This window comes from Bos mutus, chromosome 5, assembly GCF_027580195.1.
Source record: "Bos mutus isolate GX-2022 chromosome 5, NWIPB_WYAK_1.1, whole genome shotgun sequence".
Classification (NCBI taxonomy): domain Eukaryota; kingdom Metazoa; phylum Chordata; class Mammalia; order Artiodactyla; family Bovidae; genus Bos; species Bos mutus.
In genome coordinates this window covers 8,767,546-8,830,952 of record NC_091621.1, presented here as the reverse complement: position 1 = coordinate 8,830,952, position 63,407 = coordinate 8,767,546, and the positions used below count along the sequence as shown (strand labels likewise).

At 39.5% G+C, this 63,407-nt stretch overlaps 2 protein-coding genes and 1 pseudogene across 3 annotated transcripts; 1 reads left to right on the top strand and 2 right to left on the bottom strand.

Moving 5' to 3' along the window:
- The first annotated feature begins 9,600 nt into the window (after positions 1-9,600).
- On the top strand, positions 9,601-39,385 carry CHPT1 (choline phosphotransferase 1). 2 transcript variants are annotated; one of them, XR_011464160.1, is made up of 9 exons: positions 9,601-10,061; positions 23,039-23,186; positions 23,481-23,622; positions 27,541-27,625; positions 30,388-30,519; positions 33,024-33,182; positions 33,857-33,982; positions 36,774-36,972; positions 39,217-39,385. XR_011464160.1 is itself a non-coding variant. In XM_070370265.1 (9 exons), exons 1-9 carry the CDS (start codon positions 9,789-9,791, stop codon positions 39,259-39,261), a joined length of 1,221 nt encoding a protein of 406 aa, XP_070226366.1. In that variant the 5' UTR covers positions 9,601-9,788; the 3' UTR covers positions 39,262-39,385. The 2 variants fall into 2 exon arrangements, 1 of the variants encoding a protein (XP_070226366.1); XM_070370265.1 differs by having other exon boundaries at positions 36,774-36,884.
- Positions 39,243-46,651, bottom strand: SYCP3 (synaptonemal complex protein 3). The gene is made up of 8 exons (XM_070370266.1): positions 44,999-46,651; positions 44,134-44,197; positions 43,940-43,974; positions 42,102-42,219; positions 41,194-41,293; positions 40,459-40,557; positions 39,425-39,529; positions 39,243-39,296 (listed from the first exon to the last, which is right to left on the bottom strand). Exons 1-8 carry the CDS (start codon positions 45,129-45,131, stop codon positions 39,243-39,245), a joined length of 708 nt encoding a protein of 235 aa, XP_070226367.1. The 5' UTR covers positions 45,132-46,651.
- Positions 46,652-49,158: 2,507 nt separating this feature from the next.
- Positions 49,159-59,524, bottom strand: LOC138988011 (ferritin light chain pseudogene; annotated as a pseudogene).
- Between the last annotated feature and the right edge of the window lie 3,883 nt (positions 59,525-63,407).

The following is a 63,407-nucleotide window of genomic DNA, read 5'->3' as shown; positions in this document are numbered from 1 at the left end:
TCCTTTACTATGCTGAAGCTTTTAAGTTTAATTAGGTTCCATTTGTTTGTTTTTGTTTTTAAATTTCATTAAAATGAAATTTTAATTTTAATGTAAATTCATTACTCTAGGAGGTGGATCAAAGAAGATATTGCTGCTATTTATGTCAAAAATGTGTTCTGCCTATAGTGCCCAGTCTTATATTTAGGTCTTTGATCCATTTTGAGTTTATTTTTGTGTATGGTGTTAGAAAATGTTCTAATTTCATTCTTGTACATATAGCTTGCCAGTTTTCCCAGCACTGCTCACTGAAGAGACTGTCTTTTCTGCATTGTATAGTCTTGCCTCCTTTGTCATAGATTAATTGACTGTAAGTGCATGAGCTTATTTCTGGGCTAATTCTGTTCCACTGATCTATATTTCTGTATTTGCGTCAGTACCATACTGCTTAACCACTCACTTTTAAATTGATACTTGAAACATTCTCATTAGCTCAATGAATGAGTTTTTGAATGTCTGTGTGCATGGCGCTGTTTTGGACTCAGCTAGGAATTCAGTGAGAAATAAGCCACTCAGGAAATTTATAATGTACAAGACTGGTAACCAAAGGGAAGCACATAAACAGGGCAGACTGTAGGTGTAAGAGAATACTATAAGGATTCGGAAGTCAAATAATGTATTTAGGTAATTGTTATTATCAATGTATGTATCACATTAGGATGGCGTGCAGGACATGCCACATGATTTTATTTTTCTAAATCAAATTAAATATGACTCTAATCTCCCCAGTAGCCAGAGAGAGTGAGAGGATCTCTCTGTCTTCCTTCTGGGTCTGGGTCAACTGACTCTTTCTCGGTGCCTAGAAGATGGAGAGAAGGCAAAGCCTCTGGTGTTCAGGTTACACTGGTGATGGCAGAGATGCCTATGGTCCAACCCAGTATAGTCCAGACAAGGACAAGTGATGCGGAAACTTCCTGACAAGTGTAGACCTGGGTCTTTTGACTTCCAAGGCCAGAGCTTGGCTATTTACCTGCTATCTTTTTTTTTTTTTTTGCCACACCATCTGCTTGCAGAACCTTAGTTTCTTTTCTTTTTTTTTTTTTAGAACCTTAGTTTCTTGACCAGGGACAGAACCCAGGCTCCTGGCAGTGAAAGTACTGAGTCCTCATCACTGGACCACCACAGAATTCCCTTTACCTGCTACTTTTAAAGATGTTCTTTGTGGGGAGACTGGACAGTTCTACCACTTAGTATTAGACTTGGACCTGGGCAAGAGGACCCTCTATGCTCAAGCCTCTCCCTCTGACCCTCCTCCAGCCATATCTCCCTCCACACAGCAGGAAGGCCATGGACCCAAGGGGGCATGCATACCTAAAGCCTTACAAACCTTCCTTCCTTCCTGTAGCCTGCACCCAGTCCAGTTTTAAGGACTTTGTGGGCCTTTTCCTTTTCTACCCCCAAGGAAGAACAAAGTGGCCAGCATATATATCCTGAGGCCCAATGGGTGGCCTAGTGAAGTGAAGTCGCTCAGTCGTGTCCGTCTCTTTGTGATCCCATGGACTGGCGCCCACCAGGGCTCCATGGAATTCTCCAGGCAAGAATAGTGGAGTGAGTTGCCATTTCCTTCTCCAGGGGTTCTTTCCGACCCAGGGATCGAACCCGGGTCTCCTGCATTGCAGGCGAATTCTTTACTGTCTGAGCCTAGGGATGCTTATTTTTCAGGGAGTCGAGATGTGGAGGGTGTGACTGAGGCTGCACATGAGGCAGGGCATCTGCGTGTGTGTCCCTGAGACCCCTCGTGGTGCAGGGGGCAGCAGGGTGGAAAGCACACAACATCCTGGCAAGTATCTTTGAAGACTGATAATCCAACATGCAATCTAGCCTTCTGACACTTCCCTGGTGATCCAGTGGTTGTGACTCCATGCTTCCACTGCAGAGTGAATGGGTTCGATCCCTGGTCAGGGAACTAAGATCCTGCATGCTGTGCAGCCCAGCCAAATAAATAAATGAATAAATACAAATAAGGACGTGTACTCAATTGTCATAATTTAATAAGGTTAATTTTTTAAAACAAATCTAGACTTCCAGGTCATTATGAGGGTATCCCCCTCAGAAAACTGGAGGATACAACCATTTTATGAACCATTCATTAGATTTATAACTTCTAAATATTCATGTATATGAGCTATAAAAACGAGGGGTCAGCCAGCCCCCAGCCACCTTCATTCCCTTTCCTGTGTCCCCTCTTCGCCCTCCTCTACTACCCACCATCACTCTTACCTCTCCACTATCACCAGTTCTCTCCTGACTCCAGGCCTGACCACCCATCTCCTTCCTCACTTCAGTTCCTTTGAATAGAATCCTCGAAACACAAATTTGGCTTTCTTTTCCTCGGAGTAGGAGTAGGAGTAGAATTATTTCGTTGTTTAGTCGCTAAGTCATGTCTGACTCTTGCGACCCCATGGACTGTGGCCTGCCAAGCTTCTCTGTCCATGGGATTCTCCAGGTAAGAATACTAGAATGGGTTGCCATTTCCTTCTCCAGGGGATCTTCCAGACCCAGGAACCGAACCTGGGTCTCCTGAATTGCAGGCAGATTTTTTACTGATGGAGCTACGAGGGTAGCCCAGGAGTAGAATAAGAAGTAAGAAAACCAGACGGTCTTCTCATCAACCTTCCTTTATAACATTCCTTGACCCTAAACTGAGCTCTGCTTTATTTCCCTGTTTTATCTGGAGCACTAATTACCATCCTTGTACCAAAGAGTCGGCTGATTGCTATGCGTAGGTATTTATAAAATTCCTTTGTGGCTCAGCTGGTAAAGAATCCGCCTGCAATGTGGGAAACCTGGGTTCGATCCCTGGGTTGAGAAGATACCCTGGAGAAGGGAAAGGCTACCCACTCCAGTATTCTGGCCTGGAGAATTCCATGGACTGTATACTCCATGGGGTCGCAAAGAGTTGGACACAACTGAGCGAATTTCACTTTCACTTTTGTATCAATAATTGAATTTTGATAACTTACACTGGATTAGAGAAACAAACCCACTAATGGAATGACCAATTCTCCTGATTCTAAGGGCAGTCATCACCCTCTTAAATTCACCTGATGATCTCTCTCTGTCCCTAAATGCCCTGACTTGAGAAACTTTTGGCCTAGATAAAGATTTTTCTTCTATCTGGAGTTGATTGCTAGGGACAAAACACCAGGCAGGTGGCAGGAGGTAAACACTCCCAAAGGGGTCACTGAGCACGTGGCTTGGGGCATTGGTGGACTCATGTCTTTAAAGGCAAAAGCTTTGCCCTCAAGTGCATGAGTGACCATAGCTTCTTTTTCTCTCAAGCAATAGCTTTAGAGAAATCTTTCTGTTCTTTGTAGGTAAGCACTTGCATAGGCAAGAGATTTTTTCCTTCCAGCGTTCTCCTCTCACCTTCATCCTTGTCTTGGAGACTAAGAAAATATCTTAAAGACATTACACACAAATTTTAAAATGTTGGCTTAATATTTTTTAAGTTAATGGGAAAAAACACAAAGAAGAAAGGAAAAATAAACAGGAGTTACCAGCTTGACAAAGAAAGGAGCCACTCTTCCAGCTCTGCAAGGCATCCCTTTTAGACAACTGGGACGAGGAGTGATTGGAAGGGAGCCATGTCTCAAAATAAACCAAAGCTGATTTGGAGTCATGTGGTCATTTGGAAAATTTTAAGCACTGCTGCTGCTGCGAAGTCGCTTCAGTCGTGTCAGACTCTGTGAGACCCCATAGATGGCAGCCCACCAGGCTCCCCCCATCCCTGGGATTCTCCAGGCAAGAATACTGGAGTGGGTTGCCATTTCCTTCTCCAATGCATGAAAGTGAAAAGTGAAAGTGAAGTCGCTTAGTCGTGTCCAACTCTTAGTGACCCCGTGGACTAGAGAGCCAAATAATGTATCCCCTGCAGGATATGGGATGAAGTGCCCCTGGGCTGATCATCCCAGCCCCATTCCTGCATGTCCACTGGTGGGTCACTGAAAATTCAGTTCTCACTCCTGTGTGGGGCAGTACCACTACGTTGGAGGCAGGTCGGGTAATGGTGGAGGTTGCCAAGAAGGGGCAGAGCCTCTATGTGGGGTTATTTTTAGGTACTTAATATCTTATGGCTTCTTAATAGCTCATGGCTTCCCAGGTGGTGCTAGTGGTAAAACCTGCCTGCCAATGCAGGAGATGTAAGAGATGTAAGAGACGTGGGTTTGATCCCTGGGTTAGGAAGATCCCCTGGAGAAGGGCATGGCAAGCCACTCCAGTATTCTTGCCTAGAGAATCCCACGGACAGAGGAGCCTGATGGGCTACAATCCATAAGGTTGCAAACAGCTAACTATAATAGCTCACAGTTAGGGTTCAAGGAACATTGTCTTGCAGTAGAATCAAGAGTTCATTAGTGAGATAAGTTGTTCTATGAATCTTTCCATAAATGTCAAGTCTTCATAGTGGCCAGCATGGACTCTGACCCACAGTCTTTAGTAACTCCACTCCCTGAAGAAGTTAAGTAACAGTGATGGACAGACCAGGAGGGTGTGGCTAGGATGGGTTCATTGAAGGCCAAGACCCAGGATCATTGTCAAGTAGGAGGGAGGAAAGGAGCACAGACAAACACATTAATATCTATACAGAGGGAAGGGCAGTCAAGAGCAATGAGACAGAAATGAAGCCAGAAACAACCACACCAGGCAAGGACTAAGGAAAGAGGAAACGGAAATGAGAAAATCAACAACAGAAAGAAAAGAGCACCTGTTTCTGTGCTTCACTGGGATTATCTCAGGCATGGGCTCTTCACCCTGTCCGACTCAACAGCCCTCCTCTTGGCAGAAAAAAGGAAAATGGTGGACAGGATGTGAGAGCCCAGCCTGAAGCCACTGCCTCACTTGCTTATTCGTTAAAGTTTATCCATGTTACCTTCTTCTCCATGATATATACATTTATTAAACAGAAAACTATTTTTTCTTCCCAGATCTTCAAATGGATGTCATTCCAGTCACTATGTCAGGGAGCTAAATGTATCCCAGTCTGGAAAGCACAGTATAACAAAAACCTCATCAACAATGAACAACTGGGACTCTCCTGTTGGTCCAGTGGTTAGGACTCTGCATTTCCACTGCAGGGGGCATGGGTTCGATCTCTGGTAGGGCAAATAAGATCCTGCATACCACAAAAAACAAAACAAATGAAACAATGACCAACAAAATAGATCTTAATTCCACTGTAGGTGGTATTATATAATCAGTTTAATACACATGCGTATTAGTTGCTCAGTTGTAACCATCTCTTAGCGACCCCATGGACTGTAGCCGGACTCCTCTGTCCATGGAATTCTCCAGGCAAGAATACTCGAGTGGGTTGCCATTTTCTTCTCCAGGGGATCTACCTGACCCAGGGACTGAACCCGGGTCTCCGGCATTGCAGGCAGATTCTTTACCATCCGGACCACGAGGGAAGCCCTTAATACACATACATAATATAAAATAGAAAAATTTAATCTATCTGTATATCGCTTCTTTGTCCTGGAAAGCACCGTTTAACCAAAATTAAGTGAGCCAACCTTGTCTTTCTCATCCTTTAATTGTCCACAGCCCTGTTTCTCCTCATTCTGCTCTTGGGGCCTCCTCCTTGCCATGCCTCCACCCAAGCCTTCTAAGGCTGAATATCCTTCAGTCCCTTATGACTCAACATGGGGTCCGGTTTCCGGCAGCATCAGCATTACCTGGGAGCTCGTTAGGACTGAAAACCCTCCCTGCACTCGCTCTCCAGATTTGCTAACTTAGAACCTGCCTCATCAGAGGATCTCCAGGTGATTCCTGTGCTCATCCGTGTTGGGGGCGGGCAGCTCCAGCTGTCTCTCACAAGTTCCTTGCATGGCTCTTTGTTTGGAGTCATTCTCTCTCAGCTGTCTCAGAGGAAAGACTTTCTGATAAAAGCATCACTCCTAAAGTGTTTCTGATAACGACCTAACCTAACATGGAAATCTGACCTACCTGCTTATCCTAAAAGCCCCAATCCAAAGATAGGAATAACTCATTGTGGCGCTTTACCACAAATTGCTGAAGAAGGAATTTTTGAGGAAGGAGATTCCCTCCAACGCTCAAGTCATACCATGGAAAACATTTTAAAGCAGTGGGATGAGAACTCAGAAAACAATAATAAATAAAAAACAGTTAAAGGATATAAATAGGACAGACCACTAAGAACTGTGTCTCTGAGGAAAATCAGTTTCCAACCATAAATTGCTTTCGAAATATCAGATAAAAAACACAATTACAACATCTCAGGGATTCTATTGTGAAATTTGCTTTTCTGATCTTGATCCAGAAATTAAGCGTTTCTAGAGAAGAGAGCGAACGTTTTTGTCAATCTATTATTGAACACTTTATGTCCACTCATGTATTTTGAAAGGTGCCATGGTTCTATAAAAGTTGGACTTTAGAGTCACAAAGTACAGAACTATAAAAACAAATTAAACCAGAGCACGTAAATGAGAAAAGGCAAGGATTTACACCACAGAACTACACTAATCTTCATAAATACTCCAGCCTGTGGGTCCAAAGCTCTAAACACTTACACACATAGCTTGACTCCCTGAAAGATAAAATTCTGCTACACTGAAAATCTAGCCAGGTGATTTTTTTATTGCAACACATGCCTTTCCAAACCAATGAAATTTAGGGGCTTTTTGAAGCAGTTATTTTACACTTAATCTGGCTACATGAGACCAGAACATTTTGTGGAAAGTTGATCTAGATGCTGAGGAAGAAGATTTGAAATATGATTGCAAGTTACACAAAAAGAACTGGTAGTTAAACCAAGATAAACCACCAAATAAAAACTTATGGATGTCTCTTGTACCGAGGATAATGTAAGACATTACCATTGGGAAAGGCTGGCTGAAGAGTACAAGGAATCTCTCTGTACAATTTTTGCAACTTTCTGTGACTATTATTTCAAAACAAAAAGGTTTTAAATGTATGGATATCTACTCGATACCAAGGACTGAGGAACATACTCAGTGCAGGGATATAATCCTTGTACTCCGAGCTGGACAAGAAGGAGATCAGTACATAAACAAGTGCCTCAAGGCAGACTGGATTACAAGGTATAAAGGACTCTGTGTCGAAGCAGGAGAGATCAAACTGGAGGGATCTGAGAGGCCATTTCAGAGAAGGCAGAATTTAAGCTGAACCTTGACTGATGAGCAATGTTGTGGGGGTGATGAGAGATGGAGGGTACTCTCCAAGCCCAGGAAGCAAAGTGGGGCATGAGGAAGTGCTGGGTGTACTTGGGAACAGCTAATGGATCCATGAAGCTGGAGCATCAGATTAGGGAGAGGAGTGAGGGAAGAGACACTTGGGAAATAAGACTGGGAAAGGAAGATTGGGCTTTCGAATGCTGAGCTATGGAGGTTGGACTTTACCAAAGTCTTCCTGGCAAGAGAATGCACCATTAATTTTAGTAAATTTAGTAAGATAATTTTTTTTAAAGAAAGAACTTTGGGGTATAGGAAATGTGTGTGTTTTTTTTAAAATAGCTTTTGGCTGCACTGCACAGCATGTGGGCTGTTAGTTCCATGACCAGGGATCAAACTTGAGCCCCTGCATTGAAGGCACAGAGTCCCAACCACTGGACCACCCGGAAATTCCTTATATGATCTGGGTACTATTCAATCTGGATTTTATTTGAGGGAAATACCTTTTCCCAGCTTGCCCTTTTATTCTCTTTATGATGTTTTTTGATCTATAGTTAAAATTATCTATAACATAAATTTATTAAACTGGAAAAGGATTTTTCCTTGACTCATTTGTGACCCTGCCAAGTTAAAAGACAGGTATCTCCAAGTTTACTGTACAAAAACCCCAACAGAGTTAAGAATGAATCTCTATCCTTCTGATTCCTTTCCTGCATTTGTAAGTATCATTTTTCACATAAGAGACTAGGAAATGGATATTCAATGCATGGTTTGGTCTACAGACACCCTCCTATTCTTCTAAAGAACGGATTGCCAAATTTTTTTCAGTAAAATGCTACTGCTACTGCTGCTAAGTCACTTCAGTCGTATCCGACTCTGTGCGACCCCATAGACGGCAGCCCACCAGGCTCCCCCGTCCCTGGGATTCTCCAGGCAAGAACACTGGAGTGGCTTGCCATTTCCTTCTCCAATGCATGAAAGTGGAAAGTGAAAGTGAAGTCACTCAGTCCTGTCCAACTCTTAGTGACCCCATGGACTGCAGCCTACCAGGCTCCTCAGTCCATGGGATTTTCCAGGCAAGAGTACTGGAGTGGGTTGCCATTGCCTTCTCTGAGTAAAATGCTAGACAGTCAATATTGTAGTCTTTTCAGGCTACATGGTCTCTATCACAACCACTAAAATTTGCCCTTGGAGCATGAAAGCAGTCATAATTAGTATGTAAGGCATAAACATGGCTTTATTAGTGGCACTGAAATATGAATTTCATGTTATTTTGCATCACAGAAAAAATTCTTTTTTTAATCATTTAAAGTCTAAAAACCATCTGTAGTTTATAAGCTGTATGGGAACAGGTGGTGGGCTGGGTAGTAGTTTGTTAGCCCATCTCCAGGGTGTTGTGGTGGCATCTGTCGGACAAACTGTACCCGCTGATAACCACTGCCCAACACGACTGTCACTAAGCAGCTTCTGAGTTAGTTCAGTGTCTTAGAGAAGTGCCTACCGATAAGAACCCTGAGGTGAAGAAAAGGCAACTGTCAGGCTTGTCGCCGGTTGTGCAAAATGATATGTTTATGACAGGCTGTCCCTTGGTCTAAAGAGTGCATTGTGAGGTAAGGGGCTGGTGAACTGCCATTGTGTGGTGGGCAGTGGAAGGTACCACCTGGATCCTTGTCTTTGGGGGGAACGGTGTGTGTAAAAACAACAACAACAACAACATGGTTATCGGTATGGGCTGCTCTGAAAAATAGGCATTTGGGTTCCAACCATTCAGTCCCCTTGTTAGACGGTGTTTCTAAATCCTGATTGGTTGGCAGTTCCAATACTTTGGAATCTGAACCCTGAACCTTGATCCCTGAACCGGAAAGTGAGGGTTCTCTAGAGCTAATACACGGCCAGGGCCCCCAGTCCTGGGGGTTGGGAGGAAGACCTATCCTGTCCCCGTACATTTATCAAACAGGACCTCTCTATGGGCCAACGGATGGGGCCCTCAAACCAGTGACCCAAGATGGGCAAAAATCATGTTCTCACACAGTATCCCGCAGACCCCGGGTCTGCAGGCAGCGGCGTCCTTCAGTTTGGCTGAAGACCAAGGCGTTCGCCAAAGAAGAGAACCGAGCTTTGCACACCGCACGAGTTAGAGGAACCGGCTACCAACTGTCCCGCGGGCGAGACTTCCCTCCGGGGAGCGTCACCAGCGGTCCCGGGAGAAGAATCAGACCTTATAGGCAGGTGCATCGGGATCTTGGGGGAGTCTGGGCCCTTTGTGCGCCAATTAGAAAGTGACGGTCGGTGGAGCACCCCGAGGTGACCCGGAGGCCTGGGCGGACCGGTCGCGCCGGCTGGACCCCTCACGAGGCGGCCCCGCCCCTCCCGCGCACCCCCCCCCAGGCCCCGCCCCCTGCGGCCGGCGGCTCTAGGGGCGGGGGCCCCGGGACCAGGGGCGGCCCGGCCTGACCTCGACCTCGGCCGCGGGCCGGACCGGCGAGTCCCACCCGGCCGGCGCAGGCCCGGGCCCGCGAGCCCCTCCCTCCACCTGTCCCCGCCTTGGAGCCCCGCGCGGGCTGCGCTCGCTCGCAGCGGCGGGGCCCGCAGGCGGCCATGGCGGCGGGCGCCGGGGCCAGGCCGGCGCCGCGCTGGCTGAAGGCGCTGACCGAGCCGCTGAGCGCGGCGCAGCTGCGGCGGCTGGAGGAGCACCGCTACACCGCGGCGGGCGTCTCGCTGCTCGAGCCGCCGCTGCAGCTCTACTGGACCTGGCTGCTCCAGTGGATCCCGCTGTGGATGGCCCCCAACTCCATCACCCTCCTGGGCCTCGCCATCAACATGCTCACCACGCTCGTGCTCATCTCCTATTGCCCCACGGTCACCGAGGAGGTAGGGCCCGCCGACCGACCGCCGCCCGCGGGCCCCCAACTGCTGCCCACCTTGAGCCGAACCCCGGCGCAGGTGCGGCCCTGGAGGCTCCCGGGGCGCCGCACTCCGTCAACCCGCGCGCGCGGCAGAGCCGCCCGGGTTCGCGGAGGGGTGGACACCGCCTCTACCTCCGCGCCGCGGCCGCCGCGAGCCTTCTCCGCTCTGCCGGGAGACTATCACGCCCCTACCCAGTCCCGCGTGTACCCCCAGCCTCCTCCGGACGGCGGAGGGGCTCTCAAGGTCACTGCCCAGTCCCGTCCACCCCCGGGGCGGCGGACGGGCTGTCTCGGCCACTGCGAGCGAGGGGCCTGCCTGTCTGGCCGCCGCCCCATTCTGCGCCAAGTTGGGGGTGGGGGTGGACAAGCAGTCGGTGACTTTGCACACTGGTCACTGAACACCCCCAGCTCCGTCCCGCCTGGCCTTAGGGCTTGCGGTTTGGTTGACCAAGCCCGAAATGCCCTTTGGACACTTTTATACTTAACCGTCTGTTTCTCAAAGGCTGTGCTAGTGATTCTGTAATTACTGATAGCGCTGATCAAAGATAAGTTACTTTTAAGAGATTAACTACTTCCTCTTTCTTCGTTGACACCTGTTAATCAGAAGCGTCCCTTGGACTGAGTGTGATGGGGGGAGCAGGAAGCAGAGGGGGCCACTCCCATCTATGGCTTTTTAGAATACCTGGAATAAAGACTACATTGCACGTTCTGTGACATTGCTTTCTTTTCTTTGCCCTCCACATAGAGATTCCGTTTATAATCGTATTTGAGTATAGGTCCTGGTTCGTTGGTTGTTTTAGTGGCTAAGTTGTCTACGACTCTTGCGACCCCGTAGACTGCAGCCTGCCAGGCTCCTCTGTCCATGGGATTCTCCAGGCAAGAATACTAGAGTGGTTGCCATTTCTTTCTCCAGGGAGTATAGATCCTATGGAGAACTAATTTGACTTGAGGTTGGATAGGAATACAGTGCCCTCCATACATGGATCCTTTTTTTTTTTTTTAAGTATTTGATGAAGCCTACATTTTAAACATAGATTGATAGATGTTAGTTATATTAATATTTGATTTTTCGGCAGACGTTCCCATTGTCAATTCATTTACATATTGTTTAAAAAATGTAAGTGGAAGCCTGTTTGCAGAATTCCCCAGAGGCAGTGTGCCAGAATGGAAGGTGCACTGGGCCAGAAGGGAAGGCTTGGTTCTAATGTGGCTTTGCCACACTATGGAATGACAGACAACGTGGGCATGCTTTCCTCATGTAAAATAGAAATAATACTTGCCAATACTTGCCAAATTTCACAAGAATGCAGTGAGGACTAAATGATATATTACATGCAGATAAATGTAGAAAATTAGAATTTGTTCAACCTGTTAAAAATATTACTTTTATGAAAAATGTCCTGCAAACCTATAATAAAGTTTAGTTTTTATTGGGCCTTGGTTTCACTGACAACATTTGAATGTTTCTATTTGCCAGTTAAATCATGAACTTTTCAATATTAATTTAATAACCATCTGTTGAGCACTTCCAAAGAGCAGGACAGGCAGAGAAGTCCAGGAGATTCTGTTCAGGGATGACAGGGGATGGGGCCTGATGGAACAGGTTAAATTATTAATTTTTAGGCTATGCCTCATTCATTCAAAAAAAAGGAAAAAGGTGGCAGACAGGGAGGATCTGAGGGACTTAAAAAAAAAGAAATCAGAATGATCTAAAAACAGGAAGTAAAGTTTGAAAAAACAAGATGAAACTGAGAAGTGTTTCTGAAATGTAATTAGATCCTGAACATGTTTCTAAGTGGCTGTAGCCGTGAGGGGAAACACCGTTACAGGAGTCACGTTGCCTGTCTGATAATATCCCGGCAAGACCACAAAAGGAACGTCGCAGTTCATAGGCCACAGAGACAGGATCTGACAAGGTTCAGATCTAAGAAGGCCTGACTACAAAGCCCGATTCTTTTTACCATATACCACCACCGTCTCATCTGCAGTTCTTTCTTTTCTGGGTGATCTGCAGGAAAAATACCTTGTGTTTTATGTAATGCTTATCAGGTGTGTAATATGCTTTCACATTCATTGTTGCATTTGTGTCTCATATCAACCCAAGGAGGCTGGCAAGTTTTCTCCCTTCCTAGAAAGGCCTTCGCACCATTTTAGTATTTCTTCTGTCCAGCCATCCTGAACTAATAGTGGCATACATTTTATTAAGAGGAAGTTGAGGCCTGGAGTGTCTTTAACCTGGCTTGAAATGTGTTTTCTGATTCTTAAACTTAAGAGTTAGTACTTTTTCAGACTTGGTGGATTCCTTCCAGAAAGGGTCAGGGAAAGCCCATACAGTTGTTAGACTCTGATGCTTGGGTTAGTCTACCCATTTATGATTAATGCTCACTACATATCTATTGTTAATAATATTTGATCTACTTTTTAACTGTATTGATATTCTAGGACATGACTGGGGATGACGAGAAATTAGGAGAAAAAAGTTAAGTGATTTACATTGTTGTGCAATGGTGCTCTGAACTGCATGTCACGCCACCATTTCATTAAGGAACTTTCTACTCCAGCCAAATTGAACTGCTTCCTATATCAAGGGTATTTCTTGGGACTTCTCCTGGCAGTCCAGTGGTTAAGACTGCATGCTTCTAATGGAGGCTGGGGCTGGAGAGGGGGGTTCAATCCTGGTTGAGAAATTAAGATCCCACATACCACGCAGTGCAGCCAAAAAAAATTTTTTTTTAAGATTTCTTTCCTTCTTGTCCCTCTCTTTTCTCCTTCCTCTTTCTTTCTCCTGTCCCACTTCATCTCTCAGTGTCCATTCCTAACACTACCTCCTTAGGAAATTTTTCTTCCTTCTCTGAAGTCAAATCAACTACTTAATCCTATGAACTTCCATAATAATAGCAATGATAACTAACATTCTGGAGAAGGAAATGGCAACCCACTCCAAGACTCTTGCCTGGAAAATCCCATGGACAGAGAGGAGGCTGGCAGGCTATAGTCCATGGGGTCGCAAAGAGTCAGACATGACTGAGTGACTTTTTAACTAACACTTACCGGGAATTACTTACGTACTTGGGGCTTCCCAGATGGCACTAGTGGTAAAGAACTAGCCAATGTAGGAGATGTAAGAGACATGGGTTCGATCCCTGTCGGGAAGATTCCCCTGAAGGAGGGCCTGGCAACCCACTCCATTATTCTTGCCTGGAAAATCCCATGGACAGAGGAACCTTGTAGGCTACAGCCCATAGTGCTGCACAGAATCGGGCATGACTGAAGGAACTTAGCATTCACACGCACACACTTATGTGCTGGGCATTCATTTAAACTGCTTTTGTCTATTATCTCATTTAATCCTCTCCACAACTTTATGAAAAGGTACTACTATTATCCTCATTTTATAGATGAGGAAACTAAAGGGAAATAAATTAACCTCTTTAAACTGAGTCCAGGATTCCAAGCTGGAAAACTATACTTCTGCTGTAGGTCTTTGTAGCTCTCCTGTGGAACTTCTCCATTTATTTTGGTTATGTGTGTGATGTGATGTTTGGTTATGTATGTCCTTATTGAGTAAGACAGTCTACCATATTTTAAGTTCAGACAGCAATTGCCCATTTATTTGAACATTCTCCACAGCATAGTGCCCTGTGTAAAGTAGACACTTGGTAAATATTTGCTAAACTATTGACTGCGTGCAGGAAATAGCAATTTATAATCTTGGGAGATTATGTTTTTCCATCCATATTCAGTTTTAGCTTGTTTCAGATTAAATACTTATCAATTTGGTCCAGGGAGTTTTGACATGAGTATGCAAGAGTCAGGGCAAACAGAAAACAAGAACTGAATTGCGTCCCCTCTCGATGAGAAAATTTGGTGATTCGAGTCTGGTTCTTTGGGCTCCAGCTTAGTAGCATTCTCTGCTTATTTTTGACTGGCATAAACTGTGGCTCCATTCTCTTTTCGGTTTTCTTGAGTAAATGTTTTTGCTCTGCCCTCTTGCTATCTGTATATAAATCCATGTGACTGGTATTAAGAGTGTGTTTATAGCAGATTGGTGCCCAGCATAGGGCTGGGTCAAAGGGCCTTGAATAATTTCTTTCCCTTATGATATGAATTGAAAGCAAGTGTATCTGAGGAGATATTTACAACCTTAAGAAATGGTTTGTTCCCTGTCTAAATATTTCCAATTCGAGTGGCCTTTGGACTATCAAGAATTATTTGTTGGAGGAATAATAAGGCAATAACCTAGTCAAATTCTGTTACAGGTTTGGTTTCTTTGAAATCTAGAATATTTCCTTCTAGTTCAGTAACTTAAGAAGCGTCATTTATGAAGGCAGGACTCTTGTGAGAGAGTGGCCTCTCATACTAAAACAAAATACCTCGCAGGAGGTGAAAGTTCTAGAAGCAGGGCAGGGAGTAGAGTGAGGCAGGCAGGCACAGACAGCCCTGAGGGTCGAAAATGCCTCCTTGAATCCTGCACCCACAGTTCCTTGCTGGCCTCACCCTAATCCCAGTGCTGTCTAGAAGGAGCTTCTGCCGGTGATGTAGAAGTAGCTCTGATGCCTGTGGCTTTCCTGTGCTTGATTCCCAAGAAACAGACTGTTTCCCCTTTAGAATTCTGGTTCAAGTGTGGATAAAACATGGCCTTGTGAGTATGGAAGGAGCCTTAAATCCTGCTCCTGGTGGGTTTGACCTGGGCAGAAGCGCCAACCACCTGGGTTCTGTGAAGTTACAGTGCGAAACAGATGTGAAGGTACCCAAAGGAGTTGACGGTGACTATAGATCTGTCTAGGGGTTCTCTTCGCTCCCCTCCCTGCCTGTTTCCCTTTGCCTGGTGAGAGGCTGGCATTGTCAACAAGAATTCTAGTAAGTACTCAAAGAGGTTTTTAAAAAGAATACGACTGTTTACACTAAACTTAAGAGAAGGAATGCTGTCTTTCAAGTACAGCTTTCTACTGTCCTGAGAAAGTCCCTCTGGCCCTGAAGTTGGTTGAACGCTGTTGGGTGTTCGTGCCCTGCCTGGTTTCCACCCGCAGCTGGTAACCTGCCTCATTGTAAGAAGGTGGGTGTGTTCCTCTCAAACGCTGGCCCCTGCCCTGAGCTGAGGCCACAAGTTGGGGTAAACCAGTGAGCTGCTAGGGCCTTCCTGCTGGGAGGGATGGAGAGTGACTCTTGGCTTCCTGTCCACCAAGCCTCTGGAGCCTCCCCAGCCTTGGTTCCAGTGGGAACCCTCCCTTTGTAAACAACGAAATGCCTCTGGTCACAGGCTCAACTGTGTCACGGGCACATAATACAGGTTAGAGCAGTCAGATTAGCAGTCTATTAAAATTCCATGAGTTTTCTCTCAAAAATCACTGCTGCTGCTAAGTCACTTCAGTCATGTCTGACTCTGTGCGACCCCATAGATGGCAGCCCACTAGGCTCGGGTATACCCGTGGCTGATTCATGTTGATGTTTGGCAGAAACCAACACAATACTATAAAGCAATTATCTTCCAATTAAAAATAAATAAATTTATTATATTTAAAAAAATCACTAGACTCACCCAACTGGGTACAAAGTCCACCTTCTAACACTGTACCAGCATTACAGTTTTTCACACATGCCTGATCTTTGTCTAAACGCAGTTTTTATTTTTTATGGAGAGAGAAGTCAACTGATGTTTGGATAATTGAAGTCTCTCCATTACCAGCTGATCCAGCGGTTACTGGTTATGTAATATCTTTTGCATCTGTATCAACTTACATCCAAGGCCATTTAAAGCAAAGAGGACTTTTTAAGTGTGAAAATTCATATAAGGAGCCATGTATAGTTTCAGTATTTCCTAAATTTTAATTTGGGAACATTTTTGCTTTTGTGTATTACCTATACTGTTTTTCTTTACATAAACTTCAAATCTACTCCTTAAAAACTTAGACTTAAAGCCTTAATATCTGTACAATTATAGGTTTGATAGCTATGCTAGCTAGTTTTAAAATTATTATTTTTAAAATAGATTAAAGATATAAGTATTAAAATGAAAAGTTTACCTAAGAATCACTCAAAAAGTATCTTATATAGTATCAGAAATAATAATAACTAAAATTTACTGAGCTCTTCCCATAAGCCAGGCACTTTTCTAAGCACTTGACATGTAATAATTCATTTAATTCTCACAATGAGCTGAGAATAGTGATTATTCCCATTTTTCATAAAGGGAAACTGAAGCACTGAGAGGTAAAGTAGCTCATTCAAGGATCATTTGCAGGTGGAGTACAGAGTATATACTCCTATCCAGTCTGCAAAAAAGCCCCAAGACATGTATTCGTAAATTTGGAAACCATTTTACTGAATAGTTATGAGGTAACCTGTTACTTAATCATCAGTTGATTTTAATCATCTAGTTATTTAGCTCCCATGATATATATAGCAGGTTTTAAAACCAGAGAACATACCTCCTACTCTGGAGAGGATTCTATTCTCATATTAAAGATGGGGCCTTGGAGACTACCTAGGTTAGCCTTTTCATTTATAGAAAAACCTAAGACTGTATTCCCCCCAAATCCAGTATTCTAGGGTCTGAGCCAAAAGTTAAATTTGTCCAGTGCACAGAAATGTGTTCACTGATCACTTTCTAAGTCTCTTTTTCCTTTTCCTGATGTGTGTGCTCATTCAAACACACAAATAAAAAGGAGTATGATACCTGGAATAAATAATTGATCTATATATGAGTGTTCTCTGATCCAGAGTTATTTTGAACAAAAACAGTTGCCACATGTTCTAATGTTTCTCTAATCCTTTAATTCAAGTAGCTAGAAAAAGTAAAATTTCCCAAATACTTAAGTTTTATATAGTTCTTTTTTTGTGATGTAACTGACAAGCAATTTAAATTTATTAGTGTTTTTTTAATGACATGAAAGTGAAGGGGAACTAAAAAGCCTCTTGATGAAAGTGAAAGAGGAGAGTGAAAGAGTTGGCTTAAAGTTCAACATTCAGAAAACGAAGATCATGGCATCTGGTCCCGTCACTTCATGGGAAATAGATGGGGAAACAGTAGAAACAGTGTCAGACTTCATTTTTTTGGGCTCCAAAATCACTGCAGATGGTGACTGCAGCCATGAAATTAAAAGATGCTTACTCCTTGGAAGGAAAGTTATGACCAACCTAGATAGCATATTCAAAAGCAGAGACATTACTTTGCCAACAAAGGTCCGTCTAGTCAAGGCTATGGTTTTTCCAGTGGTCATGTATGGATGTGAGAGTTGGACTGTGAAAAGCGCCAAAGAGTTGATGCTTTTGAACTGTGGTGTTGGAGAAGACTCTTGAGGGTCCCTTGGACTGCAAGGAGATCCAACCAGTCCATTCTGAAGGAGATCAGCCCTGGGATTTCTTTGGAAGGAATGATGCTAAAGCTGAAACTCCAGTACTTTGGCCACCTCATGGGAAGAGTTGACTCATTGGAAAAGACTCTGATGCTGGGAGGGATTGGGGACAGGAGGAGAAGGGGACGACAGAGGATCAGATGGCTGGATGGCATCACCGACTCAATGGATGTGAGTCTGGGTGAACTCCAGGAGTTGGTGATGGACAGGGAGGCCTGGTGTGCTACGATTCATGGGGTCGCAAAGAGTTGGACACAACTGAGAGACTGAACTGAACTGAACTGACTGAATGACATGCTGCTACTGCTGCTGCTAAGTCACTTCAGTCGTGTCTGACTCTGTGCGACCCCGTAGACACCACCCCACCAGGCTCCCCCGTCCCTGGGATTCTCCAGGCAAGAATACTGGAGTGGGTTGGCATTTCCTTCTCCAATGCATGAAAGTGAAAAGTGAAAGTGAAGTCGCTCAGTCGTGTCCAACTCTTAGCAACCTCATGGACTGCAGCCTACCAGGCTCCTCCGTCCATGGGATTTTCCAGGCAAGAGTACTGGAGTGGGATGCCATTGCCTTCTCCGAATGACATGAACTTATGATTATTTCTTAGTAATTATTTTATTTTCTAGAATAAACATATAATCTTCCATACAATCATGTAAGATTCATCATTAGTGAAGGTATTATTTAAAATTGTGATTTACACACATCACTGGATACCATGCAGTCATGTAAGCAAATGGTGTAGATCTTTATGCTTGACTTGGAAAGATTTCTATGATGTATTATAAAGTTCTGATCTTAAAAGATACAGTAGATTTTTTTTTTTCTTTTGGCCACACCACATGGCTGTGGGATCTTAGTTTCCTGACCAGGGATCAAACCCATGCCCCCTGCAGTGGAAGCATAGTGTCTTAACTGAACCATCAGGGAATTCCCAGATACAGTAGATATTATAAAGATAATATAATTTAAAACTTTAAATGTTAAGGAGCTTATATGATCTGGAGAAGTTTTACTTTTTGTAATAGCCTCCTTCTATAGAAGTATTCTGGTATTAACATATTGCTTGCTGCTGCTACTGCTAAGTCACTTCAGTCATGTCCGACTCTGTGCGACCCCATAGGCAACAGCCCACCAGGCTCTGTCGTCCCTGGGATTCTCTAGGCAAGAACACTGGAGTGGGTTGCCATTTCTTATGACTTTATAATTCTATAATTCATAATCCATGCCCTGATTTTCCTGGGTTTACATTTGAAATTTTTGAAAATAAGTTTTTTTTTTTTTTTTTTAAACTGGAATTGAGTTGGGATAGCTCTGGAAATCCTGCATCCACCTGGAGAACTTTCTGGAGTGACCCGCATTTAAAGCAGACTCCTGGAAGGAAGAGGCCTGCTGTTCCTGGCAAGAGGATCTCCCCCCTGGGGCCTGTTTTACAGAGATAACAGATAATCTGCAAACTATTTCATAGCTCCCGGGTGGAAATGGAGGTGATGACTGCAGGGAAGAGAAAAGATAGGTCCAGCCCCTGTGGTCTTGGGAAGACTGGAAAGGGAATGAACTGGCAGCTGGTGGACTAGTGCGCCTTCGTGGGTTTAAAAGGAAGGAGGTCTCTCTCAGCTTGCAGCCAGTTTCCCACCGCTCGGGTTCACTGAACTTGAAATTGTATTACTCGGCCATTAAAAAGAATACATTTGAATCAGTTCTAATGAGGTGGATGAAACTGGAGCCTATTATACAGAGTGAAGTAAGCCAGAAAGAAAATCACCAATACAGTATACTAACACATATATATGGAATTTAGAAAGAAGGTAACAATAACCCTGTATACGAGACAGCAAAAGAGACACTGATATATAGAACAGTCTTTTGGACTCTGTGGGAGAGGGAGAGGGTGGGATGATTTGGGAGAATGGCATTGAAACATGTATAATATCATATATGAAACAAGTCGCCAGTCCAGGTTTGATGCACAGTACTGGATGTTTGGGGCTGGTGCACTGGGACGACCCAGAGGGATGGTATGGGGAGGGAGGAGGGAGGAGGGTTCAGGATGGGGAACACATGTATATCTGTGGCGGATATATGTTGATATATGGCAAAACCAATACAATATTTTAAAGTTAAAAAATAAAATTAAAAAACAAAAAGAAAAAAAAAAGAAATTTTATTTGTGGGGGCAGGAAAGTGCTTCTTAGCAGGTTTGAAAGAATAGATAAGAATCCAGATGGGAAGCTACACCTAGTCTGTGTAGCCTGCAGGGCAATAAATCTGATAGATCTCGTCTCATGGGCCAGGTCATAAAACTAGGGTTTGCTTCCTGGATCCAGTCTAACTCTCTTCTTGATGGAACTTTATCACCCCTCCCTAAGTTTCACTTTTATCTGTAATAAAAAGAACATAATAGCTGCCTTGTCTCTGTGGATTGCTGTTTCAAACAAAATAATGCATTTTTGAAAGTCCTTTGTTGTACTGTTTAAGATAACATTACTACCTTTCCAGTCTCTCTTGTAATGACCTGTGGATCATCTGTTCCAGAAACATGAGCTGGTCATGGACTCATGAATAAACCTTTCACTTTAAGGACTCTACCTTCATTCCTGCTTAGCCCTTCTCTCTGTCTTTTCCTGTTGAAATTCCCCTGCCCCTCTTTCCCCATTTAAACTGTAAATCTTAACTCCATTGATATCCTAGTGAGGTCATGTTAGGCCAGCGAGCCAGTTTTCATTCCTTTCTCCAAATAAGGGGCAGAGTCCACCTCCAACCATGGTATCCAGGAGCAGCCAAATTTATTTCAGCATGGACTTCTGTTAACACCTTGACCTTTAGACTTACCTGCTGCCAGGCTCCCAGATCAGAAGTTAGAATCAGGAGCTTTTTAATGTGGACCTTTGGGAGTTGCTTCTTGAGAAGCTCCAAATTTTCCATATAAGAAGTTTCTGTATAAGAAGGGAGAATTGGAACATCTTCATGTAGATTATTTACTTTCTGTCATTTAGGGGAAAAGGATTCAGTGGAAAGGAGCTTCCCAGGTGGCACTGTGGTAAAGAATCCACCTGCCAATGCAGAAGATGCAAGAGACATGGGTTCGATTCCTGGGTTGGAAAGATCCCCTGGAGGAGGGCATGGCAACCCATGCCAGTATTCTTGCCTGGAGAATCCCATGGACAGAGGAGCCTGGTGGGCTACATTCCATGGGGTGGCAAAAGAGTCGGACACGGCTTAGTGACTAAACAACAACAGCAGTGTAGCTATTAACACTGGGTATCTGATATTAACAAGTGATGAAATATTTGTTAAAGTTCAAAGTAAACTTTTGTTTACTTTGAAAGATTGAGGAATGAGGTAGCGAGTTGATTGGTTATTTGCAGAATTGCCACATAAGCCATACCCACATTGATATGTCAAATATCATTTTAGAATGTTTAATGACAATAGCTAAACTTCGTTGAGCACTTATTACATGCCTGGTGTGTGTAAAGAACTATCTTAAGCATTTTTTCATTGTGTACAACTACAAGTTTTATTTGCATCTTACAAATGAGGTAACCAAAGTTTAGAAGTTTAAATGACTTGCCCAGGGTCACTTGGCTATTACATAACAGAGCCAAGAACTCAAACGCAGATCTAACTTTGAAACCCTACGTCTCAACACTTTTGCTGTACTTCATTTCTGAGGCAGAATTCTGGGTTGGCCATTGCTTTCATCACATGGGTCTCTGAGGAAGTAGAATACATTTATAAAGTGCTGAAAGAAAAGAATGGTTGTTTTAAAATCCTTTTTCTCAAAATAAATAAATAAAATTCTTTTGCTCTCTTTTGTTGAAATTGCATCATTTCTATTGACCCACCTTCAAGTTCACTGACTCTCTGCTCTGTCATTTTTTGTCTATGGTTCTGTATGTAATGTGTCTTTTTCTTCTGGCTTCTTAAATGATTTTCTCTTCATCACTGGTCTTCAGTGATTTGATTATGATGTGCCTTGATGGGTTTTTTTAAAAAAATATTTATTCTGCTTGGGGTTTGCTGAGCTTCATGGATATGTGAGTTTATAGATTTTATCAAATGTGGACATTTCCAGCCATTATTTTTTCTTGTATTTTCCATGTCCAACCCTTTCTTTTCTCTCCTTCTGAGACTGTAATTACATATATCCCACAGGTTATTGAGGCCCAGTTCAATTATTTTTAGCCTTTTTTTCTTTATGCACAATATTGGATATTTTCCTCTAATAGTCTGTAAATTCACTGATATTTTCTTCTGCAGTATCTAATATGTTGTTAATCTCATATAGTATATTTTACATTTGAAATATTGTACTTTTCATTCTAGAAATTTCACTGGAGTCTGTCATGCTTTTCTTCCATCTTCTTGAACATACGAGGCATATTTATCAGAACTTTTAATGTCCTCTTCTGCAGATTTCACTCTCTCTCTTATTCCTGGGTCTGATTGTTTTGATTGATTTTACTCCTAGTTGTCAGCGTATTTTTCTGCTTCTTTGAGTGACTAGTAGTTTTTTAATTAGATGCCAAACATTGTGAATTTTACATTCAGGGGTACTAGGTTTGGTGGGGTTTTCCTTTAAGATGTACTTTGTGTTGGCTATAGGTAAGTTACCTGGAATCAGTCAGATCCTTTTGAGGCTGGATTTTGCATCTGTTAAGGCTATCAGAGAAACCTTTAGTCTAAGGCTAATTTATCCCCACTGCTAAAGCATTACAGTTCTGAGAACTCTACCCAGTGCCACAAGTATTACAAGGTCTTTCTGCTGTACCTGGTGGGAATGTGGTTCTTTCCCTGGCCTTCATTAGTAGTTTTTTCTCATTAGGCACAGGTCACCTCTCAGCCAAAGACTCAAAGATCCCCTCTGTAGATCTCCACAACATGTGCCTCTCTCCTTAACAGTGCCCTGAGCCACAGATTATGTCTGCCTTGACCTTCCTGAGCTCTGCTCTGTTGCTCCTCAACACAGCAGGATCACTGGGCTCTTCCAGGTCCCCACTCCTGCACTGCGGGCTGGACACTGCCCGTCGGCACTAAGCTGGAGTACTCGGAGGGCTCATGTCACTTACTTCCCTTCTGTCAGGGATCACAGTGCTGCGCTGGCTGCAATGTCTGAACATGGTTGTTTGGTTTATTTGATCGCGTTTCTAGTTATCCAAGGTGGGAGAGTAAATCCAGTCCCTGATATTCCATCATAAATGGAAGCAGGGGTCTGTGGTTTGTCTTTAAGTTCTTCTTTCACAGTGGAAACTTACCGAATAATTTCAAATCCAGTGCCATATATAAATAGTATTATATTAAAGGAGCTGTGGACTAAGAATCAAAATCAGGGTCCTAATCCTCATTCAGTTGTTTAACTTCCTGCTTCCCATAATATATTCTGTGACCTCCTCCCAATCTAGAGCAATTCATTTCTTAGTTTAATTCATATCTGTAGAAAGAGGGTTATGAATGTTCTTTATATCATGCTGAGGTGCTATAAAGCGAGAACATAAGCAAATGTGTTGGTTGGCTTGGTTGAGCTGTTTTCAAACAGAAGCTGGCTTATTGTCACTCACCAGTCTTCATTGTTAACATTTCATGTTAGGCACCATACTGGACATACCTTTTATGTGCATTAGGACTCTTCATCTACCAGTCACTGGATGCTATTGATGGGAAACAAGCCAGAAGGACAAATTCTTGTTCTCCTTTAGGGGAACTTTTTGACCATGGTTGCGACTCTCTTTCCACAGGTAAGTTAGTGGAGATTTTTTTCCTACAGTTGTTTTTTGTTTGTTTGTTTTTTAATGATGGCTTAAAAAATGAAATGAACTGAGCTGTTTGGTTTGTTTTGGTTTACATTTGGGAGCAGTTTTGCAAAGTGTATTTTTTTGTAAATACACTAAAAATGTATGTTCAGTAATTTATTCTTGCCTACTTTTAATGCCAAGATTATGCACCTTAAAACTCTACATTGCTAAACATTCAGTGGCAATTATTTAACTTATTTTAAATACTTAATGGTTTCTAAACCTTGTTTCTTTCAGTTTTTATGGCAGTTGGAGCTTCAATTGCTGTTCGCTTAGGAACTCACCCCGACTGGTTGTTTTTCTGCTCTTTTATTGGGATGTTCATGTTTTATTGTGCTCACTGGCAGACTTATGTTTCAGGCGTGTTGAGGTTTGGAAAGTAAGTATGTATTTTAAGTTGTATATTTTAAGATATAATCAAATTCATTTTCACTGTCATACTTCATTTATTCATAATAAAGGGAACAAACTGTCAATCATGAATTTAAATTACCTTTTAATTTATTGAAGCATCCATAAATGTTATATCTTAGGTTTAGTCTTTTAGGTGTTCTTCTTGTTATAGTTACATACTTGATGATAATTTTATTTTTTCTCCCTCTCCAACCTACTAGCCCAAGTTTACATTGACAAGAGAAAAAGAAAAATAAGGGATGTGAATAAAGTAGGAAAAGAATATAAAGTACCTAAAAAAGAAGCATTTGGCTAAAAGATAAAATATTGAGATATGGAATCTAAAGGTCCTTTATGGTCAAATTTTTGTGTGTCCGTAAAGGGGAACCCCTTTACAGCAGTCCCGAACAACAGTAGTCATGAGAATCTCAGCTGTGGTGTACAGTTGGTGAGATAGTGTAAAAGCATCTTGTACTATTTGCCCCTGATGCTTTATTCTTAGACACCAGGAAACAGTGCACAAGACTGGAACTCTGTTCTCTCTCTTTCTCATCAGCTGCCTCTTTGCCTGACCTTTTAGTAGCCATCTCCCTTTGGTTCATTCTCAGCTTTGGCTTCCCCTGTCTTCAGATTCTTTCCTGCAGTGCTTCCTGGGAGAAGCAGTAGCTCTGGAAAAAAAAAAAAAAACTTCTGATAATGATAACTGAAAGGAGAAGCTCAAAACAATGGATCATTTAACAGAGTGAAAGCCACTGGCAGTTTTTCACATTGACTTTAAATTACAGAATAGTCACAGCTGTCAGCTGTTGAGCACTTGTGTGGTTCTGGTGGTGTACTCAGTGCTTTACATGCCTTTTCTCATTTATTCCTCACATTAACCCTGTTGAGGGTATTACTGCGACTGTACCAGTGAGGCGGAGAAGTTCTGTAACTTCCTTATACTTCTAAAAAAGTGTGGAGCCAGGGTTAAACTCAACTCTCCAAACCCCACACTCTTAACGACTGTTGTTCAGTAGCAGCAGTTATTTAATGACTTAGACTTTACCTCTTTGACTTTTACTTCATTAAAAATCTTTCTGAAATGAATTATTTTACATTCCTGGCCTAGTTGTACACTTTATACTCATTTACTGTTGACTGAGAGTGTCAGTTGAGTGTCAGTTGACTGAGTGTGCCTAGAATTGGACATAGAAAGATGAGTCACTTGTGGGTGGGATATGCCAGACAGATTGGGGCAAAAGCATTGTAGGCAGGAGGATGAGGAACAGAAGTACTCAGAACATTAGGGAAGTGGTTGCTGTGGTTGAGCACCAGACATGTGAAGGACTGGAGGAGATCTTGCACTGCCCAGGGTTTGAAGCATGTAAAATGCTTACTCTCTGTGGCACAGATCCTCCTCTGTATGGTTTCACTTTATCAAAGTAAAAGCATCATTGAGCATTGAGTAGGATACACATGGATGGTCCAGCTTAACACTATAAGAAGGATCTATATGTGGGACATCAGCCAAGCTTCTGTAAATACTTCCAAAGTCAGTCAGTATCAACTGTCAATTGGCTAGGATGGATGTCCTGAAAAATCTGTCAATAAACAATAATAAATTTCCAAAAAAATTTAGTCATTTATATAGTTTATCCTTAAAAGAGGAAGAATGACGCTTTCTGTGGTATGAATGATGCATGTGTGAAACCAAGGTTCCTAGCTCAATCCCTGTATATGTCATTTAGTTACTGAAAGTTTGTCCTGTAATTTCTGTCAGCTTTCCTAGTTGCTTCTGGTCACTAGTCATACCCTGGAAAAATTATAGATTAACTTAATGGAATTCTGTACTGTTACTTGAAAAAGAGTACAAAATCCTGATAATAAATCATAGGTGTAGGGGAAAGAATGTTGGCTCTGAAGTCATTTTTCTATAGCAGTATCCAGCTGTTTTTAATACAAGCGTGGAAAAATCTTTTCATTTTCTCTTTCCCAAAAGACAGGTATAATGTATATATAGCTCATAAGACTCAGATGCTCAGTAAATGTCAGTACTTCTCCTCTTTTTTCTTCACAAAATACCATACATTATATTACTTAGTTTACCTTTTTCAACTAACTTGACTATTTCTCCATGCAGTCTGGAGGCCTTGATTTGCCTATCACTGATCTTACAAATACTGGATGTCATTACATTTTCCTTTTATTTGTGCATTAATGTTCCAGTCACCTTCTCCTTCTGCTGCTGCTAAGTCACTTCAGTCGTGTCCGACTCTGTGCGACCCCATAGACGGCAGCCCACCAGGCTCCCCCGTCCCTGGGATTCTCCAGGCAAGAACATTGGAGTCGGTTGCCATTTCCTTCTCCAGTGCATGAAAGTGAAAAGTGAAAGTGAAGTCGCTCAGTCGTGTCCGACCCTCAGCGACCCCATGGACTGTATCCTTCCAGGCTCCTCCATCCATGGGATTTTCCAGGCAAGAGTACTAGAGTGGGGTGCCATTGCCTTTTCCCTCTAAATGCCCTCAAAATAACTCAGCTGAGAAGTCTTTTCTTCCATAGCTGGATCTATTTTATCATCTAATCCCTACATTTTTTGTATTTGCAGAGCAGTAAGTATTCCTCTAGCAGGGCATCTAAGAGGAGATGCAAAGGAGATAGACACATAACATCTGAAGCTCAGAAAAAAATATATGGATTTGGAGAAATGGATTTAGAGGTCATTGGCATATAGATGGTAGTCTTAAGTATAGATATAATATTCAGAGAACCTAAAAAGAGAAAAGAGGAATCCTGGAAACAGTAGCATTTAAGATGTGGAAGAAGGAGCCTGGGAAGATCTTCCAGAAAGGTAGGAGAATCACGAGAGAACATGGCATAAAAACAGCAAAGCTTTTCAAGAAAGAGGGGTGTGGTCAGCGATTTAACTATTGAAAGGAGTTATGTGAGATAGTAACCAAACTGTATCCCTTTCATTCAACAAATTGAAAGTCACTGTTTACCTTAAACAGTTTTAATAGAATGAGGCCAAAAACTGGACTGTAGTGGATTATGCAGCAATATGAAGAGAGGAGGAAATTACAGATGTGGACTATTTGCTAACCTGTTTATGGAGCAAAGGAGAGAGGAATCGGTAGCTTCAGAGGATGCAGATTAGAGACTGATGTTGCTTGGTTTAATGGGTTTTTAAAAGAAGTTTATGTTTAGGGCTTCCCTGTTGGCTCAAACAGTAAATAATTGCCTGCAGTGTAGGAGACCTTGGTTTAATCCCTGGGTCAGGAAGATCCCCTGGAGACGGGAATGGCTACCCACTCCAGTATTCTTGCCTGGAGAATTCCATGGCCAGAAGAGCCTGGCAGGCTACAGTTCATAGGTTCGCAAAGAGTCAGACAAAACTGAGTGGCTAACACTTTTACAAGTATGTTTATATAGAGAGGGGAAATGTCTGTGGAAACCAAAAATTATAATGACTATCAGCAACATAATGAGAAAAACTATTGGAATTTTCCCTACTTTTTAATGAAATTGACTTGAGAGTGTTTATGAATTTGCCTTAAATCATCTGGTTGTTTTTATGTTACTAATAATTTTTCCTGATTACAAGAGTAATACATGATTATTATTAAAAATTCAAACTTTGCAGAAGTATATAAAGTAGAAGATAAAAGCTTTCTGTAATCTCAGCGGTAACTGTTACTAGCAATTGTATATATGCTATACAAGTTTTTTACCTATATGTGAGCACATTGTTCCTGTAGGCTTTTTCACTTAACAGTATAGTTAATTGATGACTCAGTGATGGAACTAAAGGTAAAAATAAACTAAGCCTATGTAGATTTTTACATCTTTGATTTCAATATATGGTTAATGAACCTTCATATTCAGGGATTTGATTTACAAACCTCTATTCTTTATCTTTCCTTTTTAGAGTGGATGTAACTGAAATTCAGATAGCTTTAGTGATCGTCTTTGTGTTATCTACATTTGGAGGAGCAACAATGTGGGACTACACGGTAAATCTAAGTGTTTAAATTTATATTTAAGTACTTTTTTTTAAACATTTGGGGAAAATATTGTATTGTTAATTTTCTTCAGATATTCTTAGAGCTACATTTAATATTCATTACATTTCTTAACCTTTTTTCTTCATTTTATAATTTTACTATTCTATATACCTTATTACAGCATGACTATACTACCCTATTCATGAATGTACTACCACATAAAAGAAAACGACTCCATTTCCCAAATACACAATTAGACTCACTAGTTGAACTACCTTTTCAGGCCAAAATTTATTTCATAAAATAGATTTATAAAAAGTAAATTCAGTCAAACACTTTATGTTTGAAACTTGCCCCTCAATATTAGGAAAGATGCTAACTTGTATTTTTTATAATTTACTATGAGTGAAGTTTCTCATGTTGAATGTTTTTTTATTTTCTGCTTGGTTGGAGACCTCAGATAAAAGCTGACTCTCAAGGAGGCCACTGTTACAAATTCATGCTTTCCACAGGAAGGAAATTTATGAAGAAAAATTATTTTCTCACTACAACCTAAGTTTACACTATTGGCTGACTCAAAACTTCATGCCTGTCGAGTTAAGAAGAATAATAAGGATAATATCAGCTGTCAACAACTAATGCTTATTCAATACTTACTATGTTCTTAAATATTTTACTGTCACTCTTTTCATCTGACCCCCAGAACAACTCTATGAAGTAGATACTGTCATTTTTCTGATTTATTAATAAGTCTTAGAATGATTAAGTAATTTGTACAAGGACACATAGCTAGTAAGTACTGGAGCTAGAAATTAAACAGACTAATTCCAGACTCTGTTTTTAATCACAAAGCAATATACCCCTGGTAATTACAAACAGTAAGAAATACAAAGCTAAACATATTCTTACCATAGGATCTAGTGACTATGCTCTTTAGTATTTACCCAAATACATTAAAAATTATGTCTATGCAGAGAATTCCCTGGTGGTCCAGTGGTTAGGATTCACTTTCACTGCTGTGGGCCGGGGATCAATCCCTGGGCAGCGAACTAAGATCCCACAAGCCACATGGCATAGCCAGAAAAAAATTGTCTATACAAAAACCTGATTATGGATATTTATTGCAGCTTTATTCATAATTACCAGAACTTGGAAGCAAGTAAATGGATTAACTATGGTACATCTAGGCAATGGAATATTATTCAGTGTTAAAAAGAAAGAGCTATCAAACCATGAAGAGACATGGAGGAAACCTAAATGCATATTATTTAGTGAAAGAATCTAGTCTGAAAAGGCTCCATGTTGTATGATCCCAATTATATGATATTTTAGAAAAGGCAAAATGATGAAAACACTGAAAAGATCTGCTATTGCCAGAGGTTATGGGGTTAAGGAAGGATGAATATTTTAAGGGACGTGAACCCATTCTGTGTGATACTATAATGGTGGATACCTGTCCACCTGTCATTATACATTTGTCACTTATACATTATGCATTATCACAGAATGTACAACACCAAGAGCAAACCATGATATAAACTAGGGTGATTATAAGCGATAATGATGTTGGTGTCAGTTCATGGATTGTAACACATGGATTGTATTGCTCTGGTGGAGAATGTTGATAGTAGGGAAGCATGTGTGAGGGCAGGGAGTATATGGGAACTCTCTGTACTTTCCGTACAGTTGCTTTGATCCTAAAACTGCTTTAAAAATTGTATCTATTTTTAAAAACTGTAAGAAATTTCTCTGTGGCATTTAGTTTCAGAATTGCCAATTGTAATTCATATTACTAGGCTCAGAAATAGACTTTGAGCATATTTTTAAGTAGTGGAACATTCTCTGTGATATTCACATTCCTTCTTATCATGTAAGAATAAATAATAGAATCAAGGATGTGCTACATAGGCCTCTAAAATATATAGATGTGTCTTTCGTGGTAGCTGCTCTGCCAATACCCATTAGAAGGTAAATGTGGACTTAGAGGCAGTTAGGCAACTCTGGTCATTGTCAGATGTGGTTGTTTTAGTTTGGAATTCTGATTTAATTATACTGTGGAAGAATTTAATCTTAAAATCATTTCATTCAATATTTTGGCAATACCATAGGAAGAAAGCATACCTATTTATTCTCATCAATAAGAATACTTGTTTTAGATATAGATTTTCTAAATTGAATTGTTAATCTGTAGTTTTCACAAATTTTGGTACAGTATTTCAAAGTATATTTTCAAACACAATAGCCTATAGCTTTTGGCAATTCATTGTTACTGTTTTTTAAATCCTTTGCTGCCTTTGGAAGTTTTCTTGAACAGCAATTGACCAACAGGTAAATATATATTGCTAAAGAGATTTAATCCTGGATGTTAACTACACAAAATTTTTGCATGCACACACATGGTGATATTTGTCACATTTGTGATACAGATCACAGATCACAGTGTCTGACTCCTAAAGATGCTGCCTTTTAGAGGTACTAGAGTCAAGTGAACATCTTTTTTCATGTTTCCTCTAAGTCAGATGAAGGCTTGTGAGATGAAATGCTTCATCACAGTTATTTAAGAAGATTTAGCTAAATTTGGTGCATTCATTTAAGAGAGAAAACCATTAGAAGAAAAATTAACACTTCAGATTACATTCCAGAAGTTAAGGTTTGATTATAAGAAAATGGGTAGCTTATTATATAGGGTTCTATCGTAATGTTTCTTTACTGTTTAATAGGAAAATAAATTTTGTTTTCTTAATGAAGTGTTTCTTTCCTCTACCCTAAAGATACCCATCCTAGAAATAAAATTGAAGATCTTACCAGTTCTTGGAGTAGTAGGTGGAGCAATATTTTCCTGTTCAAATTATTTCCATGTTATCCTCCATGGTGGTGTTGGCAAGAATGGATCCACTATAGCAGTAAGACATTAATTTCATCATCATTCAGTATTAATTTTATATTTTCTTAACACCCAGCTATAGAGATACTAAAAATATGATGAATTTTAAAAATAGGGAAGGAAACTAAATATCTTAAAAGAATCCTTTTTAGGCACATAATACAAAAAGGCATTTTTGAAACAGTTCAGACTGATTTTACAGCATTTTTCCTCTTTCTATACAGCCTTTCTTCGAGCAGGCTTTGGTGACATTCCACGTAATCATCTGCTGTTTATTGTACATAATTAAGAGCTGCCATTTATTTTCTTCCTTGTGGTGCCTGGCCCTAATATAGGAGAGGAGGAGGCAAGAATGAGTTCCTGACTGAATGTCAGGAAAGCAGTCCAAAGTCATGGTTTCACATATGCGACAATTTATTATGCATGAAGTAAATTTAATTGAAATTTCATCACTGAAATATAGTTTTAAAACTACCCTAATATTTTAAAAGGTAAAAACTTCAGCCTCAGTTCTTGAGTGGGTACACCTTGCATTTGTTGTGTTATTTACACTTTGCTCATCTATAATTCTTCTGTATTTATTCATATTTGTTTAAAAAAAAAACTCCTTCAGTACTTTTGCAGAGAAAAGAGGCAGAAAGAATTCTGCTCAGTTTTTAAACAAATATAATATCTATGTTTTTTTAAAAAAATGTCATCTTCAAGGTAGTTGAACATTATGAACTTATTCCAGTGATGCCATCTTCTATCAAAACATAGCTGGAATGCCTTTAAGCTATAGTTCATTCTCTTTAATTTGCTGTAGTTCAGAATTTCTGTCCTGTAAGGATGGGTTTGATTTTGAGAAAAATCAAAGTCACTTGAAGCCAGACCTAATAAATAAGAGGAGTAAAAACCTGAAATATAGCATTTTTACTTAAAAAAAAACACCTCATTCTTTTAAATGACATATACTGGCTCTTAAAACAATTTGAAAGGAATCATAATTCATATATTATTGACATTTATGAATATATTTTATATACATAATTCAAAGGCAAAGTATAGAACTCAGATACATAAGTTCTGATATATTTGGAAAGTTAATTGGTTGTTTTTTGAGGTGTTTTGTCAGTTGACTTCAGAATTGTTTTAGAAATGTTAGAATACTCTGCATAAAGGGCTTAAGAGTACTTGTTGCTTGACCATGGATGATAAAATACAGCACTAGCTGGAAAGTGAGTTCCACTAAAAATGATAAACTTAGCGAGGATCAATGTCCATTTTAGAGAATATTTTACTAAGAAATAATTGATTAAATATTTGAAGGGAGACAAGAAATCAAACACTATTTCTAAGAAGTGTTTGATTTCAAATTCTTGAACCAGTGGTTTTTCAGTGTTTTTTTTTAGCAGCAGATTTCCCTGAATAAAATTAACAGATAAAAGCACCATTTTAAGGGCTTCCCCTGGTGGCTCAGTGGTAAAGAATCTGCTGCCAATGCAGGAGACACAGGTTCGATCCCTGGTCCAGGAAGATCCCATGTGCTGAAGTACAGCTAAGTCCGTGTGCCACAACAATTGACCCTGTGCTCTAGAGCATGGGAGCTACAACTACTGAAGCCCACATTCTAGAGCCCGTGCTCTGCAACAGGAGAAGCCACCACAATGAGAAGCCTGTACACCACAGCTGGATAGTAGCCCCCACTCCCCGCAACCAGAGAAAAGCCCACACAGCAACAAAGAACCCAGCATAGTCAAAATAAATGATTTTAAAGCAGCATTTTAATAGCATAAATATTTATAACATTACTATATAGTGTTTTATTGACATGACTTTAAAATATTCATAACATTAGTGTAAGTTCTAACTTATTACATATAAACTTAATAAAGAATAAGGCAGTTTTAACAGATACATTTAAATTGATGGTTATGTATTTAGTAAGCCTTAATATCAAATTTATTACAGTATTTTGTTCAGAATAAGCAATCCTGACAGAATCCCGATTCATATAGATAAAAATATAATGGGTTCAGTTGTACAGTGCTACATAAGAGGGCACTTGTGGTCTAAATGTAAAAGGCTGGGCAGGGTGGGATGTTGGTATAGTGAGTGACTAGAATTAAAGTCCTCCTAATCAATGATTAAGGTATTGTATAAAAGTGGCAGGTTAAGCTTTATTTCAGTATCTCACAAAAATATGTTAACTTGGCAACTGGACTGTTGATGGCCTTTAACATGGTAAAATTTAGTGTAAGATAAATGATGTCATTTTTTTAGTGATTATTAGCTTAAAATGTATATTCATATAAAATTGGAATGAAACATCTGTAGCACTCTATTACCTCTTTGTAACCCTTGGTAGGGTTCTGTAGAAGTTTGAAAAGCACAGCTAAGGTCTATATACTCCTTTAGGCCATATACCATCATACTCTTCTCTAGGTCTCTAGTTCCTAACACAAAGTAGATGCTTAGAAAATATTTGCAGTGTAATAAATGCATTGTTAAAATGTGGTGCTGATTTTCTGCTTTATCCCTTAGGGTACCAGTGTCTTATCACCTGGACTCCACATAGGAATAATTATTATACTGGCAATAATGATTTATAAAAAGTCAGCAACTAATTTGTTTGAAAAGCATCCTTGTCTTTATACCCTAATGTTTGGATGTGTCTTTGCTAAAGTCTCACAGAAATTGGTGGTAAGAAATTCTTTTAATTTATTATTCATGGTATAAATAATGTATTTGTTCCTCAAATACAAAACTGGAAACTCTTTCATATAATGGGTAGGTTTTTTGTGGTGTTATCACAATAAATAGTTAGCTATTTGTGCTCCAAGTAATACTGTAAATGAACGTTTTATTCAGAGACAAGACTCCTTAGTGTAAGTTCTCTTATTTGTTTTAACAATTATTATCAGTTATAACCTTTTGATATCAAGGAATTTAAATATTGGAAACTTTAACAAGCTACCTGTCCTGAATTTGAGAGATTTTAGATTCAATATTCCCATATCAAATGTGAGATTAAATGGTCTCTTTGGTGGTGGTGGTGGTAATGGTTTAGTTGCTAAGTTGTGTCCAACTCTTGTTGATACCATGGACTGTAGCCTGCCAGGCTCCCCTCTGTCCATGAAATTTCCCAGGGAAGAATACTGGAGTGGGTAGCCATTCCTTTTCCAGGGGATCTTTCAGACCCAGGAATCAAACCTAGGTCTCCTGCATGGCAGGCAGATTCTTTACTGACTGAGCTATGAGGGCAGCCCAAATGGCCTTTTTATCCTTATCTTAACAGTAAATTAAAGATTTAGTTATTTCTATCCTGAAAATAAAACATTTAAAATAGTGAAATTCTTTTGTTTACTTTTTTATAGATAGCTCACATGACCAAAAGTGAACTGTATCTTCAAGACACTGTCTTTATTGGCCCAGGTCTTTTATTTTTAGACCAGTACTTTAATAATTTTGTAGACGAATATATTGTTCTATGGATAGCAATGGTAAGTACCTTTTTGCTAAGATTTTTTATTTATTTTCAACAAATGTCAGATAATACTATGCTTAAGAGTCATTTCAGTGAGGTATTAGGTAGCCCTGACTTTCTAATCTATTAAGCATTTCTGAACATTTAAAATTATTTCTTTAAAGTTCCTTTTATATGTTTGAATATGGCCCACATATACATCAAGATACAGTTCCAACAATGTAAATCCTTAAAAACAAAACTGTGTGCCTTAAAAAAAAAATAGTACCAGAAAACAATACAAGTGGCCTGAGGTGACCTCTAAAAATGGTATACTATTCACTCAACCCAGAAAACCCCACAAAATCATGCAGATCAAGAGGTTCAAATCTTCGTGTTCACTTTAAGAACACTCGTGAAACTGCCCAGGCCATAAAGGGTATGCATATCCGACAAGCCACCAAGTATCTGATGGATGTCACTTTAAAGAGGCAATGTGTGCCATTCCGTCGTTACAATGGTGGAGTTGGTAGGTTTGTACAGGCCAAACAGTGGGGCTGGATTCAGGGTTGGTGGCCAAAAAGAGTGGTGAATCTTTACTGCACATGCTTAAAAATGCAGAGAGTAATAATGCTGAACTTAAGGGCTTAGATGTAGATTCTCTGGTCATTGAGCACATCCAGGTGAACAAAGTCCCCAAGATGCAGCGCAGGACTTAAAAGAGCTCACGATTGTATCAATCCCTACATGAGCTCTCCCTGCCACACTGAGATGATCCTTACTGAAAAAGAATAGATTGTTCCTAGACCAGAAGAGGAAGCTGCACAGGAGAAAAACATATCCCAGAAGAAACTGAAGAAACAAAAACTTATGGCCTGGGAATAACTGCCGCAAAAAATAAACACAAATAAAAGTTAAAAAAAAAGTACAAAATTGTCAAAAATCACTTCACTCTCTGGCAAAGCTTTACAAACATGAATTAGTGTCTTATTTAGTCCAGGTTATTAGAATTACTCTGAACTTACAGCAGATAACAGGTAAGTTAAATGGTATTTGGGTTAGCAGAGGGCACTACTTCATCAAGAAATGTAAGCTAATACTGAGGAAACAGAACAGACGGTACAACCAAGTACAGGATTCCAGGACCATTTGTGCTAGAAGTAAACAACCATATATATGTGTATGGCCCTTGAGGATAGTGCAAAATTTATATTAATAATGATGATTCTTATCAAGCAAATTCAATTCTCATAGCTTGCATCCTGCTTAAAAAAGTGATACAGATAATACATAATTTCTATTTAAAAATTATAAAATATAGGATTATGGTGCATAAGAAAGCAGCTTTAGCCATCTAAGGAAAAGAAAATCATTGTTTCTAACATTTTAATCACAAATAAAGAAGGCAATTTTAACGTTTTAAAAAATTTTTCTGAGACATTTATGGCTAGGCTTCAACTAGTGCTATTTCTGGACAATTTTGCCTCATTTTTCCTCACCTCCAGACCTCACTAGACTTCACCAAATTGTTAGAGATATACAAAAATTAATATTAAAGTGAGCTAAAAGAAACATTGAACCTTGTGATAATTTGAATGATCTCACACTATTTACTAGAGATAGGTGTTTTTTAAAACCTATCTGTTCTGTGCATGGATCAATGGGGTACATGTGATCATCCTTTATTCTAGGTTTTATAGTATGCTTTTTTGGAGTAAATTAATAATATTTATTCAGAAGTCTTCCATTCTTCAAATGGTGGTGAGATATAAATCTTAATCCTTGAAAGGTTCTCAGGCAATATTCTAAAAGATGTTTGAAAGAATTATTTCTTTAAAATTACTATCCACTATAAATATTATTAGTGCTACAAAATAATCTAAATTTAAGAAATAGGGGGTGATTTTTCAAAGTATCTGAAAATTCAATGTAGGGTTCCTTTTGGTGAACTTAAATAAGTATTACCAAATAGAATGAGTGTAATTAAAATATCAGGTGTTAAAAATTCAAGCACCTAACTTGTAATGAGTGAGTTGGCCTGGTTTTACATCAGTGGTGGAGATTATGCTAAGGAAGTTTAATTCAGTTTAATTGTGGTTAACAAAGTGTTAACCACAATTAAAAACAAGCAAACAAACACCGGGTGGACCAAAACCAACATATTGTGCCCTTTGGCATCCTTAAGAGAAAAGGTTCTTGCTTCAGAGAGAGAAAAGTCAGATGGAGTTTTTCAAGTAAATAAGATTTTCCTCTTATCAGTGAGAATATTCTCCCAACAGAGCTACAAGGCTCCTTTCTATGAAAGGAAGCATTTGCCCCCAGTCTCTGGGAAAGTTCTTAAATAGTGTGCCTTCCTCCTTAATTTTGTAAAGAACACAATTTTTGTATGCCTTCCCTCAACTATGGTGTCTTTTCCAGGCCTTTACTGTCTTACAACTACTTTCACAGGAATAAGAACAGTATATGATGGAGTGATTTCAATTTTAATGACTGACAGCCCCTTCTAGTAGAAAACTGGTGGCTTTGTTGCACAGCAGAAAACTGAAAGAATGTGGAGTCAGAAGACTTGAGTTCTGTTGTTTTTCAGCTTTTGTAATTTAGTTAAGACCTTTTATCACTCTGAGCTCAGTTTCTGAATCTGTGAAATACCCTGCATATTCCAGATGACTACAGTGAGAGCCAAATACAAACTATAAAATGTAATATTTTTGATGATGAATTTTTGGCTAAGGTTTGAGATTAGGGGGTGGAGGACAGAAAAAAATAGCTGCTACTTCAGAAAACATAGACCATAATCCATTTTATATTTTCTTTTTTTGTTTCTAAAGGTCATTTCTTCACTTGATATGATGAGGTACTTTAGTGCTTTGTGCCTGCAAATTTCAAGACACCTTCATCTAAGTATCTTCAAGACTTCATGTCATCAAGCACCTGAACAGGTTCACAAGCATATTGACTAATATCCCAAGGAAAAGAGGAGAAGCAGTTAGGGGAACCTATGAGTGAAGGAATCCCTCTTTGCAGGAGGCTAGTATATTATCAAATAAGGTTATATTTTAATATAAAAATTAAGTCCTATAGATCCATTGTATCTTAGTTGCAAAGCCCTCATTATCAACATTTCTTATCAAGGTATTATCAGAGTAATACAACCTATAAATTAATTCTAAACAAAACCAAAGAAGGAAATTTCAATTTTCTAAGTATAAGAAAGTGAACCACTACAGTTCTAAAGAGCAATCTGTTTGTCTCAGAAATCCTTATCAGACAGTTGGGGTTTTCTCTGCCAAAGGATTACATAAAAATTCAGGACAGAGGATTTTAGCCATCTTGAGGGAGATGGTTACTTTGATTGCTAAGAATTGATAAATGAATTCATAATATTGCATAAGTGCATAGACTTGTAATTGAGTCAAATGTAAGCATCTTTACAGTGAGAGCCAATTATTCCTTGATATTCTAAGTTTCATTGTCACAAAAAAGTGGATATTAAACATTTCCATTTGTGAAAAATAAAAACAGTAGCCTAAGCACAATTGACATATAAGAAAATCAGTAATTTATGAAACCATGACAAAAGTATCTTTCCTTTAGAATATCAGCTAAAGCTACTTAAAGTACACTTTCACTCAAGATAAAATGGGGATAAAATAAGTATCTTTTATTCAGTCACTAAGTACATTAAATATTGATTCTTATCTTTCCACTCTCAAAATGTTTCTATTGCTCATTATGAATAATAGAACTGTCATATGGTTCTTTGGTAACCCAGATCCTCAATTCTCATCTTACCTGTTTGTAATTTTTATCTAACAGTTCTGTAGACCATAAGCCATATGTTGAAAACATTTCTTTAAAAAAGAAATAATGAACATGTACTGTATCTTAAGCAAGAAAAAGGCATGTTGTAAAAAGAGCAAAAGTTGATATTCCTTAAAAGGAAATATGTTAAGTACAATGAATATACTCTGGAGTACTTATTTTGCTTCTAAAACAATTGGTAAAAATTCAGTACGAACAGCTTAATTTGAATAGTACTTAAAATTTATAATCCAACATGTACTTTGGCTTAAAAGGGAAATCCTTTACAAAATGCAAAAATTTAGGAAGTAAACTGTCCCTAATGTCAGATATTTGTTAATGATGGAGGACTAATTTCTTCCAATATAACTGATCACAGAAGAAGAGAATCAGTATGTATTTGTTTTTTAAAATTTGGAAAACCTAAAATAAAGGTGGATTATGAGACAAAAATTAGAATTTTAAATATGGAGAAACAAGACAAAGTCACTCTTCTCTCCTTCTATTGGGCATATTGTTTTGAATAACTCAGGGAAAGTATTTTCAGCAAAAAATACTAAGTTTAACCCAAATATTTAAAATTTATTTTGCTGAAACAATATTTATTAAGTGTTCAATATGTTTTTCTCTGTTTAAAAAGTGCACATTTTAAAATACCAGGTATAAGAATTAACTGTTAGTTTGGAAATAAATGTAAAAACTTCCATATATTTACTGAATATTGAAACTGGAAAACAAAACATTCTATGTAATTTACAGTTAAAGACCGATGTGAAGTACTTAAACCATAAGTAATTAGGTATGTTAATGAAATGCTCTTAATCCTTACTAAGGGCATATGTCATTTAATTATGGACTGAGCCCAGTTAAATGGCATTTTGATGTCATTGTAGAAATGACATTCAAAAATCCATGCCTTAAAACAGTATTTATATATCCTGTTTGGTTTTTTAAAATGGATTTTAGCAGTTTAATTTATTCCAGAAGGGAAACTTAAGTTGCTTTTAATAAGTTTTAGAAGTCAATAGAATATATTTTTGAAATCTTATTTTCATTAGAATTGGCAGTGTAACTTCATGAATATGCATGAAAGGATGTACATATAATAGATTTTATGTTTTTTTTCCTTAAATAAGAACATTAACCATCTATACTTGTGTTTTCTACCTTTTGGAAGTGATACAAATACACGAAGCCAAAACTTGCAATTAAATCATTTTTATTGCTAAAAGTTAAATGACAAATGTTAGAAAAATTCACTATTGCTATATTATCACTAGCACTATTAAAGAGCTGAAGCAAAGTGGTACATATAATTTAGGGATTGCTGCTCCTCACAAAAGTTCATATTTGGAGGTGAACAAAAAGAATGGTCTTGCAATGATTAATACTATATAATATTTTAAACCAGAATCTTAAATCACTCTAACGACTTATTAGCTAATGTTATAATTGTATCATGTTACTTAGGTTCAAGTTCTTCCTTCAAAGAGTCATCAGAATAACATGGATTGAAGAGACTTTCGGACACTTGCCATCTCTTGCTGCTGCTGTTACATGAGAGAAGATATTAAACACTGGTTTAATTTTTAGATAAGTGTTAATACATATTTCAGCAAATAAAATATTTCAATGCTTACATTAATACTTTCTTTTACAGATCTGAATAACAACTTACAGTTTCCATCATAATTTTTTTTTGCAACAAAGCCATTTCTTTTTTAAGTTCATTTTGTGCACCAGTAAGTAGATTTTCATGATTCTTCTCCAAGTCCTCCATACTCTAAAACACAAAAAGCTAGGTCAGTTACAAACCACCACTTTTCATCTCAGTTTCAAAACTTATGCAGTTAATTTTCAAAAGTAGGAACTTTTTAATATTCAACAATGCACATTATTTATCTCAAATAAAAATATTCTAATACATGAAAACCAAAATATCCACTAAAGGAACAGAAAATACCATCATAAATCAAATATTATTAAAGGAGTTACAACAGTGGTGTACCTTCTCACTGGAAGAAATGAACAAAAAATAACAAAATTTTATGAAAGGAATAGAAGCACAACTTGCTGTAGCTATGTAGTAGAAAATGGGGATTAATTCCAATTTAGTTGCCAAAAGAATAAGATTGAAAAGGTAAGGGAAAAGGAGTTAAAAGTATTCTAGGGCAAGCGCATAAACAACAGCACCAAAGTGCAGGGTTCAGAGAAAGCAATTATGTGAAAGGGTGGAAGCAAAGGATGAATGTAGTAACTGAAGCATAAAAAAAGGATCATATTATTGGGGGGTGGGGGTAAATCTTGAATACCTAAGAATTCAGTATGAGAATCTACTGACAGTTTTTCAGGAGGGAAAAGATAATGTTTTCAGAAGACAGTATGGCAGACCCATGAAGGATGGGTTGGTAAACAGAAAAATCAGTTAAGAGTGTTTATAGTATAAGCAAAGAATAACAAGGTTCTGAACTAGGGCAGTAGCAGTGGTGAAGAATAAGGGAAATGGAGGTGTCAAATATAGTACTAAAGTTCCTACACCAAGTGATAATGTCCAGTGATAGCATTTAGCACTTATATAATGAATTCAGAATGGAAAATAGTTAAGAATTTAAAATGTGTAAGCAAAATGTTTTCCCCTTAAACTGAGAAAAAAATTATATTCTACTTCCACATAGTTTATAAGAATGTATTATGTTAACAAATACAACAAACCTTTATGAACTGCTCATATAATTGTCTAATTGTTTTCAGTCTCTGGCTCTGAACAATTCTAGATTGTTGAAAAACCTTTTGTTGCTGTCGAAACAGATTCTGCAAATGTAAAAGAAAAAATTATGTAATAACTATTTGGGTAAAATTTAGGAAAAAATAATTCTATGTTAAACTTAAAAGGAATAGTTTTTAAATCAGTATTTTTCAGATTTTATCTTAACATTTACTATGAGTTTAGATAATGTGTTCACCACTTACATACAATAATAATCCAGCTAGTCACTGAATAGGAAATCTCAACAGTGCTCAAAACATGTCTTAATTCTTCTTGAGTTCTACGTCAACACAGATGATCCTTCCAATATTGCTGATCTTTCAATTTCTTGGCCTGTTTTCAACCAATGGTTTTTGCCCTTCACCCTACTTTATCTATTACTTACATACTCATAACCTAGATTTTGTCATTACCAATAACTATAACCTCTACATAGTATTAATAGCAAACTTCATATTAACAAAGTGTTAGGTAGGAAGCAAATACCAACAGCTTTTATATATGGTATGTGCCTGTACTTATGGTTTACCATTCAGCAGAACCAAACTCACAGCCAGCAATAGGTAATGGAACCTGACTGAGTTCCATGAGTGTACTACAAGGCCAGGCTCTCCACTTCTACTTGAAACTTGGTTATAATAGATTAATTATAAAGCTACAAAGCTAAGCATAATACTAACAGCAAGTTTTTCTTCTTGTTCCTCAGCTTTCTGCATATCCATATCCCACTGCTGGAACAAAGTCAGAAACTGCTGAGAATATTCTTGGTTAAGCTTCTGCCTGTAAAACAATATTATTATATTTCATATCAACGTGGAACAACTATCAAAACAAAATTGATTTGACGTAATTATTCTATAATAAAAGAGAAAGTATCAAATTTCCAGATGTGAAATCAAGAAGTATGACTTATGCTGATTCCAGAAATATTTATTTTCCTAACCAACTAACAGAAAAACCCTCAAAATCCTCTCATGCACTTTAGCTCTTGAAAACTAGTGGAGTTTTATTATATATATACATTTTCCCAGAAAAGTCCATTTTATCTCCAAGCAATTTACTTTTCATTTTCTCCTACTGAATACAGGTTATGATATGATAGATTCACTGAAGTTACTATAGAAGATTTTCAAATAGAAATATTTCACTTAATTTTTCCCCATTTTGGTACAATGATTTTGTACAAAAGAACAGTTAATTCAGCTAAAATATACAAATTGTTTATAATATATAAGGTGATCATTTTATATATCGTTAAATAGTTAACTGTTATAAGATCAATGGTTTATATGACACTTTTATTCAGCTAGCGTATTTTTAAAATGAAAATAAATTACTTTTATTGTTTAAAAAAAGTCTCAATCATTATTTAAAAGGGGAAAGAGGTCACCTTTATTGATTTCTAGGAAATGTATTTCAAGTCTGTGAAGAAATAGTTATAGGACTAAAAGACTTAGAGGAAAATCAAATATAATTTTTACTAGAGATCCCAATAAATTGAAGATGATAATACTTCTCATAATTTGTACCCATGAGTAGTAAGGAATGATACAAATGTTGTGGCAGTGAAAAAAACCAACAACTTTACCTTTGCTCTTGTTGGATTTTCCAAACATTTTCAAGTTTCTGGTTACTGGTTTTGAGAGAAGCCTTGGTATACATTTCTAGTCTCTTTCTCTTGGCAAGAAGAGACTTGTTAATATCAGCTATAATGAAAATAGATATTCATTAAATTTAATGTGAAAGTATGTTATTTATTCCCACATATTCAAATAAATATGGATAAAGCTGGTTCAAGAATTTTGAAGATATTAAAAAAAAATACACATACTATCAAAAAGCATGATTAGTTGCTTGCTTTTTTTCCTGAGAAAAATTTTAGTTATTGGTATCTCAATTCTTATTTTCTTAACTAGAGATAATTTTAATTTAGAGATGACTAAAAAGAGCTAATAACTGAAGAAAAAGGTCTCAAGGACAGACTAATTTTTTCATAAGACACTAGACTAAATTTAGAACTCATTATATAAAACACAAAACTTTTTAAAAATCCTAAAAATAAAAACAGTTAAAATGTTTTTAAAAACATAGTGATACTATTAAATATATTTTTTACTAAGAGAGACAAAGCATAGGAAAATCTTAATTTAAGTAGGTATCTAAATAAATTAATTCAGGAACTCTTTTAAATATGTCCATGGAGCTTTTTACAGGCCATTTTTTGCCAATAAGTACTGCATTTCATAAAAATTTTAATACTTCTAATAATTCTTTGCTAAGCACATGCATATGGATCTACTATCAATAGTCATTTTCAGCAACCATGATGAGGTTACCTATACTATCAGATATTTGGTATTTCCAAGTGAAAGTGAAAGTCAGTCAGTCGTGTCCAACTCTATGCGGCCCTGTGGACTATACAGTCCATGGAATCATGGAATTCTCTAGGCCAGAATGCTGGAGTGGGTAGCCTTTCCCTTCTTCAGGGGATCTTCCCAACCCAAGGATCGAACCCAGGTCTCCTGCATGACAGGTGAATTCTTTACTAGCTGAGCCACAAGGGATTTCCAATATCCATCTCCAATAATACATTTATAAGGTCAAGTATTTTGCTACTACCAAATAAGGCAAAGCTTTAAAAAAATATTTGATTATATGAATGATCTATAGAGAAGAGCCAAATATTTATTCTTTTTTCAGAATACTATCCCCAATATAGTTAATGTAACTAATATTTGACATACAATTTAATGATTTTTTTATTTGATTATACATCTCTTTGGAGAAGGAAATGGCAAACCACTCCAGTATCCTTGCCTAGAAAATCCCATGGACAGAGGAGCCTGGCGGGCTGCAGTCCATGGGGTCACAAGGAGTTGGGCGTGACTGAGCGACTAACACTTTCACATTTTCATACATCTCTTACTAGCAACACTGTCTTTAATTCTCAATTACATAGTTTGATAATGTAAAAATAACAATAAAGTTATTTTAAAGGTTTCAGTTTACACTGCATTTAGTAAAGAACACAAGAATGTCATAGAAAATAACAAAAGAGAGAAAATGAAAAACTGACACATATACAGATATGCGTGTGTTTGCATCACTTAGTCAATGAAAGTCATACAAAGAGGGATATTTTTCCCATCCATTTTTGTTCTAAAATTCCATAATCTATTAAACCCACACATGTATAAAGTAACAAGACCATTCCTAACCCATTGTTAGTACCATTCTCTTTTCATATCAACAAATGGAAAAGGTTAATAAGGAAATCTATGAAGCTGAATCACATATATCTGTGCAAAATCTTACATATAAGAACAAAGCATTAAAAAAGTCTTACAGTCCACTGATTATTATTTACTATTATACAAGTTATATGGTTTAAAACAATGTTGAACACATATATCTCCTAAAACATACCTCCAAATCTTTCCAGCATATTCTGTACTTCACCCCTATGAAAAAATTATATCAGAAAAGTTTTAAGGATCCATAAAATATTTATTGTTTTGGAAGGAATATCACATACCCAGTATTTTACATGCAATACTCATGGGACAACCAAATAGATGGTTCTTAAAGTCTAACAGGTGAAAATTGTTTGACCATATTACCCCATATCTTCAACTGCTGCAGAAGTCCTTTTCTTCCCTTGTTTCTCAAGTGTTGGGGTCTTCTCTGCATGACAATAAAAAAAATATTTGAAATTAAGTGTGTTATTTTGGTAATTGTTTAATGGTATATCTTAATTTTGAGGGTTTGTGCTTTTTTTAAGCTTTCTGCCAAGACAAGTTTTTAAAGCAGATTTATAAATGCAATACTTTCTCTGCAGGTTTGTTGTGTTGTTGTTTAGTTGCTAAGTCATGTCTGACTCTTGCCATCCCATGGACTGCAGCCTACCAGGCTCCTCTGCTCATGGTATTATCCAGGCAAGACTTATGGAGTGGGCTGCCATTTCTTTCTCCAGGGGATCTTCTCCTGACCCAGAGATCAAGCCCTAGTCTCCTACATTGGCAGGCAGATTCTTCACCACTGAGCCACCAGGGGAAGCTGCCTCTATGTAGGTTGCTGCTGCTGCTAAGTCGCTTCAGTCGTGTCCGACTCTGTGCGACCCCAGAGATGGCAGCCCACTAGGCTCCTCTGTCCCTGGGATTCTCCAGGCAAGAACACTGGAGTGAGTTGCCATTTCCTTCTCCAATGCATGAAAGTGAAAAGTGAAAGTGAAGTCGCTCAGTCGCGCCGGACTCTTAGCGACCCCATGGACTGCAGCCTACCAGGTTAGATGGAATTAAATCAGGATCCAAGACCATTTTATACGAACAATTTTGCAAGTCTTCCTGTGTTAATGTCATAATAATCTCTGTACTATTTATCAGACATCAGGTGAAAGATGCTATAGAAGCTTCACTAGCCCCCAAACAGAAACATGAAATACATGAAAATGCAGGACGTGGTCAGTAAACGTTAGGTTTACTGTACCTTCGATGGCATCCTCCTCTGAACCACTCAGATCTTTTTTGTCTTCTTGCTCAAATTCATAGGCTCTTATAGCCTGATCCCCCACGGATGGTTTTGCCAACTTCCCGGAATGTTTTCTTCCAGAGGGCACCATTTTTCAATGTTTTCTGATTTAAAAAACAAACAAACAAACAAAAAAACACGAAAAAAACCCTTCTGAATCCAAAGACACTATTTACACAGACTGGCAAATTTCAAAATGAGAGATATCAAATAAAGATAATTGAATTCCACTTTAGGATTCTCTTCATTTACTTTGTTGGAGCAAAAATTAACAAGATAATGACAGCACTGCCCCTGACCCCTGGGGTGCCTTAATGGAGAGTTCTCCTCTGAGGATGGGGAGGGCGGCAGAATTCTAGATCCGCTTTTGCCAGCTTCTGGCTAAATAAATTGAGGCCCATCTAGATTTTGCACTTCAGTCACAGAGTGAAATCAGCGACTGACAGGATCAACCACGACCCCACCCCAAACTGCCAGCAACAGAAATACAAAATAAAATCCGCAGAAAAACACATCCAGTAAGAATTCCACGACCCAGGCCTCAAGGATCAGTGAAGGGGAGCCCTGAGTTAATCTAAATGGTTTCTGTGGATTAGAGGCGGGGGCGGGAGGGAGGCCCGTGTGCGAGGAGACTAAAGCCCACCCTCTTCTCCTGCGGTCAACCTGTCCACCCGCCACGTTCAACCCAAGTTGCCCAACCTGGGCCTTCCCGCCCGCTCCCCGCCATTCACAGCTCTGCCCACTAAGAACTTTAAGGTCTTCAAATTCCTGTCAGAGGCTCCCGGGAGAGCCAGCATGAAAATTTTACCTGGTCAAGAGTAGCCCCTGGCTCAGACTCCCACGCAGGATAAACGCTTCCCTCCTCACGCCCGAAAAACACCCCAATGGCCGAGGACCGCAGTTAATGTCTCCGGACAGGCGTACCCTCCACTCCTGCTGCCCAAGTACCTTACCTGAAGTGTTCACTTCGCAGCCGCGACACTCCTCTGAGGAAACTCCGAATTCCGGCGGGAGAAAAGCCAGCCTCGCCTCCCAGGAGCGTCGCTGATTGGCTGGCTGGAAGGCGCATGCTTACAGTGGTCCCGGGGCTCCGCCCCCTCAGGTGACGAACTCTGTGAGACTGCTGACCCTGAGTGCGTTCTGAGCGGCAATTTGTGGCTAGTAAAAATGAGGCGTGGCGCTTTCCAGTAGCTTTTTGTAATTTAAGTTAAAATTTTTCCGAATATTTTAATAAAATGGCGAAAGAACAAGTAAATTATGAAATGTGAAGCACATACGTCTTAATTTGCAAAGTAAAATTTTACCAGAACCCATTGAATCGTCTCAGGAAGTCCTTTCCATCCCACTCACACCCTCATTTTCTACTCAGAGGTTTTTTTAAAAACTTACCTTAAATTCTGTGTGAATCATTGGACCCTCCCATTTTCTAAGTTTTCTTACCACATATATGTGCCCATAAACAACCGTTCTAGGTTTTGTTCGTGTTGCTGCTGCTGCTGCTAAGTCGCTTCAGTCGTGTCCGACTCTGTGCGACCCCAGAGATGGCAGCCCACCAGGCTCCCCCGTCCCTGGGATTCTCCAGGCAAGAACACTGGAGTGGGTTGCCATTTCCTTCTCCAGTGCATGAAAGTGAAAGTGAAGTCGCTCAGTCATGTCCGACTCTTAGCGACCCCATGGACTACAGCCTACCAGGCTCCTCCGTCCATGGGATTTTCCAGGCAAGAGTACTGGAGTGGGCTGCCATTGCCTTCTCCTTGTTCGTGTTGGCATAGTACAAAAAATTGTACCATATTCTATAGTTTTCAGTCACTCGCTTTTTTACTTAACATTGTCACTAAGAGAATCTAGATGATTATACCTAACCAAAGTTCTTTCATTTTCACTGCTGCAATACCCCATTGTGCCTCTATTCCACAATTTATTAGTTTATTTTCTTGTCTGTGGACTTGTGGGTTGTTTTCAGACTACAGCCTATATAAACAATACTACTATGAATATTCTAATCTCCTGTGTATATGCTAAAGTTTTTACAGAGGATCTGGGTGTGAAGTTGTTTGGTAATAGGCTAGATGAAATAAGGCCAAAGTGGTTTCCAATTTATACTCCCACCAACAGAATGAGTTTCCATTGTTCAATGTACTCATCATCAGTTGGTATACTCAGATTTCTTAATTTTGCCATTCTCAGAGGTGTAAAATGATATTTCTTTAGGCTGTTCTTTTGTATTTCTCCAATCACTCATAAGATTAAGCTCTTGTTATGCTTATTGGCCATTTGCATTTCCTTTATCCTAAAATATCTATTTTAGTTTCCTGCTCATTTTTCAATTGGGTTATGTGTTTCCTATTGATTTGTAACTTTTTATATATTGGGTGAGTGTTAATAAACATTTGTGACTGCTTTCTGTATCTTTTATCCTGAAGCTATAAAAAAACAAAAGTTTGAAGGCTTTATTTTTCATTTTTAAGCCTTTATTCATATGGAATTTTTGTGCCTGACAGGTAGGATCCAATTACTTTGCCTCACCCCTCACTGTGGAAAACAGTTTACTGAATAGTGCATCCTTTCCCTCTAACAGCTACATCATCTGTCAAGTTTCCATATGTCCTTGAGTCCGCTTCTCTAGCCAGTTCCACTGGATCAGTTTGCCTATCTCTGTGCCATCATTCCAGCTTTATTAAAGGTTTGGCATCTAATAGGGTAAGTCACACCTAATTTTTTTCTTCAGGAGAATCCTGTGTATTCTTGAACTTTGCTTTTCAAGCACATTTTATAATCAGTTTTCCAAGTTCCAGGAAAAAACAAAACCAAACAACTTACTGGATTTTAATTGGAATGGCAATAAATCTATAGATCAATTTAGAGAGAACTGAATCTTTCTATTCTTGAATGTAGCATATTTTCCATTTATTTAGAACATCTTAATATAATTCAATAAAGTTAAATTTTTTTCTCTGTGCACAGTTTTGACTTTTATTGAATTTTTTATACATAACTTATTTGTCTCTATTTTGCTCTAATTGTTCAGTTGCTCAGTCGTGTCTGACTCTTTGCGACCCCGTGGACTGCAGCCTACCAAGCTTCCCTGTTTTTCACCATCTTCCAGAGCTTGCTCAAACTCATGTCCATTGAGTCACTGATGCCATCCAACCATCTCGTCCTCTGTCGTCCCCTTCTCCTCCTGCCTTCAGTATTTCCCAGCATCTAATATCCAACTGATTTCTGACATGGGTCTTATTTCTTTTAAAATCTGCATTTTAAAAGTTTATTTATCTGTTTATATACAACACTGTTCCAGAAAGGGATTAAGGTGGCTTAAAAGACTCCATAAAATACATGAATTAGTAATAGAAGAACCAGGAATGAAGCATATACAAAATGCATATACAATCCTACTCCTTTACTCTGGGTGAACCGACCACAGATTTGGCTCTAAGGTTTTTATCAGGCAGTCAGAAAAAGAAACTTAATTACATCATTTGCAGTATCCAAAAAAACAAAAATAAACCAATTACTCACGCAAAGCAGTGTTATTCCTAATATTAAGACAGAGAAAAATTTCTCTTGAGAGGGTTTATAAAGAGGTCAGTGAATGATGTAATTAATAATCAGTGTTCTCAGTAGCAACCTGATGGGAGACCAAAAATTAATTTCATAGGGTTCTTTCTTCAATACAGACTGATGGCATCACATCACATCAACTCTTTCTTTTTTCTTCAGGGAAAGCAATTTTATCATGACTCCATAGAAGTCCTGAAACCCTAAAATTCTATTCAACACTTTCTAAATAGGTGTGTTTATTCTTCTAGGCAGAGCAAACATAGTTTATAAAATGCACGCAAGTTAGGAATCATTTCTTTAGACAATTGAGAGAATTAGACTACAAATCATCCATGCTATTCAGATACTTAACGGTTTTTTCTTAACAGCCAAGCTTTTTTTTTTTTTTCCCCTCTGCAAAAGGAACATTTCTTGTTCCCATTTGGTGCCACGGCTTGGGTGAAGGTTTCAGAGTGGTTAAAAAGTTGCCTCCTGGCTGGAGGCAGTGGCTCTGGCAGAGATTTTGGGACCGGGGAAGGCAGAGGGGTCCCCCCAAGGCCACCAGATTCCGGAGATGCCTAATCGCGCTGGCAGGAGAGCCTCGGGAAGAGATACTCGCCCAGCCTGGCCTGGGGGCGGCCAGCCTGCACAGGTTGGTCAAGTGGACGTCCATCTTGACGAGCTTCTTGACGAGCTCCTCCTCCAGGAAGTGGTGCTCCAGGAACTCGGAGAGCTGGGCGTCTGCGTTCGCAGAACCCAGGACGTGTAGATCCTAGAGAGAGCCTGGTTCGGGCTCTTCTCGGGGGCCGTGGCGGCCTCTGTGGCTTCCAGGGAGGTGCTCCACTCCTCCGGGGCCAGCACCTGCCGGTCCTGGACCAGGGCGCGGCCACCCCACTGCTTCCGCCCCTTAAGGAAAAGCTCGGCACCCTTGCACTTCTCTTCGGCCAACATCCAGAAGAAGCGGCCCACACCTTCCGGAGCCACCTTGTTGCCTTCGAAGTAGAAGCTCCGAGAGGTAGGTGGACGAGGCCCAGAGGTGTGGCTGACGGTGGCCTCCTCCTTGGTGGAAGAATTGCGCCGGATCTGGGTGCTCACAGTTAGTTAGCTGTGAGGGCTTCTCTCCACTGTGTGCTGTGAAGAGCTGGTCCTGGAAGCAGGGGATATGGGGCTTATCCTTCTATCCAGCATCTTGTTAACTGCCTGTGTTACTTTTAATGATTTGTCTGTAGGGTCGGGACTCATATCTGTGAATAGTGACTTTTTTGTTTCTTTCTAGTTCTTAAGCTTTTTTTTTTCCCCTCTCACTTTCTGCTGGTATTGATTAGGCTCTTCAGTAGAAAGATGAATAAAAGTATCAATATTACACATCCTTTCTAATTTTAAAAGGCATATTTCTAAAGTTTCTATTAACAATGATGCTACCAAAACCTACGTTAAATCCGTTTCACCTGCCATCACTAATTAAGGTCGTTTTGAGACTCGAAGGTCTTCTTGGCTACACTTATCCCAAACAGTAAGGTGTCTGCCCAAGTTGTTTTCAGGAATTTGGAGTCAGCTGGGGATAGTTTGAGCTGAGCTGGATAAGTCTGGACCACTGACCTGTCAACTAGGCATTCACGAGTGGTTGCTTGGTGACATTTTTGACATCAGAGGAGTGAAAACACTACCCTTAAAACTTGCAGAGGCCTGTAGCCTAGTTAACAGATGCTCAGAATGGCAGATTCTATACCTCTTTCCAGTCATCTTTCTCCACACTCCCCACGCCTTGTGTTTTTATTCTTTATCCCATAAATAACTGAGCTCCTTGCCTTGGGGAGGCAGAGTTGAGACTGGTTTTCCTGTCTCTTAGCTTGGCTATCTTGTGTATAAAGTCTCTCTCGGCTGCAAACCTTGGCATCTCAGTGTTTTGTCCTGCTGGACTTCAGGCAAGACAAACCATGTTCAGTAACAGTACTGTTTGTGTGACTTTGGTAGTTGCCCTTTTTGAAAGCTTAGTTTCTATTTTCAGTTGCTAAGAGCTTTCTTGCTTATCTATCACTTTGTTTTTTAAAATCATGAGTAAGTGTTGGATTTTATTAAATTATTTTTCTAAATCTATTAAAATGATCCTTTTAATTGGTAATGTGATGAACAAAATGTATATATAGTTTTCTAAGGTTAAACCAAATTTACATTCCTGTGATAAAACCAAGTTGATCACGAGGTGCTAACTTTTTTAAGCACATTACTATATTTGGGTTGTTCAGTGTTTTGTGTCCATTTCCATGACTAAGGTTGGCTTGTGATTTTCTCTAGTCCGTGCTTCTGCTCAGTCGTCTCTGACTCTGTGACCCTTTGGACTGTAGCTTGCCAGTCTCCTCTGTCCATAGGATTTTCCAGGCAAGAATACTGGAGTGGGTTGCCATTTCCTCCTCCAGGGGATCTTCCCTACCCAGGGATCAAATCCACATCTCCTGTGTTTCCTGCATTACAGGCAGATTCTTTACCACTGAGCCATCCAGGAAGTTTGTAATTAAGACTATGCACAAAGCTTGCTGCCTCTTCAGGTCTTTGCTTAAATGTCACTGTTCATCTCAATAAGGCCTCTCTGCCCCCATTTTTAGATATTGTAATTGTAAACTCTGCACTGTGATTCTTCTTCTTTCCCTAGACCTCTTTCCCAGGTACCTTTGTTAGGCACATATCTCTTTTTAATGTAATAGTATATAGTTTGATAATTTACTTAATTGTTGGCATCTAGTCCCATCACTTCATGGCAAATAGATGGGGAAACAGTGGAAACAGTGTCAGACTTCATTTTCTAGGGCTCCAAAATCACTGCAAATGGTGATTGCAGCCATGAAATTAAAAGACACTTACTCCTTGGAAGGAAAGTTATGATCAACCTAGACAGCATATTAAAAAGCAGAGACATTACTTTGCCAACAAAGGTCCATCTAGTCAAGGCTATGGTTTTTCCAGTGGTCATGTATGGATGTGAGAGTTGGACTGTGAAGAAAGCTGAGCATTGAAGAATTGATGCTTTTGAACTGTGGTGCTGGTTAAAACTCTTGACAGTCCTTTGGGCTGCAAGGAGATCCAACCAGTCCATCCTAAAGGAGATCAGTCCTGCGTGTTCATTGGAAGGACTGATGTTGAAGCTGAAACTCCAATACTTTGGCCACCTGATGCTAAGAGCTGACTCATTTGAAAAGACCCTGATGCTGGGAAAGATTGAGGGCAGGAGGAAAAGGGGATGAGAGAGGATGAGATGGTTGGATGGCATCACTGACTCAATGGACATGGGTTCGGGTGAACTCCGGGAGTGGTTATGGACAGGGAGGCCTGGCGGGCTGCGGTTCATGGGGTCGCCAAGAGTGGGACACGACTGAGCAACTGAACTGAACTCCCATTAGAATATAAACTCCAAAGGACCAACAGAATTGTCTATATTGTGAGGAAGAGATCTAATTTCATCTTTTTGCAGATGCCTATCCAGTTATCCGAAAATCATTGGCTAAAAAGTCATCTTTGCCCCCAGTGACTAGTAACACTTCCTTATTAAACACACTAGATTTCCATAGAGTTGGGTCTGTTTCTGGATATTCTATTACTGGTTTATCTGTTCATGTATCAGTATCACACTGGATTATACAAATTTATGAGTATATAATTGATGCTTTTGAACTGTGGTGTTGGAGAAGACTCTTGAGAGTCCCTTGGACTGCAAGGAGATCCAACCAGTCCATTCTGAAGGAGATCAGCCCTGGGATTTCTTTGGAAGGAATGATGCTAAAGCTGAAACTCCAGTTCTTTGGCCACCGCATGTGAAGAGTTGACTCATTGGAAAAGACTCTGATGCTGGGAGGGATTGGGGGCAGGAGGAGAAGGGGACAACAGAGGATGAGATGGCTGGATGGCATCACTGACTCGATGGACGGGAGTCTGAGTGAACTCCGGGATTTGGTGATGGACAGGGAGGCCTGGCGTGCTGCGATTCATGGGGTCGCAAAGAGTCTGACACAACTGAGCGGCTGAACTGAACTGAACTGATGAATATATTTTAATATCTCGTAGGCTACTTTCTTCCCCTCAGAGCTATTCTTTTTCAGGGTTTTTTCTAACTAGTATTGGGTTGTTTTAAAAACACGAATTTTAGCATCATCTTGTCTCTCTCCAAAAGAGCAGGGAAACTTTGGATATTTTATTGGGATTATATTAAAATTTGTAAATTAAGGAAAAATGACATTTTGATGATGTTGAGATGTCCTAAAAAGGAAAAGAGATGTCTTTCCACTAGTTCAAGTTTGCTTTTGCATCTTGACAAAGCATTCATAGTATTTTGAATATAGATTTTGAATGTTTCTTATTTAGGTTATTCCTAAATATTTCATCGTTTTTGTAGCTAGTATAACTCAGGTTTGTTTCCATTATAGCTTCTAACTTGTAATCATTTGTGTGTATGAAGACTTGTGAGGTTTTTAAATTTTTTATTCTTAATTTTTATTGGAGTATAGTTGCTTTACAATGTGTTAGTTTCTGCTGGGCAGCAAAGTGAATCTATATTATTTTTATTTTATTTCTTTTTTGAAGACTTTTGAGTTTCGTGTGTTACTTTCATGTCCTGCTACCTTAAAAAATTAATGTTTGAGTTTATTCACTGAGTCTCTAGCGTTCTCCAGATGTATTTTCATGTTATCTGTAAGTAGAGATAATTTTACTTCTTTCTGATTCCTATGTCTCTGTTTTCTCTCATATAAATTTATTGGCTTCTGTACAATGTTAAATAGTAGTGAAGGTGCTGGTCAATTTTTCTTTGTTGTTTAACTCAGTAGGAATGCCTCAGGCATTTCTCCATTATTTTTTTAATTTTAATTTCTTTTAACACCAAAAATATTTCGTACTGGGGTATAGCCGATTAACAATGTTGTGGTAGTTTCAGGTGAACAATGAAGGGACTCAGTCGTATGATGACTTTACGGTTGAATTTTTTTTAATTTAAATTTATTTATTTTAATTTTAGGCTAATTACTTTACAATATTGTATTGGTTTTGCCATACATCAACATGAATCCGCCACGGGTGTACACATGTTCCCAATCCTGAACCTTCTGTCAAAAGATTTTTTAAACATCCATAGAGATAATAATACATTTTTTCCCTTATACCATTATTTTGGTAAACTATATTAAAATGTTAATATTAATCTATCTTTGCATTTCTGGAATGAATTCTAATTGTATTATTTTCTTGTAGTATTGGAGTCTATTCAGAATTTTTGCATTAACATTCGTAAGCGGTGAAAGTGAAAGTCGCTCAGTCATGTCTGACTCTTTGCGACCCCATGGACAATAAAGACTATTGTATTCTGTAGGCCAGAATCCTGGAGTGGGTAGCCTTTCCCTTCTCCAGCAAATCTTCCTAACCTAGGAATCAAACCGGGGTCTCCTGTCTTCTTTACCAACTGAGCTATCAGGGAAGCCCAATGGCCCGTAATTGTCTTTTAGGTTTGCCCTTAACAAGTTTTGATAATAATGTTATACTTGCTTTATAAAAAGAATTTAAAATTTTTGTTTTTTCATTTTCTATGCTCTGAAACAACTTATTAGTATTGGAACTCTTTGGTGCCAAATGTTTGAAATTCTTTTGTGAAACTTGGTGAACCGGATGACATCATATATATAATGACTCAAAAAAAATTATTTCTTTTGTAACAGTACTGGGCAACAGGTCCTTGGGGTAGTTTCCATCTATGGGGTCAGTCGGGGGCCCATGCTGGTGGAAACTGGAGTCTTCAACATGTGACTTACAAGTTTGCCCTGGAAGTGGTCACCATCCCAGACATCTAGAAGGGGAAAAGAATATGGAGGTTGTTATGAGCGAGGCTTGGAAGTGGCACAGATTATTTCTGCTCACATTTTATTGGTTAGAGCTCAGTCACCTGGTCAACACCTAGCAGCTGGGAAGGCTGGCAAATGCTGCCAAGCTGCAGACCCAGGAAAGGACGAATAAGTATTTAGGTGAGTAGCAATCACTGCTTCCTACTAAGAGGAATTCCAAAAAGAATCTTAGAAGTGAAGTATAATATTATTCAAGGGGAAACTCCATAAAAATGTTTTAAAATGTGACATGAAAATCTAGGACAAAATTAAATTTGGCTCTGCCATTTATTTGGAGGAAATGGCAACCATACTCCAGTACGCTTGCCTGGAGAATCCCATGGACAGAGGAGCCTGGCAGGCTACCATCCATGGGGTCACAAGAGTTCGACACGACTCAGCGACTAAACCACTGCCACTTATTAACTGTGATACCGTGGTCAAATGACTTTAAGCCTCCATTTCTTTCTTCACTAACATAATGGCTGTAATAATAGTATTTATCTCATAGAATTTTTTGTTTTAAAAAGTGAAATAGGGGGACTTCCCTAGTGGTCCAGTGGTTAAGATTCCATGTTTCCGCTGTCTCTGGTCAGGGAAGCTCCACATGCCACAGGCTGGGGCAAAAAAAAAAAAGGGAAATGATGCATAAAAAATCTTAGTAGGCACTCAGCACATAGCAAATAGTGCATATAAGATATAAACACTGATAATATAATGGGTACTTGAGTCTCTGGTATGCTATTTCCTGAATATCAAACACCAACACCAGAAATATTTAACATAAAAAATAAAATTTTTATTTTAAAAATTAGAATATTTTCTCAACAAATAGAGATTACTTTTAGATGTAAAATATAAGAGTTCTTTCAATATGAGTTACTTAGATTATATAGAATGTCACAAGGAATTTCAGTCTTTGAGGAAGTATTTCTCAAAAAAGATTGAGAAATTGGCAGCTATTTAATGAAAAGGAAAATTGCTTGCATGGTCTGGTTTGGAAGAACCCTATGGTAGTCACCCTGCTCTCACAATCTTAAAACTAGTCTCGCACACGTTGTCCCATCCAGTTCCACCTATGATTGGCAAGTTTATGTTGATTTGTATTATTTAGTGAACTGACTCTTTGCACATCAAACAGAACAACTTCCTAGATATCCCTTTAACTGGGGAGTGCTTCTCCCCTAAGGCCCTCTAGGAGAGCTTCAGGACAGCTGCCAGGCCGCTCCCACTGTGTCTCTTCTTGCTCACCTTCCCATTATACCTCAGGTTTTCTGTTTCCCCATTACCCTGGCTCTTCCCTTTTCAGTCCTTCTATCACTTTCTTCTTTACAGCATTGGTCCATGAATCAAGGCAGATGGAAGTGGTCAAGCAGGAGATGGCGAGAGTGAATGTCGACAATCTAGGAATCAGCGAACTAAAATGAACTGGAATGGGTGAATTTAACTCAGATGACCATTATATCTACTACTGTGGGCAGGAATCCCTTAGAAGAAAAAGAGTAGCCATCATGGTCAACAAAAGAGTCCGAAATGCAGTACTTGGATGCAATCTCAAAAACAACAGAATGATCTCTGTTCGTTTCCAAGGCAAACCATTCAATATCACAGTAATCCAAGTCTATGCCCCAACCAGTAATGCTGAAGAAGCTGATGTTGAACACTTCTATGAAGACCTACAAGACCTTTTAGAACTAACACCCAAAAAAGATGTCCTTTTCATTATAGGGGACTGGAATGCAAAAGTAGGAAGTCAAGAAACACCTGGAATAATAGGCAAATTTGGCCTCAGAGTACGGAATGAAGCAGGGCAAAGGCTAATAGAGTTTTGCCAAGAGAACGCACTGGTCATAGCAAACACCCTCTTCCAACAACACAAGAAAAGACTCTATACATGGATATCACCAGATGGTCAATACTGAAATCAGATTGATTATATTCTTTGCAGCCAAAGATGGAGAAGCTCTATACAGTCAGCAAAAACAAGACCGGGAGCTGACTGTGGCTCAGATCATGAACTCCTTACTGCCAAATTCAGACTTAAATTGAATAAAGTAGGGAAAACTACTAGACCATTCAGGTATGACCTAAATCAAACCCCTTATGATTATACAGTGGAAGTGAGAAATAGATTTAAGGGACAAGATCTGATAGATAGAGTGCCTGATGAACTACGGACGGAGGTTCGTGACATTGTACAGGAGACAGGGATCAAGACCATCCCCATGGAAAAGAAATGCAAAAAGGCAAAATGGCAGTCTGGGGAGGCCTTACAAATGGCTGTGAAAAGAAGAGAAACGAAAAGCAAAGGAGAAAAGGAAAGCTACAAGCATCTGAATGCAGAGTTCCAAAGAATAGCAAGGAGAGATAAGAAAGCCTTCCTCAGCGATCAATGCAAAGAAATAGAGGGAAACAACAGAATAGGAAAGACTAGAGATCTCTTCAAGAAAATTAGAGATACAAAGGGAACATTTCATGCACAGATGGGCTCGATAAAGGACAGAAATGGTATGGAGCTAACAGAAGCAGAAGATATTAAGAAGAGGTGGCAAGAATACACAGAAGAACTGTACAAAAAAAGATCTTCACAACCAAGATAATCACGATGGTGTGATCACTCACCTAGAGCCAGACATCCTGGAATGTGAAGTTAAGTGGGCCTTAGAAAGCATCACTATGAACAAAGCTAGTGGAGGTGATGGAATTCCAGTTAAGCTATTTCAAATCCTGAAAGATGATGCTGTGAAAGTGCTGTACTCAATATGCTAGCAAATTTAGAAACCTCAGCAGTGGCCACAGGACTGGAAAAGGTCAGTTTTCATTCCAATCCCAAAGAAAGGCAATGCCAAAGAATGCTCAAACTACTGCACAATTGCACTCATCTCACAGGCTAGTAAAGTAATGCTCAAAATTCTCCAAGCCAGGCTTCAGCAATACATGAACCATGAACTTCCAGATGTTCAAGCTGGTTTTAGAAAAGGCAGAGGAACCAGAGATCAAATTTCCGACATCCACTGGATCATGGAAAAAGCAAGAGAGTTCCAGAAAAACATCTATTTCTGCCTTATTGACTATGCCAAAGCCTTTGACTGTGTGGATCACAATAAACTGGAAAATTCTAAAAGAGATGGGAATACCAGACCACCTGACCTGCTTCTTGAGAAACCTATATGCAGGTCAGGAAGCAACAGTTAGAACTGGACATAGAACAACAGACTGGTTCCAAATAGGAAAAGGAGTACGTCAAGGCTGTATATTGTCACCCTGCTTATTTAACTTATATGCAGAGTACATCATGAGAAACCCTGGGCTGGAAGAAGCACAAGCTGGAATCAAGATTGCCAGGAGAAATATCAATCACCTCAGATATGCAGATGACACCACCCTTATGGCAGAAAGTGAAGAGGAACTAAAAAGCCTCTTGATGAAAGTGAAAGAGGAGAGTGAAAAAGTTGGCTTAAAGCTCAACATTCAGAAAATGAATATCATGGCATCTGGTCCCATCACTTCATGGGAAATAGATGGGGAAACAGTGGAAACAGTGTCAGACTTTATTTTCTGGGGCTCCAAAATCACTGCAGATGGTGACTGCAGCCACGAAATTAAAAAGATGCTTAGTCCTTGGAAGGAAAGTTATGACCAACCTAGATAGCATATTCAAAAGCAGAGACATTACTTTGCCAACAAAGGTTCGTCTAGTCAAGGCTATGGTTTTTCCAGTGGTTATGTATGGATGTGAGAGTTGGACTGTGAAGAAGGCTGAGCACCGAAGAATTGATGCTTTTGAACTGTGGTGTTGGAGAAGACTCTTGAGAGTCCCTTGGACTGCAAGGAGATCCAAACAGTCCCTTCTAAAGGAGATCAGTCCTGGGTTTTCATTGGAAGGAATGATGCTAAAGCTGAAACTCCAGTACTTTGGCCACCTCATGTGAAGAGTTGACTCATTGGAAAAGACTCTGATGCTGGGAGGGATTGAGGGTAGGAGGAGAAGGGGATGACAGAGGATGAGATGGCTGGATGACATCACCAACTCGATGCACGTGAGTTTGAGTGAACTCCGGGAGTTGGTGATGGACAGGGAGCCTGGCGTGCTGCAGTTCATGGTGTCGCAAAGAGTCAAACACGACTGAGCGACTAAACTGAACTGATCCTTTTCTTTCATAAACAACATAACTTTCTCATGCTTTTGCTGCATCCCCCCCATAACTCCACTCACCAAAACAAACGAGCCTCCTAAGAAGGTTTGAAAAGGACAAGATTATAAATAACTAGTTGATATTTTTGCAATCACAGTTTTAAAGAAAGCTTAATTTGGAAAATTAAACTTCTTGGCAGACATTCCAATCAGCCTTGATAGTCGGCCTCTTGGTCATCCCTGTTCATTCACTGAGTGCTATGACATCTGGCACAGTCTTCTCAGCTTGACTCTTTTCCTCTTCCTTTAGCCTCTCAGTTCCTTAAACTGCCCCCTACCCCTGCACTCCACGCAAAGTCCTCCAACTCCTATGGCCGCACCTGAAGCAGTTCCACCTTCAAAATTCCTTTCAGATATCCTACCCTCAGACCAATTCCTCCTACCTTGCCAACTCATTCAGTTTCATTTGTTCCCACTGTAACCATTTGCCAGATTCACCAGAACTTCCAGTCCTTTACCTTTTTACTTTTCCTCTCTTCATGTCTTCGATTCAGATTCCATCATTTCACTCAGTCTCTTGCTAATAACTACCTCTGCTTCCACTGCATTTGTCTGGCAAAGTGTTGCTTCTGCAGAAATCCAGTTATCTTTTCTCTGTGCCTACCTCAGCTTGGGCATCTCGGAATAAACTTACCCAATGGGGCAAATGTGTAACATATAAATTTACGAGTCTTGGTTCAACTGAGCCCTCAGCATTGCCCCCAGATTCTTCCACTTCCCTCTAGCTTATTCATTCTCTCCAGTAAGCCTTTTCTACTCCATTTCACGTTCAACCCTGTCACCTCACTTCATGCTTAGTATTTGATCCTCTTCATATTTTTTTTTTCCTGAGGAAATAGTTCAGACTGAAACCCCCAAAACTCCTGCCACCCAACTACAACCTACCTGCATCTTGGCCGTCCATTCTTCCTCAGACTTTTCTCTGATCTGGGACTTCCTGGATGGCTCAGGGGTGAAGAATCCACCTGTAATGCAGGAGACACAGGAGTTGTGGGTTCAGTCCCTGGGTTAGGGAGATCCCCTGGAGGCAGAAATGGCAACCCACTCCAGTACTCTTGCCTGGAGAATCCCATGGACAGAGGAGCCTGGCAGCTACAGTCCATAGGGTCGCAAAGAGTCAGACATGACTGAAGCGAGTTAGCATGCATGTCTGCCTGTGATCTGAATTTTATGGCATCTTATCTTCCAATAATCTTACATTATCCATTATTTCTCTTTTTCTCGGCTTAGTCCCTCCTATTAACATTTGTTGTTTTCAGTTGCTAAGTCATGTCTGACACTTTGTGACCCCACAGACTATAGCACGGCAGGCTCCTCTGTCCTCCATTATCTCCTAGAGTTTGCTCAGATTCATATCCATTGAGTTGGTGATGCTATCTAACTATCTCATCCTCTGCTGCCCCCTTCTCCTTTTGCCTTCAGTCTTTCCCAGCATCAGGGTCTTTTCCAGTGAGTTGAGTCTTCGTATCAGGTGGCCAAAGTATTGGAGCTTTAGCTTCATCATCAGTCCTTCCAATGAATATTCAGGGTTGATTTCTTTTAGAATTGGCTGGTTTGATCTCCTTGCTGTCCAACAGACTCTCAAGAGTCTTCTCCAGCACGACAGTTCAAAACCATCAATTCTTTGGTTCTCAGCCACCAACTCTCACATCCATACATGATTACTGGAAAAACCGTAGCATTGACTATATGGACCTTTGTTGGCAAAGTGATGTCTCTGCTTTTAATATGCTATCTAGGTTTGTCATAGCTTTTCTTCCAAGAAGCAAATGTCTTTTTATTTCATGGCTGTGGTCACCGTCTGCAGTGATTTTGGAGCCCAAGAAAATAAAGTCTGCCTCTGCTTCCATTTTTTCCCCATCTATTTGCCATGAAGTGATGGGACCGGATGCCGTGATCTTCATTTTTTCAATGTTGAGTTTCAAGTCAGCTTTTTCACTCTCCTCTTTCACCTTCACCAAGAGGCTCTTCAGTTCCTCTTAACATTTACAAATACTCAAATCTCTCACCTTAAAAAATTCCTGAGCCTTATTTCCAAACTGCAGTGCTCCTATCTCTTTCTCTTACCTGCAGAGATCTTTGTAAGATCTCTTACAAAATTCTAGAAAGAAATGGTGTTCACTCAAATGACCTCCATGTTGCTGAATCCAGTGGACATCCTCTGGTCCTCACTCACTTGACTCTTAACAATAGTCAAAGTAAACTTCCGCTCCTTTCTTCCCTCATGCTGTCTTTCTTTGATTTCCATAGTTATACATTCTCTTGTTACTCCTCTTTTGGAAACTTCTCAGGACGTTGCTAACTCTTCCTCCTCTAATGGACCTTTAGATGTTGGAGTTCCCCAGAAATTGGTTTTACTTGTTTTTTCCCTCTCAGTTTGCACTATGCTAAATGTTTTCGTATATACGTATGAGTTCAAATACCAGTTTTTCAAAGTATGGTTCAGAGGCCAACCTGTACCAGGAACACTTGCAGAAGATGAAGTGGGGCATGTGCTGGAGTGGGAGAAAGGAGTGTTAAAGTCCAGATTCCCAGGCCCCATCCACAGGCTACTAAACTGTGTGGGTGGAGACTGGGAATCTGCATTTTAAATTCATTCTCCAGGTTATTACCATGCTAACTAAAGTTTCGAACCACTAATTTGATTTGTCGCATTAACAAGGGCAGCTCAACATCTCCATCTGCTGACTTATTAAAACCATTGCCTATTTTCTCAAATGTTAGGAAACTTGAAAAATGTGGGGAAAAAAATAAGAACAAAGGAGGTGAAAGAATTATCTGCTTTGTGAATAATCAAGATTGAGTTATGTCATCTTTTGACTTTCCTAGCTCCAAATGAGATCTTGTCTATATTTGGGTTTCAATTTTTAATCCATATCCCACTGTTAATAAATATGTAAGCACTAGAATGACTGTTTCATCATATAGTCTCCTAAAATGGAGCTAGGCATTTAAAGGATTTTCAAAATTAGCTTTCCTGGAATTGGCTGAAAAAGAGCATTGTACTTTCCACAAAAAAATTTAACATGGGTCATTATAATTCTACCTAATATTTACTGTTAAATTATTCTAGTTACAAAGTATTCATTCTAAAACAACTTTTAGAAAACAAATGATTTATGAAGGAAATGAAATTCACTCATAATCTCACTACCAAGAGACAATACACAATTTTAAATTTGGGGTATTATTTCCTTTCTTCTCTATATATATGCATTTTCCCCCAAATAAATTAAAAGTATGTTTTGACTTTTGTACCTACCAGTTCTCCAACTTTTTTTCCTGGTTTTAATCATGTATTTTTACCTCTTTAAGATTTGGCAAAGACTTCAGGATTTTATTGACTGATCACACTTAACTAACAAGTTCAAGTCTCAGGGCTAATCTTATACGACGGCATTGTTAATACTTCTCCATATATGTTGTTGTTGTTGTTCAGTTGCTAGTTTGTTTCTGACTCTGTGACCCCATGGACTGCAGCAGACCAGGCTTCCTCCTTCACTATCTCCCTGAATATCATTGCCCAGTTATTCCAATTACCTGGATTCCTGATGAAATGTTTCCTCATTTTCTTTTTTGTAGTTGTTGCAAATGGCAACCCACTCCAGTGTTCTTGCTTGGAGAATCCCAGGGACGGGGGAGCCTGGTGGGCTGCCGTCTATGGGGTCGCACAGCGTCAGACACGACTGAGGCGACTTAGCAGCAGCATAGTTGATTTGTAATATTGTGTTAGTTTCAGGTGTGTAGCATAGTGCTTCAGTGTTTTTGCAGCTTATATTCCATTATAGGTTATTACAAGATAATAAGTGTTGTTTCCTGTGCCATACAGTATATCCTTGTTGCTAATCTATTTCATTTATAGTAGTTTGTATCTATTAATCCCATACCCCTAAGTTGTCCCTTTCCCCTCACTTCTTCCCTTTGGTACAAGTTTGTTCTCTGTATCTGTGAGTCAATTTCTGTTTTGCATATACATTCATTGGTATATGTTTTTTTAGATTCCACGTATAAGTGATATCATATAATATTTGTTTTTCTGTCTGATTTATTCTCTTCTTGACAGCACATCTTTTTTGGGGGGTGGGGCCATGCTGCTAGGCTTGTAGAATCTAAATTCCCCAACCAGGGATTGAACCCAGGCCTGTGACAGTGAAAGCATCAAGTCTCAACCACGGAACCACCAGGGAATTCCTTACACCACATCTTCTTTTTTATATTTATTTAATGTTGGCCTTGCTGGGTCTTCGTTGCTGCTCCGGCTTGTCTCTAGTTGCAGAGAGCAGGGGCTACTCTCTAGCTGTGGTGCTCAGGCTTCTCACTGGGACGGCTTCTGTTGTTGAAGAACACGGGCCGTAGTGCCCTGGCTTCAGTAGTTGCAGCTTTGGGGCTCTCGAGCACGGGCTCAGTGGTTGTGATGCATGGCTTAGTTGCTTTTTGGCATGTGGGATATTCCTGGACGAGGGATCAAACCCTGCACTGGCAGGTGGATTCTTTACCACTGAGCCACTGGGGAAGCCCACCACATCTTCTTTATCCAGGTGTCTGTTGATGGGCACTTGGGTTGCTTCCATTTTTTTTTTTTTTAACTATTGTAAACAGTGCTGCTATGAACATTTTGATGCCTATATCTATTTGAATTAGTGTTTTCATTTTTTTCTGGGTGTATACTGAGGAGTGCAATTGCTGGATCATATGGTATTTTGATTTTTAGATTTTTAAGGAACTTTCATACTGTTTTCCATAAGGGCTACACCAGTTTACATTCCTACCAACA

Excerpts from the sequence above, each read along its gene's own strand:
- CHPT1 (XM_070370265.1), top strand. The coding sequence starts at position 9,789 with ATGGCGGCGGGCGCCGGGGCCAGGCCGGCGCCGCGCTGGCTGAAGGCG. Across the intron at positions 10,062-23,038 it reads GCCCCACGGTCACCGAGGAG|GCACCATACTGGACATACCT; the intron begins GTAGGGCCCGCC and ends ATTTCATGTTAG. Across the intron at positions 23,623-27,540 it reads GGCGTGTTGAGGTTTGGAAA|AGTGGATGTAACTGAAATTC; the intron begins GTAAGTATGTAT and ends TTTCCTTTTTAG.
- SYCP3 (XM_070370266.1), bottom strand. The coding sequence starts at position 45,131 with ATGGTGCCCTCTGGAAGAAAACATTCCGGGAAGTTGGCAAAACCATCC. Across the intron at positions 44,198-44,998 it reads AGAGGAGGATGCCATCGAAG|AGAAGACCCCAACACTTGAG; the intron begins GTACAGTAAACC and ends ATTGTCATGCAG. Across the intron at positions 40,558-41,193 it reads AACAAGAAGAAAAACTTGCT|AATCTGTTTCGACAGCAACA; the intron begins GTTAGTATTATG and ends TTACATTTGCAG.